The sequence below is a fragment of the Gossypium arboreum genome, chromosome 8 (genome assembly GCF_025698485.1).
Source record: "Gossypium arboreum isolate Shixiya-1 chromosome 8, ASM2569848v2, whole genome shotgun sequence".
NCBI lineage: Eukaryota > Viridiplantae > Streptophyta > Magnoliopsida > Malvales > Malvaceae > Gossypium > Gossypium arboreum.
In genome coordinates, this window is record NC_069077.1 from 122,266,203 (window position 1) to 122,338,291 (window position 72,089).

Genomic DNA, 72,089 nt, shown 5'->3' on the forward strand with positions numbered 1-72,089 from the left:
ACTTTTGCCCCAAGGTTTGGAAATTAAACTTCATCCTATTTTATTATTTTTTATGACATGCTGATCATTTTTCCCTTCTATGGCAACATCAAATTCTCACTCTAACATGTACTTATGACTATTAGGTATTTTTACCGATTAAGCCCTTTTGCTCGTTTTCACTTAAAACCGAGTAGCACAAGTTGTCTAACATAATTTAAAACCTCATATTCTATCATAAAACACCAAAATACACAAATTTCACCTATGGGCATTTTTCCAAATATGAACCCTAGGTTGAATTATTGCTAGCATAAGCTAAATCAAGTTACCGGGACTCCAAAAACGTAAAAATCATTAAAAACGAGGCTAGAACGGACCTAAAATCGAGCTTGGAAGCTTGGAAACCCTAGACATGGAGTCTCCCTTGGTATACACGACCATGGTGAATAAGATGAGCAAAATTGGCTTTTAATTTTGTATTTTAATTCATTTTACCCTTAAATGACCAAAATGCCCTTACTACTAAACTTTCCAAAAATTCCATTCATGTCCAATATTTGTCCATAAACTTTGAAATTGGTCAAATTTCTATTTAAGACCTCCTAATTAATATTTCAAAGCAATTTCATACTAGAAACTTCTAGAATGCAAGTTTTGCAACTTATTTAATTCAGTCCCTAACTTCAAATTAAGCACTTTATGCATAGAATTTCTTCACAAAATTTTCACACAATCATGCAATCATATCATAGACCTCAAAATAATCATAAAATAATTATTTCTATCTCAGATTTGTGGTCACAAAACCACTATTCCGATTAGGACCTAATTCGGGATATTACAAGACTAGATTGTCGAACCGAAATGAACTAAAAATGCTAGTAATGACTGTCTTTTTATTATCTAGCCTAAGAATAAAGAGGTTTGTTTTAATTAACTAATTATCTAAACTAAGAACGCACAGAGAAAATAATTGGGGATTTACTTTTGGGAAAATCGATTGACTTGAGACAATACCTAAGGAAAAATCCACTTAGACTTTACTTGTTATTCTGGCTCCGAATCGGATAATTTATTCATTCAACTTGTTCCGTAGAGATCCCTAAGTTATGTTATTATCCCTATTCAAACTAATAACGTCTAATCCCTAGATTGAATAACCAAGACTTTTCTCTAATTACCACTCTAGGGTTGCATTAACTCGATCTATGGATCCCTTTATTAGGTTTCACCCTAATCCGGCAAAATCTTGTCACCCTATTTCTAGGCGCGCAATCAACTCCGCTTAATTATGACAAAAGTACTCTTAGATAGGGTCTATTCCTTCTCTGAATAAGAGCATGTCTTGAATCAGTATCCTGGTAAGAACACATAATTAAGAACAAGTCAAATATTTATCATACGATTCAGAAAACAACAACAAGATTATTCTTAGGTTTCATTCCCCTTAGGTATTTAGGGGATTTAGTTCATAACTAAATAAGAAAACATATCCGAAGAATAAAGAATACAAAACATAAAGAAAACCTAAAACTCCTGAAGGGAAATTTAGGAGAGATCTTCAGTCTTGATGATGAATCCGGCTTCTGAGATGGATCAATCGGCTTCCTTGGGGTAATTCCTTACCCCCTATTCTCCGTCTCCTTTTTCCTCCTCCTCTAGGGTGTATTTATAGGCTTTAGAATGCCTAGAAGCCCTCAAAATTAGCCTTTTTCGAATTGGACTCAACTTGGGCTCGGCAGGCACACGACCGTGTGCGATTACTTTAGGCCGTGTTCGAGCCTGTTAGAATGGCACGGCCGGGTGCTATGCCAGTGTGAGTCGTGCTCCAATTCTGCCAGATTGACACGGTCGTGTGGTCTGCCCGTGTGAAGAGGTCCAGGCCGTGTTGATTTCGTACTTTGGCTCATTTTCTCTGTTTTTGGCCTGTTTCTCATTCATTTTGCTCTCCTATGCTCTCCTAAGTTTAAAACATTAAATTAAAGCATTAGGAGCATCGAATTCACCAATTCTAATGGAAAATCATCCATAAAATGCGTTAAACATGGGGGGAAAATATGTATAAATTACGATTTATCATCGTGACACCACCAAGGGATGTCACGACATACTCCTAAAACTACCCTGGGTACGAGCATATTGCCTTCAATGTTGCGACATAGGCACCAGGTGTCATGACATCGATCCTATATAAAAAAATACTTAAGAGCCAAGGGTGTTTTGGTTTGCACAATCAAATATTAAACATGAGAGCATCAATTGACTTTGGGTTGAGGACAACGACAACCCTAACTCTATAAATAGGCTCATTGAACACTTTTTATGGAAAACTTTTCATATTGTATAATTTTTTTTATAGTTTCAATTTTTAGTTTTCCCATTTTCTTAGGCTTTAGGTTATTTCCAGTTTTGCATTTGTTGGGAGATCTAATTTGTGGAACTTACTCAACTCTTTGTGGATTTCATGCTTCAATTAGATACAATTCAGGCTTCTCTTAAACCTTCATATCTTGATTCACTATTCATGTTCATCTTTTATATCAAGTTTATTATGTTTTCTTAACGGATTGGCTATTTGGGAAAGAAAGAATGTAAATTGTAGACTTGGCGACCTTAGGACGTCATTTAGGTTGTAACTAACCAAAAATTGGTATGGCCTATCCGTTAACACCCTTACCCTAAACCAGTCTAGACTGTGAGGTCGAGAGATAAGTAGTTCTTGCTGACTCGTTATTCTAGTGGAAGATTGAGAAATCTTGTTAGGGTAACGACTAGTTGATTGAACAGTAAACCTGAAACAACAGTTAGTTATGATTATCGAAATGAGCTAGTCACCCATGCTTATATTTGATTAAGTTTCCATAGCAAATTTCCAAAGTTTTTCCATTTAAATTATTTTATTTCTTTAGTTATTAAAAACTCTCTCTTTATGTTTAGTCGTAATATATTTTATTTAAAGTACTAATTAGCTCTATTTGTGCTTAGGTTAGGATTAATTTAGTGCATGCCTTTCTTGGGTATGATCCTCAGAATACTCACCTACTTGTTGTAACTATATTACAACTTGACTCGTATACCCACGAATATCACCTATTTAATATATTTTGTACGAGATTTCTACTCTGGATGTTGGTACGTCCAGAGGAGGTCAAGTTGTTGTAGTCCTTGCCTGGAAGGCAACGTCACTAGATTGAGATTAAATTTTGTAGTTAATAGTAGGAAATCCTAAATTATAGATACAATTTTTACTTCATTTTCAAAACTTATTTATTGTACATTAGTAACTCTTTTCTTTCATTTACAAGTCCTAAACACACTCGCAAAATGGAAGACGCTTGCGATAATAAACATAAGATCAAATTAGCAAATATCATGGACGATTTCGATTACATGTGGCCTGATGGTGAAACATATTATGATAATGACATTTATGAAAAAGGAGTCTATGAAGACTGAGAAATTCAAGAAAATCAAATATTGATAATGCTAGAATGAGCCAGCTCAGAAACTTTAAGCCTGGGAAATGACAAAGAAAAGTTGAATGGATACAAGAAAGGAGTAATGTTACAAGAAAGCATCCAAACTGAGACAGCCAAAAATAGAATTGACATTTTAATGCGAAAAGTCAAGTTCTAAATTCTCTCTTTTGCTAATATCAGGTTCATCTCAACAGGAATATGATCGGTTCTAAGATATAACTGACGAGGTAAGTAGCGTTAACCGATCTCAATTATCTTGTAATTTAATAACTCGTGTGAGATCAATAAGTTTTAAAAGAGTTTGAGAATTTTAAAAAGGAGACTCTAATCAAAGTTATTACTTTTTTTTCCAAATAATAATATTTAATTTGTCACCTCAGGACTTTAAAAATCTCCAAACTTTCAGGATATTTACTAATTTAGGGATCAAACATATTAATGAAGCTTCAAGTGAATCAGAAGTCATCCTTAATCAATTAACTAGGCCAAGGAGGGAGTCTGAGTTAAGGAAACTAGAAGGGACTTATTTATTACTCAAACTCTACAATAAGAGCATTAGCCAATTACAAAAAAATGTTAGGAGAAGGTATAAATTGAAAATATAAATTTTAAAGTAAACTTTAAAAGTCCCTAATATTAGAAGACTTTCTAGATCTTCCAAAGATTATTGAGGAGAGAAAAATTAAGAGCAAAGGTAAAATGTACCATGAGGATAACATGCAGAAGTAGGAATACAAGAGGTTCGTGGGGTTTCTAAGTTACAAAATTCTCATACCGCTGGATAAGCATTTCGATTTGAGAAAGGTCGAATAGAATTAAAGAGTGGGATAAATGAATAAAAATGAATGGCATGATAGATGCTGGACCAACATTGTTCGAGCTGACGGATGAATCCGGTACCAAGGCTTGATATTTCAATTAAATTTTAATCTTATGTATATTATTGTATATTTAACTAACAACTTAGCTTAAACTTTAATTTTTATTAGCGTTGTGCTTTATAGCAATCGAGACATCTTGGAAGTAGAAATTTGGCTCAAAATAGAGTTGGTGTTGCGACATAGAAGACAGACTACCTAGGTTTTCAAAATTTCAAAGTGTATCCCAACATCGAGCTCTAATGTCATGACAATGACAAACTGCTAGGGATGTCGCAACACGGAACTCTTGTGTTGTAACATCACTGCAATTTTCTACAGGGTTAACTTGACCCAATTGCGTAGCCTAGCCATTTGAATCCTACTTTTTCCTGATTTTTGACCTCACAACCTTTCCTTTAAAGATCAAAAACATCTTAACCTAACATATTAACTTTTTGTTACACCCTAAATCTTTTAAAACCCTCTTAAATTTTATAAACTCAAAAATTCCCTTTTTTCATTAAATCTCTAAAACTACAAACCTTCTTTTAGGTGGAAAAGGCAACAAGGGGAATCATAATTATCATTGGAAAGGAAGCAACCAAGATTCCAAAGTCAAAGTTAAAAGTTCCAAAACTTAAAAATTTATTGTTCCATTACTTTTGAAATATTTTCTGTTTCTTTAAATATTGCTAGTGAACATTATAACAAATATGCCGCCTAGGAAAACTAGAAAAACCAACATGCATGAAACTTTGATGGTTTCAAGTCCTCAAAAATTTTAAAAACCAAATGCAGAGAAATACTTTCTCGAATTACAAGGGAAAAAATTTATTCAAAAATGAGGATTGGAACCATCAATTGTTTTGTGTAATGATATTTGAACATTGGTTCGGTACCATCGTTGGGAGAGATTTTGTGTCACTCCTAAAGAAAATGCAATCATTCCGATAGTTCAAGAATCCTATGCCTCTTTTAAAGATCAAGAGGCAAGGAGACCGTATGACGAAATATGGGAAACCATTACGGTAAGAGGTAAGGAAGTACAGGTTACTTCTCGAGAAATATGTGAATTTTACAATGTCTCATTCTATGCAAAAGATTTTTTTAGATAACACTAATTTAAACATTTTAGGAACATAGAAATGGATGACATCGTAAACTCAAGGAAGAGGTGTATGGAACCATAGATCGGATACTGGGTTACCGACAAACTTTAATCAATAAATTATGTTCATAGTAGCTAAGATGTGGATGCAACTAATTTGTACTAGAATAACTCCTGTATTAAATGTCTCTAATGTAAATACTTTTTGAGCTATTTTTTTGTACGGTATTCTACAGAAAAAATAGATGTGTCAAAAAATGGATCCACCGAGATATGAAACGATGCATTTGTAACAAAAAAGTTGGGTTCTTCTTTCCTCATCTTGTGATACCTTTATCCAAAAAGGATAAAATTCCAATGGAAGACCATGAACAATTCATGAAGCTAACAAAGTGTTGAATCAGAGATTCCCTGTACACTTAATATGTCAAGCTTCAGAGAAAACAACTTACAGAGTGGAACCAAAGAACAAAGCATAAATTGGATGTTCCGGCATCATTAAAGAAAGCAACAACAAGAGCTAAGAAAGAAATGAGTGAAACTACAAAAATAGATTGGATGATCCATTAGATACAAGAAACAGGACCAGTAATTCAGGAAATTGCACGGCAAAACAATAGCAGAGAACTAAGCTACCCACTAAATTTAGATATATCTGGATCATTCAACATCGAATTTGAGAAGACAAGAAATGGGGAAGGAGCAAAGGAAGAGTACGAGACTCCCGAGCAAGATTTTCAAGGGGATGAGGATGATTATGAGACAACATTCTAGCCACAATATTCCATACCAAAAGGGTCCATCATACGAAGCCCAACTTGGCATGTACCTTTAACGAGTCTGAGCTCCCATGAAGGATATGGCTCGGGAAAAGGAAAAGCACTAATAGAAAAGGGGCACTCGCCTCATTTTGATGATTCGAATAATGATTAAACTAATTTTTGCATTTTCATTTTCTAGGATTGTATTAATTTGGGATAATCTTTATTATTTTTTTTTTTTGGAGTAGGATTAATAGTAGATATTTGTTTGCTTTCCTTTGCTGTTTTAGAATTTTTTGTGTAGGAACCTCACATGAGGAAGCACAACAATTCTGAACTTTCGACGATCAAAGGAGGAAGCATCCACCAATAGCTTACAAAACTATCATGATCAATCGAGTAACTTATTTCCTTATCTTTTCAAGGCTACACATTGAGGACAATGTGTTTTCTAAAGTGTGTGGGGGGTAAAATAGAAAATTTGTTTCCATTTTTATGTTTTTCTTTTAATTTTTATTGTCAATTGTGTGCTTGAACTTGTAGAAATACAAGCAAATTATTAGGAGCATGTAGATAGGTTGATTGCATTTACTATAAATTTGGCATGATAGTAGATGCTTTTTAACTTTATTAATATTAGACTACTAAGTTTTATATATTACATTGTAAATAGGCATTGATAAATAGAATGTACCATATGATATAGGAAATACAAGGAAACGAGCATGCTAGTATGTATGATAAATTGTTGAATTTGTGATTATTTGGTTGACTAAATTTGTGAATATTAAGATACTTAGGGATGAACTAAGGCAATGATTGGTATACACTCAAAGCCAAAAAAAGCTAACCCTATTTATTCATCTGTAGTATCTATATTTGAGCCATAAAACACTTCTTGATGAACCTTCATGCAAAATCCAAGCAAAAAAAAATGTTAATCTGTAACTACACGACTATAAATGTTGGCCATACGTATTGAGGATTAAGTGGATACGTTACGATAGAATTTTGTAAAAATGGAGTGAAATAAGAAGATCAATGTGATAGGGTGATTATAGGTTAGCCAATACATGCAAAAAGAAAAGAAAAATTCAAAAAGAAAATAAAAAAGAGTAAAAAAAAGTTCTTAAAAGTAAAAGCATTCATGAATCAGAAATGTATTGAAAAAGAAGAAAGAAAAGTTACAAAGTCACTGAAAATAGAAAGACTCATTCAGTAGTGTACAAAAACTCGTGAGTTAGCCATAGTTGTTATATTATGCTGTGATTTACTATGTAGAGAAATAAGAAATATGAGAGAAGGAGAAATAAGGCGGTGAGTGGGTAAGGATCACTGATGAGGGAGACTAGGGAGAAATACGATGTGCTAAACTATTTTCGTGCTTGAAACTATTTGACACTTATTTTTCTTGAATTCCATATCTGTCCTAAGTCTCAGAATGTTACAAGTCGAAAAGCCCTATGTGATCTAGCTAATCAAATTACTTTTACGAATTGACATCATACTAAATAATTGCTTTTACAATTGTTTGTATTATGCCAGGATAATCAAATTATCTGTCTAACTTATTGATGGGTCCCTACATTTGAAACCTTTAATGTTTGTATGCTTTGTAATATACTGAACTTAGGTGTTTGATATCAAAACTGGTAAGTCAGTCATATATCATGCTAAGATTATGTGTGAAAGTGAAATGCCTAATCATTTGCTCCAAAACTAACATTTGTACCATATTTGCTCAGGGGTCGTCTTTTAATTATTGATTTTGTTTGCTTTGCTTAAGGACAAGCAATTACTTAAGTGCGGGGGAGTTTGATCTGTCATAATTCGGTGTAGTAGATTAAACTAGTTTTCACATTTGAAGAGTTTGAATACAAGAATTTTTATTTTGTTTTAATCAAGTTTTCTTAGTTTCATTTATAGTCAATAAAAAAAGTATAATTTGAGTATTTTATTGACCTTAGAGGCCAAATAAGGCCAAAGGGTGAGCTAACATACTTTGTGATTGTTCATGATATTATTAAAAGGTGTACCAACTCAATATTGGTCATCGTGTTGCAGCACAGGGAGTTTGATGTCGTAGCATAGGGAGCAGAGAGCAAGAATTTCAAGACTGCCTTCAGTGTTGCGACACCACCAGGGGATGTCGCGACATCGGTCCTACACGAAAAATACTTATGAGCCAGAGGCATTTTTGTCACATCCCAAAAATCGGGTTAGTAGAAATTGGGTTAATGAACCAGGAATTGTCATAATCAAATTTTTATTTAGATAATATTTTACTTATTTGATAATAAATAAATATCAATTATAGTAATTGAGTAGTGATAGAGTTGTCATTGATGATCTGGGCTCGAATCTCTTCCATCTCATTAATTTCTTTTTGGTACAAATTTCTTTAAGTGCTCAAGTGGTTAAGTGGTTAAGTGCTCTTAAGGTATCCTAGAAGTCCTAAGTTAAAGTCCACTTGTTCTCATTTATTTAATTTTTAACACAAAAACCCATGTGATTATTAAGCTTGCCGTCCATCCCATAGCTTTCATGAATAGGAAGACTTATTTCCTCCATCATGGGTCAAACTTACCATAAGTTAAGGGAACTTACCATAAGTTAAGGGAGCATGATCCTGATTTTACTCTTTGTCTCCCTCTCTTGCCATTTTATCTCACCCTTACCATAATTAAGATTCATTGAACCTAGACCTAGTTGACCAACCTTTCCTCCCTATCCTCCATTTTTTTTCTCTCTCCATTCTCACCTATTTTTCTCTCTTTTTTGCGACACTACCACCCTTTCCTTTTTTCACTTTTGCTACATTTCTCCATCGTGGCCGAGCTCTCGACCACCGACCACTGTGTCTTGTGGCTACTGCACCTCATCTTCCTCTACCCCGTCACCGCTTATCGCCGCTGTGACCATCACCCCTATTTTCTTTTCTCCTATATTCTTCTTTCTTTCATTTCAATATTTCATATTTTTTTTGTCAAACATTCATCATTTCTTTTACTACTGCTTTCATCGAACCACCGTCATTGCTGCCGCTATCACAGTCAGTGGTTGAGTTCTCCTCTTTTTCTCCATACTTCTTTGTCATTATTTTATTTTGATTAATTTTATACCCTCTCACTTTAATAATTCTTTTAGATTACCCAACTCTCTGATCTCATGTTTGTATCAATCAACCATTCATCTCGAATTGACCAAGAGTGTAAGTGTGGATTATTTAATCATAAACTCCTCCTCTTGGTGATTTTCTTTCTTGGCTGAATGGTATAGTGGCCATAGTAATTATTCTTATTTAATTATTTATGTATTAATACTATCGTTTATGATTTTTGAAGGTCCAATTGATAATAATAGAAGAGATCCTTAACTTTAGATCAGATATTGTAGATTCGAATGTGCAAATTGTCGAGTAAGTGTTATGGTGAGATTTTTAGTGATCAATCTATTAATAATAAATATTTTTGGATGAATTCTAACCAATAGAGATCATTTTTGTGTTTAGATACATCTTTCAAGTTTAGATCCAAGCACAATCAATACAAGGGGATTGTGGCATTTTGGATCTACCAAAAAGGTGTAGGTTCAAAACAATTAGTTGTGTGTGATATGTTTTTTTGCTATATTATTAATTTAATTATAATTAACTGTGAGTACATTAAGTATTCAAAGAGGAGTTGAAAAACTCATCAAAAGGTACCCAAGTAAGTGACTCTAACAGAGTACATTTTATGAAACACATGATATATGATGTGATTATTGCTATGATAATAATGTATGTGTAGATCTTATCATCATTATATGTGATGCATGGCTTATGTGATATGTTTGGTGATTTAAACATGTGATATGTACAAATGGGTATGCTAATATTGAGATCTATGATCTAATGTAAAAAGCATGTTAAACATGTTAAAGTGATTACTAAGTGATATGTTATTATGTGAGCATGTCTACATGCCTATGTGTAAAAATGATTCATGTGTTAAAAAGTGAAATTGTAACATCACATGCATGGGGTGGGATTTTATGAAAGGTGGCAGTTTATTTGCAAATCAGGGGTAGCTTGTCCAAAAAGTGTTTTTGTGGCAGCATATCTGGATATCAGTGGTGGCTTGTCCACAAATGGTGTTTGGAATGGACAAGTTCTGGGGAACTCAATACTGGTGTAGCGGAGATAGGTAGCAAATTTTATAAAATATGCATCTTTTAAAATATGCATCGACGTGTTCATGAATAAGTATCAGTGTAAGAACTTGTTATTATTATGATGACTGATATGTTGAGATTGATATTTTGATATGTATGCAATTATATTTGTGTTTATCTCACATTGAGCACTTTAAAGCTTACCCACTTTACTTATGTGTTTCAGATAATCCTCGTGGATCATAACTTATGTCCACGAAACTAACCAAAAATGTGACTAAGGCAAGTGCACCTATCAATTAATAGGATAGCTACAGTGAACACATATATCATTCCTATGAAGATTAAAAATGTAATGCCCTAAATTTTTAATTTCGACATTTGTGAATTTTAACACAACTGTGTACCTGCTTCAGTGGTTAAGTGTTCTGGGTGTGTGTGTGAGGTCTCAAGTTCAAGCCTTGCCTTAGGCAAAATTTTGAATTTTTCTTAGGAAGGCCTCACTCTTGTTCAGTAGGCTTTTATTTAATTATTTGTAGAAACATATCAGAATGGGCATGCTAGTCTTGAGGTTCAGTATAGTGTCAATCTGCTGGAGGTTCTGTGTTCAAATCCCTGCGCAAGCATGAATATTTATTTTTGTTCAGTTCAGTGCAAAAGTCTCAGTAGAGTTGGGTTTCTGAGTTGGTTGAGATGTAGTGGGTTTTGTGGGAGAAATTTGAGGGAGTTGGGATTGTTTTTGATAATATACTTCTTTTCAAATTTCTCTTTCAAAAATTTCACCAAAAATCTAACGTTACTCCTCTTCTTCTGTTCCATACTGTTTTTTCTTCTTTCTCTTTGTGCTTGTCTCTGTTTCCCTGCTCTCTATCGTTGTTGGTTTTTCATAGTTCATTGTCATGGTGTGCTTCCTTCGTTTCTGGTAAGTTTGGTAGATGTAGATTTGTTGGGATTGTTGAATCATTAACTTATGAGTTTTGTTTGGTGTTAGGAGAGGATTAAGGGGGGTGGAAGGTCTTCAATCTAGGCGTGAAGGTTGCGGAATCTCTGTTGCTGATTCAAAGGTAAGGGTTTTGATAAGAATGGTTGCCGACTTTGGTTATGGTTAAATCATGAATTAAGTATGATTCTAAGCTTTGGATTGTCGATTATAGGTTCGGGAAGGCTTAGGAGTGGTTTCACATCGAACCGATACCAGGTGTGTACTCGATTACACAGAAAACGAGGTTTTAGTGAAAGTAGATAACCTCACTGTCGACTCCACACGGGCGTGTGGTTGCCCGTGTAGTAGGCCGTGTGCCCTAAAACGGGCGTGTGTTTGACGAGGCCAGGTCGTGTGTGCATGACACTGTCGCATGATGGCCAAGTAGGCCATGTGCAACACACAGGCTAGACTGATTTGGGCCGTGTGGGCAACACGGGCATGTGGGATTTTGGGCCAGGCTGTGTGATCCATACGGCCAAGGCAAATTAGGGCCATGTGGGCCACACGGGTGTGTGAGCTCATTTTCACTGAAATGTTTGTTAAGGTTGCACGGGTCTCCCAAGTCGACTATGAACCTTCCTTAGGGTCAGTAAGCACTACTTAAAAACTTATCTGTGTGAAATTGACTATGTGAAATATATATTGAGCATGTTATATGTAGAAGCATGTATACTGAACTGTATGTGTATCTGATAGATTTGTGATAGCATAACATTCCATTATATGTTGCATTGCATGGGGTTGGGTTGATTTTATTTGGAGGATGTGTACTAAAAGGCTCTTAAGCCTAATATACTGGCAACTAAGCTGCAAACTATTATTTTCTGCCGCATTCGGTACTACCTGGCGTGTAGGGATGGGTGGGTTGATTTAATACCTACATGGAGTGTAGAGTTGGATGGAGATGGTGTGTAGAGGCTGGTTGGGTAGGAATCTGTTCATTGGTACTGTTAGCAGTAATGTTACTGTGATGGGCTAAAGCCCTTATGCATATCTGATACTGAACTAAAATGGGCTATGGCCCGAACTGCTACTGAGACTGAAATGGGTTTAGGCCCAGACTGCATTTGACTGTTTGATTGTGATTGACTGTATATATGTTTTCTGTGGGGATCACATACTGAGTTTACGTACACTCACCCCATTCTGTTTTAACTTTATAAGTAATCCCCAGACCTGACGGTTCTGTGCGGCGGAGGACTCGATGGTGGCCACACGTATTTAAACTGCTTTACTTTTATTTATGGTTTTATTGATTATGGGGTATTTTTATGTAGTTGGACTTTATGGACTATTTTGCTTTAACTTTGGAAATTTTAACTATTTTTACGGACTCACAACTTCAAACTTAACAAAATACAAATTTTTCTAATAACCAAGGTTTTCCATAAAATGAACTATTTTTTTAATAAATGATTACTAAAACTTCCGCAACGAATTATGTTTTAAAACAATTGACTGGATGAGTAAGCAATTTCTGAAATCAATAAGAGTAACAAACGAACATGGTTTTATTGTAATAAATTAGTTTTCAAAATTCCATTCCATGTGACATCGCCAGATTCGGCCATAACTTCTAGGCTGAGTTTGGGGTGTTACATTTAGTGGTATCAGAGCGAGGTTACAAAACTCGGCTGTGAAATTTGGGTTTTAAAACTTGGTTTTTAAGAATTGATTTTCAAATGGTTTGAAATGATTTGACTATGAATGCGGTACACCGAGTCTCCGGCACTGATCCCGTAAGTATTCTGATAAACTGTTATGCTATTCTATTCTAAAAACACTTTAGGTAGTGTATACTAAAACTGTAGTAAAACTGATACTGTAGCAAAATTGATAGAGACTGCGATTTGCGAAAATCACTCTGAATTACTGAAACTGTAACTGGTTCATAAAATTCGTAATACAGATAAATTTAACTAAACATGAGTGCACGTGGTATCTACGGACAAGGTACCAGAGGTCAAGGTAGAGGCTGTAGATGGGCTCGAACTGAGTCTTCTTCACTGGGTAGTATGCCAAATCTAAACACAAATGAGACGCCAATGTCACCTACTACTGAGATTGAGTCTCAAGATTGCATGGCTGGGGATGACGCATTGCCCCAAGCTATTCTAAGGATATTGGAGAGGGTCGCTGGGACTAATACTGGATTTGGTGGCTGTGGGTCAGTTATTGAACGACTCCGGTCCAATAGAGCTAAACTTTTTAGGGGTGTCACTAGAGTCATCCTTAATGCAGCCGAATACTGGATAGAGGCTACGGAGCGGATTATGGATGACTTGGATTACACCCTTGAACAGAATTTAAAGGGTGCAGTCTCACTTCTATAGGATGAGGCTTACCAGTGGTGGCTGATCGTTAAGGAGGGCACTCAGCCCGAACATCAGACCTAGGAGTTCTTTAAGACTGCTTTCTAGGGGAAATATGTGGGAGCCAGTTATGTGGAAGCTCATAGGAGGGAGTTTCTGAATCTTACTGAGAGGGACCAATCAGTGGTCGAGTATGAGGTCGAATTTCTGAGATTGAGCCACTATGCACGAGGTATGGTGGCATCGGAGTATGAGAAATGTGTCTGCTTTGAGAATGGCCTCAGAGATAGTTTAAGAGTTTTGATAGCTCTGCAAAGGGAGCGAGAGTTCTCGATTCTGGTTGAGAAAGTGAAGATCACCGAGGAGTTCAAGCACGCTGAGTGCCAAAATCGTGACACAGAGAGAGGTAGGAACAAGAGGGATTCGGAGCCCTCAAGTTCTATACAAAGGCCTAAGAAACGGCCAAAGCTGATGGGCCGGTTAGAGTTGGGCCCTTTGTTATTACTACTGGACTGCAACCATGTGTTGATTGTGGTAGACGCCATTAGGGCAAGTGTTAGAGAAGGGCTGGGGCAAGTCTATGGTGTGGATCATTAGATCACCATATTAGGGAGTTCCGTTGAGGGTCGATTAGATGCAAGCTCCGGGTACTAATACTGCACAGCCACAGAGAGTTATCTGACAACCATCGAGAGGCCATGGTCAGACTAGGGGTAGTAATGGCATGGGCCGTGGACAGAGAGCACCGCACAGAGGTGCTGGACAGATTGAGGTGAGGCAGCCTGCTCTTGTATACGTTACACGTCACCGAGAGGACAGAGATGCTCCGGACGTCATCACGGGTACGTTTCTTATTTATGATGTGCCTTACACTACATTAATAGATATAGGAGATACACATTCCTATGTAGCCAGCATTATGTCTGAAACCTTGGGGATTCCAGTTGAAAGTACCTCAAGTGAGGTGACTGTACTAAGCCCGCTGGGGCAATCGCTTAGAGTTAGCAAATTGTATAGGGATGCTCCTTTAGAGGTTCAGGGGATGGTGTTTCTAGCTAACTTGATGGAGCTTCTGTTTTGGGAGTTTGATATGATATTGGGGATGGATTGGCTGGTGAAGCACCGAGTAAGTCTGGACTGTGCGATAGAGAAAGTCGTCTTGAGAACTCAGGAGGATAATGAGGTAGTCGTGGTTGGGGAGCATCAAAATTATTTATCTAATGTGATCTCTACGCTGGTGGTGGAGAAGTTGGTTCAGAAGGGATGTGAGGCATTTTTGGCCTATGTAAGTGTTTCTGATTCTAGGGACTCTACTATTAAGGACATCAGAATGGTAAAGGATTTTTTGGACGTCTTTCCTGAAGAACTACTGGGGTTACCTCCGAATCGTGGAGTGGAGTTTGGGATAGAGCTTATTCCTGGTATAGCTCCAGTGTCCAATGCTCCCTACAGAATAGCACCGAAGGAGCTTACGGAGCTTAAGGCTCAAATTCAGGAATTATTGGATCGTGGGTTCATCCGCTCTAGTGTGTCTCCGTCGGGAGCACCAGTACTATTTGTAAAGAAGAAGAATGGATCCATGTGGATGTGTATCAACTACCAACAGCTGAATAAGTTGACCATTAAGAACAAGTATCCACTTCCGAGGATTGATGATCTGTTCGACCAGTTCCAAGGAGCTTCTTTATTCTTTAAAATTGGTTTGCAATTTGGGTATCATTAGTTGAGGGTTAATAAAGTTGATGTATATAAGATGGCATTTTAGGACACGTTATGGTCACCATGAGTTCTTAGTGATGCCATTTGAACTGACTAATGCACCGGCAGCTTTCATGAATTTGATGAACCGAGTGTTTCAACCAAATCTGGATCAGTTTGTGGTGGTGTTCATCGACGACATATTGGTTTATTCGAGGACTGAGGATGAGCATGATGAGCACCTTAGGATTGTTCTTTAGATTTTGAGGGAAAAGCAGCTCTATGCTAAGTTTAGCAAGTGCGAGTTCTCGTTACGTGAAGTAACTTTTCTGGGTCATGTGGTTTCTACTAAGGGGATTCGAGTCGATCCTGAAAGTTTGAGGCTGTATTGGATTGGAAATAGCCTAAGAATGTGTCTGAGATCCGCAGCTTTCTGGGGCTGACAGGTTATTACTGCCGATTTGTGGAAGGTTTCTCACTGCTATGTAAGGGTGTACCATTTGTCTGGATTGATGCGCAGCAAGAGAGCTTTGAGAAGCTCAAGTCTATACTGACTGAGGCTCTTATTTTGATACAGCCTGAACCTGAAAAGGAGTTCACAGTGTAGAATGATGCATCACATGTTGGTTTGAGGTGTGTGTTGATGCAGGGTGGTAAGGTGGTAGCATAAGCGTCTCGTCAGCTTAAGACGCATGAAGCAAACTATCCGATGCACGATTTGAAATTGCCTGCCGTAGTTTTTGCTCTAAAAATTTGGAGGCACTATTTGTATGGTGAGAAGTGTGTCATCTACACTTATCACAAGAGCCTTAAGTACCTCCTTACTTAGAAGGAGCTGAATCTCAGGCAGTGTAGATGGGTTGAGCTACTTAAGGATTACAACTGTACCGTTGAATACCATTCTGGCAAGGCCAATATGGTGGCCGATGCTTTGAGTTGTTGGGCAATGACTGATCTGAAAGTGATGTTCACTCGACTTAGCCTGTTCGACAGTGGGAGTTTGTTGGCTGAGCTGCAAGTCAAACCAACTTGGATCGAGCAGATTAAGGGTAAACAGGTGGAGGATGAGTCTTTGGGTCTTCGATTCTGACAGATTGGGAGTGGTAGTACTACAAACTTTGTGTTGAACTCTGAGAATGTGTTGTGTTTCCGTGGACTGATATGTATACCGAATGATTCAGATTTGAGACAGTCTATACTGAGAAAGACGCATAGTAGCCCTTATATTATGTACCCTGGTGGGAATAATATGTACCGAGATCTTCAAGAGTTGTATCGGTGGAGGTTACTGATTTTGTTGCTCAATGTCTGACATGCTAGCAAGTTAAGGCTGAGTATCAGTTGCCTTCGGGTTTGCTGCAATCTATTAAGATTCTGTTATGGAAATGGGTACGAGTAACGATGGATTTCGTTAATGGGTTGCCCATAACACCCACTAAGAAGGATTTAGTGTGGGTCATTGTGGATCGATTGACCAAGTCTGCATATTTCATACTAGTTAGGACAGATTATTCTCTATAGAAGCTGGTGAAGCTTTACATTTCTAAGATAGTGAGACTGTATGGGGTACCTGTTTCAATCATTTCTAATAAGGATCATCACTTCACGTCTTGGTTTTGGAAGAAGTTACATGAGGCTCTGGGTTTAAGGTTAGACTTCAGTACTGCGTTCCATCCTCAGACATATGGGCAATTGGAGAGGATGATTCAGATACTGGAGGATATGTTAAGGAGCTGTGTTATTAATTTTTGAGGCAGTTGGGAGGATTATCTACCGTTAGTCGAGTTCGCCTATAATAACAGTTTCCATTCTAGCATTCAAATGGCACCTTACGAGGCTCTGTATGGTTGTAAGTGTCACACTCCCTTATTTTGGACTGAGTTAGGTGAACGACATGTTCTAGGTCCTGAATTGGTTGCCGAAACAGAGGATAAGGTTAGACTAATTTGAGATCGTCTGAAGGCGGCTTCAGATAGACAGAAGTCCTATGCAGATTTAAAGAGCCATAAGATTGAGTATTCTATGGAGGACTTTGTTTTTCTTAAGGTCTCGTTATGGAAAAGGATCCTAAGGTTTGGTTGTAAAGGCAAGCTGATCCCTAGGTTTATTGGACCTTATCGTATTCTGAAGGGAGTGGGACCAGTCGCTTATCAGTTGGAGCTACCTCCAAAGCTTGACCGTATTCATGATGTATTTCATGTCTTGATGTTAAGGAGTTACCGCTCTGATCCTGCTCATATTGTCCCTATTGAGGAGATTGAGGTTAGGCCAGATTTGACCTTCGAAGAAGAGCCGGTTCAAATTCTGGTTCGTAATGTAAAGGTTCTTTGCAAGAAGTCTATCCCACTAGTAAAGGTGCTGTGGCGGAATCATAACACTGAGGAGGCCACATGGGAGCCTGAGGATGCGATGCATCAACAGTATTATCATTTGTTCTAATCAAGTAAATTTCGAGGACGATATTTTCTTTTAAGGGGTAGAGTTGTAACGCCCCAAATTTTTAATTTCGGCATTTGTGAATTTTGACACAACTGTGTATCTGCTTCAGTGGTTTAGTGTTCTAGGTATGTGTGAGAGGTCCAAGTTCAAGCCTTGCCTTAGGCAAAATTTTGAATTTTTCTTAGGAAGCCTCACCCTTGTTCAGTAGGCTTTTATTTAATTATTTGTAGAAACATATCAGAATAGGCCTGCTGGTCTAGAGGTTAAATGGAGGGTCAGTCTGCTGGAGGTTTTCTGTTCGAATCTCTGCGCAAGCATGAATATTTATTTTTTTCGGTTCAGTACAAGAGTCTCAGTGGAGTTGGGTTTCTGAGTTGGTTGAGATGTAGTGGGTTTTGTAGGAGAAATTTAAAGGAGTTGGGATTGTTTTTGATAATATACTTCTTTTCAAATTTCACTTTCAAAAATTTCCCAAAAAAACTGACGTTGCTCCTCTTCTTCTGCTCCATACTATTTTTTTCTTCTTTCTCTTTTTGCTTGCCGTCGTTTCCCTACTTTCTACCGCTGTTGGTTTTTCATAGTTCATTGTCATGGTGCGCTCCCTTTATTTCTAGTAAGTTTGGTAGACGTAAATCTATTGGGATTGTTGAATAATTAACTTCTGAGTTTCGTTTGGTGTTAGGAAAGGATTAAAGGGGTGGAAGGTCTTCAATCTACGTGTGAAGGTTACGGAATCTCTGTTACTGATTCGAAGGTAAGGGCTTTAATAAAAATGGTTTTCGGTTGTGGTTATGGTTAAATCATGAATTAAGTATGATTCTAAGCTTTGGATTGTCAATTATAGGTTTGAGAAGGCTTAGGAGTGGTTTCACATCAAACTGATACCAGGTATGTACTCGATTGCACAGAAAACGAGGTTTCAACGAAAGCCAAAAAATTTACTGTCGACTCTACACGGGCGTGTGTTCGACGAGGCCAGGTCGTGCGCACATGACACTACAGTGTGATGGCCAGGTAGGTGTGCAACACACAGGCTGGACTAATTTGGGCCATGTGGGTCACACGAGCGTGTGGGATTTTGGGCCAGGCCGTGTGATCCACACGGCTAAGGAAAATTTGGGTCATGTGGGCCACACGGGCCTGTGAGCCCATTTTCACTGAAATGTTTGTTAATGTTGCACAGGTTGCCCAAGTCGACTGTGAACCTTCCTTATGGTCAGTAAACACTACTTAGACCCTTATCTGTGTGAAGTTGACTATGTGAAATATGTACTGAGCATGTTATATATATAAGCATGTATACTGAACTGTATGTGTATATGATAAATCTATGATAGCATGACATTGCATTATATGTTGCATTGCATGGGGTTGGATTGATTTTATTTGGAGGAAGTGTTCTGAAAGGCTCTTAAGCCTAATATACTGGCAGCTCAGCTATAAACTACTATTTTGTGCCGCATTTGGTACTACCTGGAGTATAGGGATGGTTGGGTTGATTTAATCCCCGTATGGAGTGTAGGGTTGGACGGAGATGGTGTGTAGAGGCTGGTTGGGTAGGACTCTATTCATTGGTACTGTTAGCATTACTGTTACTATGATGGGCTAAAGCCCTTATGCATATCTGATACTAAACTAAAATGGGCTAAGGCCCGAACTGCTACTGAGACTAAAATGGGTTTAGGCTCAGACTGCATTTGACTATTTGATTGTGATTGGATATATGTATGTTTTCTGTGGGGATTACACACTGAGTTTACATAAACTCACCCTCTTCTGTTTTAACTTTACAGGTAATCCCCAGACCTGACGGTTCGGTGCAGCGGAGGACTCGATGATGGCCACACGTATTTAAACTGCTTTACTTTATTTTATGGTTTTATTGATTATGGGGTATTTTTATATAGTTAGACTTTATGGACTATTTTGCTTTAACTTTGGAAATTTTAACTGATTTTACGAACTCACAACTTCAAATGTAACAAAATACGGATTTTTCTAATAACCAAGGTTTTCCATAAAATGAACTTTTTTTTAATAAATGATCCACAACGAATTATGTTTTAAAACAATCAACTATATGAGTAAGCGATTTCTGAGTTCAATAAGAGTAACAAACGAATACAGTTTTATCGTAATAAATTAGTTTTCAAAATTCCATTCTATGTGACATCACCAAATTTGGCCATCCGTCTAGGCCGGGTTTGGGGTGTTACAAAAAGTACTAGTAATTACCGTCTTTCTATTTTTAACCAATAAATTCGAGTGATTGCTTAAAACTAAAATTAACTAAATTAATTAACTACGAACGCGACAAAGAACAAATCAGGAAAATAAACAATTAACAACTAAGAAGCAAAACAATACCCAATAAAGAATCCACCTAGATTTCATCTGTCATTATCAATCTAAATTACACAATTCCTTTACTTAGTATCTTGATCTGTATAAATCCCTAACTTATGTTAATATCTCTTTTGAGAGTAAGAGCAACTGACTCTAGGTTGATTAATTGAAATTTCTTTCTAATTAAAACCCCAATTATCTTATTAACTCAGGTTATGGATTCCCCTATTAGATTTTACTCTAATCTAGTAGATTTATGTCGTCCTATATCTAGGATTGCATGCAACTCCACTCAATTACGCAAGATCTACTCTTAAAAAGGGTTTATTCCTCCTTTGATTTAAGCACATCAAACATGGAATAATAGTCTAGAAATATTAAACCAAGAATTAAGCACATATAATTGAGAATAAGATCTAAATATTTATTACGTAAAATAAAAATCAAACGATAGAATCCATCATGTGGTTCATTTCCCCTAGGTATTTAGAAAATTAGTTCAAGCTTGAAAATAAAAGCATCCAAAACATAACATAACCGAAAGAAATAAAGAAACTCATGATAATCTCCTAAGAAATCAATTGGGAATCTTCAATCTTAATGGAAATCTGCTTCAAAATCAACTTCAATGTGTTTTTGAGTTGTTTTCTTGTGTATTTTATGACGACTCTCTCTTATCTTCTTTTTTTTCATATACACGTCTTAGAATGCCCAAAAAACTTAAAAAAACACGATTTCCCGTAGTTTAAGGTGAAAATTTACGAAATCGACATGGCCTACCACATGGCTATGTGGTAGCCCGTGTGGGTCACATGGTCATGTAGAATGGGCCAGCTCGTATGAAACTTGTAGCTGGCTCTGATTTTCTGGTTTTCGCTCGTCTTTCATTCCTTTTGTTCCCAAGTGCTCTAGAAAGCATCAAAACATGAATTTAAAGGATTAGAAGCATAAAATTCACAACCAACAGCAAATAATCACCCAAAAATGCATTAAGAATGAGGTTAAAATATGTTACTTTTAGCATTTATTAACAACACTTATAAAATGTATTAAAAAACACTTATTTTATTAATATTATATCCCAATGCCTAAGTACTGAAAATGAAACATAACATCCTAGATTGTATAGAAAACAAGCTCCTTAAGTGCATAATTGACCCGAATTGACTACTACACTTGACGACATGTTAAGTGTGTACCGTCATTCACAAATATGGAATTCATAGCCCGAAACATAGGTACATGATATGCTCTCACTGGCAATACATGGTTGATGAAAAGTAAACATGGCCACAGGCTGTTCATCTTTATGATGAATGACTTGATCACTATTTGACAATGATTGGCTTTTCATGAAGAAAGATGTAACAGATATTATCCCAAAGATATCAATGATATCCTATGAGGGTAACACACTTATGACAAGTTCATTAGATGAGTACTGAATAGCTATTTTCGTAATGGTATGTCGTTAAGGAGAGCTCGGTCACAATACTAAAGTTGCATGACTTCGTGAAAAAATAATTTTATAATTAATAGACGAAAAAATGAAACTTAAATATAAATAGTTTGAGCCCTAATTACGTATGATCAATCGGTCCCTCTACTAGCTCATTGAAAACATAAATGAATTGCGTGTTTGAATCAAAATGAATAGAATGAACAAAAATAGAGAAATGGAAAACATTTAGAAATGGTTATGGATTTATTTGAAATAGAGAAATGGAATCATTTGGAAATGAATGTGGTTTTCTCAAAATGGAAATGAAAATGAGAAATGATTCATTTGCAAATGTGGATGAATTAGTTAAAAATGATTGGAAGAATGAGTTTATGTTTTTAAACTATTTTAAAGCTCTAAAATGAAAATAAACCATTCGGTCATAGTGAACAAGTTGATTGTGAACTATTAATATATTTTTTTTGAAAATTTTACCTAAGGGAAAATCTTCATAATTTTACCAGAGATAAAATTGGGATGAAAAAATTATTTAATTCGAAAATTAATATTTATTTTGGAAAATTTAAAAATATGCATCGGGTTAGACTAAATTATAAAGTGTTGAGTTAAAAATCCAGAAAATACATGCAATTGTGCCCAATACAATGAGAGGCTCGAATCCCCATCATAATACATATGAGGGGAAGCACACCCTATTAGCCCCTTTCTTTCCCCTAGTTGGATTAGGGAGTTGTTTTTCTATTTGAAATAAACCTCTACAATTCAACAAGGGTTCTACATTCTCTTCCTATAAATAGAGGCCACCGGTAAGGCTATAGACATAACTTTAAGATATTGTTAATCTATCGAAAAATAGAGAGAGTTTATTCCCAACTATTAAATATATTTTTAGAGAATAACAATTCTGCTGGTTTCTATTTTGAAAAGAGAATTTTTTTTTCACCCCAAAAGAAAAGAAAATTATTTCTAGTTCTGTATTTTGATTCAATTGGTTTAAGGCCACACTCAAAGCAATTCGTCGTACGAGAATAGTGGAGAAGGTCATTTGGTTCAAAGCCGAAAAACATCAAGGGTTCACTTATCAAAAAACATAAGTATGGTTTTGGTCTTAGGTTTACTGCTATAAATATCACAAACCAGGTTGGTTTTCGAAATTTTATTTTTCCTCTATGCAACAAAACCATTTTCAAATTAGATTTTTTCCAGCACTTTGTGCATAGTCTGTGACACAAGCCCCCACCATTAAAATTTTTTTCTAAATCGCACAAATGCTTAATTCAATAGGAGGCAAAATGGGCCCAAGCTCGAGAACTCGAACCAAAAAACCAGAACCCAAACTTGTTTTAAACCCGATTTGATCAAAAAGTAAAAAACATGAACTTGAAAAATATCTAAACTCAAGATTGTCTCAAACTCGAACTCAAATTTTAGTAATAAAAATATAAACATTATTAAATATTTTTATAAAAACTTTATTTATTAATTTTATTCACTTTTTTCTTAATAAATAATTATTTATTTTGTATATAATGAAATAGTAATTTTTGAGAATGAGATTACCATTGTTACACAAACACCAAAAGTTCTATGATATTAGTTTTCTTTAATTATTTGTCCTTGTATTTAGCTTCTAATTTTGGAATATTAATTTATATTTGATAATTAATTGCTATTCTAGATTATTTAGATTTAAGAAATATATATTTATTATCGAGTGACATATTTTTGTTTCAACTATTGATAAAAAAATTAAAGAAACTATAAAAACTAAAAGTTACATTAGAGTTTAAAGTTTTGTGTTATTATATGGAAAAATTAGGGTTTTTAAAGAATCGTGGATTAAACTTTTGTCGGTCCGAATAAATAATTTTTTTATAGTTAACAAAATTTATAAACATATAATTTATTTTATGAAATATTAATACATGAAAGTGTCATGTCACTACAGCAAAACAGGTTTTTAACGGTGTTTGAATGAAAAACGCCACTAAAGAATGAGCATTAGCGATGCTTTTTAAAAACTCCGCTATATGTACACCTTTAGCGGCGCTTTTTAGAAAATGTCGCTAATGCTTGATTGAAAGCGGCGCTTTTTAAAAGCCGTTAAAGATAGAGTATTAGCGGCGCTTTTTAAAAACGTCGCTATATGTACACCTTTAGCGGCGCTTTTTTAGAAAACGCCGCTAATACTTGATCTTTAGCGGCGTTTTTTTTTAAAAAACGCTGCAAATTAATTTTGTAAAACGCCATTGTTTTGTATTGAGATTTTAGTGGTTTAGCGGCGCTTTTTAAAAACGCCGCTAAAGATCGAGTATTAGCAACGCTTTTTTAAGAAACGCCGCTATAAGTACACCTTTAGTGGCGCTTTTTAAAAAACGCCGCTAATACTCGATCTTTAGCAGTGTTTTTTGAAAGACGCCACAAAAATGAAAAAAATTAAAATACTATTATTTAAAATAATTTTAAAGATTTTTGGTATATGACTAATTATTTTTTAATTTATATGTTAAATATTTTCTTATATAATTGTAAAAGAGATAGTATTAATTTTAAAATATTAAATTAATTATCATTATAGTTTAGGGTTTACGGTATATGGTTAAGGGTTTAATGTTTATGAGTTACTATTGTAAGGTTTATGGATTATGGTTTATGGGTTAAAGGTTAGGGTTTAAGTTTTAGGGGGTTGGGTTTTAAGGTTTAAGGTTAAGGGGTTAGGGATTTAGGGTTTAGATTAATTAGTTTTTTAATTTATATATTAAATAATTTCTTATATAATTGTAAAAGATAATATTAATTTTAATATATTAAAATTATGATTATAGTTTAAATTATTTAAGAGATAATAGATAAATTTTATATATATTAAATGGTTTAGGATTTAAGGTTTACTTAAGATTTGTTAAATGATGAAATTTTTACAATCAATTAATACTTTTATATTTAAAATATTTAATCTAAACCATTTGATATATTTAAATATTAGATTTAAAAAATTGATAAATAAATAAAAAAAGTAATGATCATTGATATGAATAGGTAACTATTTATTTTGGATAAGACCAGATTATAACAAATAAAATGAAATACAAAAACTAAAATCATTTCACATCAATTCTAGCAAAATAGTTATATTTTAGTTAGGAAGAAATATCTCTAATGAAATGGAGATTAGATCGAAAAGAATAATATAAAATCATGATTAACGCCTCAATCTCTAATAAAAATTTGATATGTGAGAGATTGATTGTTTACATTAGATAATTTTAACTTAATAATTAATTACAGTCATTTAATTATTTATTTTTTATTAAAATACACGATATTTATTTTAGAGTACTTAATTTTTATTTATAAAACTAATTTATAAAAAATAGTAATAATAAATATTTTATAAAATTATTTAACTAATAATTTTAATAGATAAAATTAAAAACTTTTAGTAGAACAAAAAGGTATCATTTTATTTAAAATGAAATGATTGTTGCGGCGTTTTTATAAAAAAAAGCCGTAAAAGATTAACAATAATGGCGTTTTTATAAAAAATGCCACAAAAAAATTATCTCAAAAAGGCGCGGTTTTATTTCAAAATTTTCCACTCTCTGAAATCCCGAATTTTTTTCCCTAAAATTAATATCCTCGAAACACTCCCAATCTCACCCCTCCATTTCTCTTTTTAATCAAAAAAACTCTCCAGCAGCAGTCTTGATTTGATTTCCAGTTAGACTCTGAAATAGAAGAGTTGGCAGTGAACCAGACGGCAGCGTTGAAGGTGGGGTTGTGTCTATTGGCATTTCATGGAAGGACTGCAATACAATAGCCTCGATCTCGTAACTCCAAAGCCTTCCTATTTGCTACCAGTTTTGGTAGTTTCAAGAAGCTTATTTTTTGCTTTATTCCTCAGACGAAGTCATCAGTCTCACAAAGGAAGAAATTTCAACTTGTTTTTTACGTCTAAACGAAAAAATAATGCCTAACATTGTTTCAGAGGTAAGTTCAGATCCACATTTCTTCCATTTTTCTATCTCTCTTTCTAGGGTTTTGTTTGTTTGTTTCTAAGGAAATGGAAGAAGCGGAAAAGAGCTTGGAAAAGCTTAATGAATCTGAGAAATTCTTGAAGTTCCATTGAATTCAGTTGACTGCGGTTAAATATACTAATTTCAGTTGAGGTTGCTGCTGTTTTGTTTTGCTCTCTCTTTCGCTGGAGAAACAGAACACGGGATTTAACTTTTAGTGATTGTTTGAAGTGATATTAATTCGGTGGATAATTAGTTTAAGCAGATCTTTACAATTAGCTTCTTAGTGTTGTTTTCGTTGCTTGTTTTATTCATTTAAAAGAATTAAAACCGAAGAACAATATGTTGTGAATTAATTGGGTTCAAAATTAGGCGGTTGCTTTAGAATGCTGGATTTTTTTAACTATATTGATTTTGCTTGGTTTCTCTGATTAGCAATAGAGAGCGTAAGTTTCATTCCTTGTACGAGTTTGATGTAACATGGCTACATTTCAGTTGCTTGTTTGTTTGGTTTAATCTGCTTTTGTTTCAATAGCAAACTGACTGATGCTGCGATTGCGTGTGATAAAATTGTTTGTTGGTGTTGTTTGCAGCACTTGCTGCGAAGAGGAACAGGTATCAAAGACAGAAGTCATTGATGCTGCTTGAAATGGAGAGTCAGCACGCCAAGGGGTTACCATCAGTTCCCCTCAACCCCCATTAGTAGTCAAACAGCCAGCTTTGGAAAGGCGACATTACTGGTTTTCATAGTTTTCCACTCACACATGAAGAGGATATATATATAGATTAGAGGGGGCGCATGCAAATGAAATGCAGTGCAGTTATATAGGGAATACAATAAAATAAAACACGTGAATGAATTTCTATACTGAAAAAGGAAAGAAAAAGACAAAAAAACCAAGAGTTGGTGGATTTGGATTTGACCAACGAAATAGGGCCTTAGAAAGTCGCATTCGCTGTTGAAATGCATTGTATCTCAATTCGCCTTATAGTTTTTCCCATTGATCAACAAAAGGGTATAAGGAGGTCAGTGTATGTGTTAATCATAACCCTTTTTTTTGTGTGTGTGTGACATTTGGTGAGCAATGCAATGCATGGGGTTATAAATATCCACACTTGGATTATGTAAATGAGACCACTAATTTATTGCCAAGAGGTCCAGGTTGATTCTACTTAATTTTTTTACGTCACTCTTGTTTCAATACTCATTCTTTCACCTCTGGATTTAGGATTTATATTTGGTTGTTTCTGCAATCAATTGTAGAATTGTTAACCGTTATGTATGAGTTGTGTCGTTTCCTCGGTAGTTCATTGCCCAAGGTTACATGTCTTCTGAATAATTATTTTTCCCTCTATCTGATTTGAGTTATTTTTGTTGGTTTGTATAAAGAAAAAGGGATCCAACAAAAGAAATGTGGTAGTGAAATTTTTTTTCCTATCTTCGCATTAAAAATGGATTACTAATAGATTATAAAAGGTAGAAAATTAGTTTAATTACAAGTATGATTTGACATTTTCATTTTCTTTACTTAGAACGTAGAATTTGCTCTTTCTTTGTATATCTGTATTGTAATAGTCATATGAGCTCTTTTGAGTTTGGCAGCAACTAATTAAACTTGGATGGGGCATTTTCATCATTACATGAGCAAAGTTATTTTTTGACTTGTACAATACCATTATAACAGCCATGAACTGGAATTACATGTGATATTAGTAACTTGTACCAGCCCTTAAGGCTTCGACTTTACTTAAAACAGGAATTACATGTGATCTTTGGCAATTTTGCCCAGCAGAATTAAGCTAATTTTATGGTTCTATCTTTAATTAATGCAGGACTGAGCAATGCTTCCTTTACAGGTCAATTTCCTGTTTCTTTGTCATGGATGGATGTATTTATTGGAATATGGGACTAAGTAACTTAATACAAAGAAATTTTACATTTGTTTTTCTATGCCTTTTAGATCACCTCTAATTTTATTCTAAAGAATTTGTGGAAGTTTTAGTCGGTGTTAGTTCTGCTCGTATCAGGGATCTGTTTAAGAGAGCCAAGGTGATAATGCTATAAGTTTCTTATATTTGATTGCTAAGGCAGCATGTAGCTGTTAATTGTTGGGCATATGATAATAATTAGGGAACAGATAAAATGTTGCAGATGGTTGGGCCACCTATAAATCAGCTTGCTGTATTTTCTGTGTTATTTTTTTTATGTTATAAGTACAAATTCCTTTTATTTTATTTACAGATACTTGGTTGTGCTATGTACTTTGTGTAATTTGTTGAGAAATTCTTATCTTTTGCAGGTAAATAAACCATCAGTTATATTCATTGATGAAATTGATGCTTTAGCAACTAGGTATGATAATCTTGTTTCTACTCCTATCCCTTCTTTTTTTAATGCAAGAATTTGTTGAAACCACACCATTTGTTGACATCTGAAGGCGAATTTAGCAGATATAGTTTGCAACTAAGCATTAATATTTTGCATCTGATTTAAATCAAGTGATTGGAAATGGAAATATAGTTGCCTTGGTTATCGTTTATGGTATTTTATAAGACATTGAGAATGAGCTACATTCGGTACCTTTTACAGGCCAATTATCATTGCAATTATGAGTAGGAAGATAACTATAGATGAATTTAGTGGTGAGGAGAAAAACATAGCTGTGTTTAAGATCATATGTAAATGATTTTCTCTCTTTCTTTCTATCGATCGACGTTAGGGATTTTCAAGGAAACAATGCACCACCACAGTATAATGCGACCACTCAGAGCGGAAACTACTTTGAATCAGCTACTAATAGAGCTTTATGGGTTTGATATTGGCAAAGGTGTTATATTTTCATTGCTACAAATCGTAGAGATTTGTTAGATCCTGCACTTCTCGTGCAAGGTCGTTTTGATCGCGAGGTTAATTTCCATCACTTGAATAGCGAGATCTAATTAGGTAATATATCTCATCAATACAAAAATATATTGAATCACTTTATCACCCATCACTTGATCTTATTAGTTAATAGCAGATCTAATTAGTTAATTTCCATCACTTGAATAGCAAATTTTATTATATTACATTTTTAGTATTAAATTTTTCATGAAATTATAATAATTTAATAAAATCATTTTTACCCATCGATTATCATAATGTATTTAATTAAACAATCAAGAAATATTAAAATGATAACAAGTGGAGAGTCGACATATTATCTTTTTATTGTAAAATATGCATATGTATAATTAATAAACACTTCTCTATTTAATTAAAAAATAAAATAGTGGCCAAATAAAATACTATAAAGTAATACTCATGACTTTTAAAATATGTGAAAATAGAATAAATTATCTTAAAAAGACTACAGTCATCGCACAAATAATTTATTGATTCAATATATTGAATATGATTGATAATTTTGAATTAAGAAATCGATAGATTATACAAATTTTAAACACTCAAAATAATAATTACTAATTTGAAACTTTTGCTATAGAGAAAATGAACATATTAAACACGGCAATCTATTTAATCACAACTTTAAACTTTTAATCCATTAATATAAAAACTGTACTAATTATAGTTAAAATACCAGTAAGGCATTTGTCATGTAATTTCATTATTTGGTTTCGAGGGATAAAAGATATTCTGGATTTCTATTTGACCTTTTCGGCCTTTGTGCTAAATTTGTACCACCAGCCTTAATGGTCTCTTCCTTTCTTTATCATTTCTATTCTTGATACTTACTTATCAAAAATGGGTGCACCAACAGAGTCAGGCCTCGATCTCGATGAATGATCTCGCAATGATGTAATGTAAGCCACTTTGAGCAAAGGTACTTTTTTTTCACGATCGTTTGTTTCTCAAGAAAGTATGGAAATTTTGAGCACTTAATTTAATTGTATAATTATTTTAATAGATTAGGCTATATTTGGCTGCGAAATGAATACCAAAACGATTTTGAATTGAATTTGTTTTAAGATATTATTCCAATAGCATTAGTTTCTATCGCCTTGTGAACTTTTAGTTATAATTAATGAAAAAAAATCAGCTTTTTTCTCTCTTCCATTTAAAACATTTATATATTCTTTTGATTTATTTGATGTAGTTGATTTTGAAAGAACTTGGTGTATTTGCACGAGAACTTTTGTGTGTTCGCTGCAAGACTTTCCTACGTTTTACTTGTATTGTTTTGTTCTCAGGTTGATCAATAGAAGTCCTCATTTTTCTTCCCTGTTTCATCTGGGTTATAATTGGTTGTAACTTTGTTTTCGTGTTATCTTGTTTAGGTCAGAGCATTATGCGACAAGGCATAAAATATGCATCTCAAAGACTAGATACATTTGCATGTGTTAGGTATAGAAAAGGTGTTTCCATTTTGGTGTTAAGATTTTATGCAGTGTAGTTGCTTACTGTCTTACACTATGTTGTCCTTTTAGGCAAAATGGTTGAACAAGCAATTGAGCAAATTATGGCCTTTTATTGCAGAGGTAAGATACTTGTTCTTATATATATTTTTGCTATAAGATTCATAGTAGTTGCTGGTTATTTATTTCAAAAATGCTAAGAGAGGCTTTTGTGTAACTGAGGTTTTCCACCTTAACAGATGAAATTTAGGCAGGTTGTTCAACTCTTTTGGTGCTTTCTGAAGTGAAAATAATTGAAATTTTTCTCTATGTAACTTACAATTTAGTATTTTTTCATAGTAGATAAAACAGTATTAGACTATTGTGTTAGTTGTCTGCAATATTAAGCATTCTGAACATCAATATATTTAGATATTTTGAGGTTTAAAATTGAACTCAGGGAAGAAATAAAGATAAAAACAACTAACATAGTGGATTAGGAAAATGCTTTGCCATGAGCTGCTTTCTGTTTGACTTGTTTACATATCTAAATAATAGATTGTTTGAGGATAGGCCATGGATTTGGTGATATTTGTTATTTAAACTATGTAGGTTTTAGATGCAACGCCTGTACATGTAAAGGCACATGATTAATAACATGATCAATGACTTTTGTCGAAACAAATTCTAATTCGTGCATTATGGTGGAATTATTAAAAATTTATCTTTCCATATCATAATTCAAAGAGATCAAATAATGTGCTTTGACATATGTGGCTTTGAGGGTCGTATAAGTAATTTTCTTATTGGCCTGACTTTGGCTTACAGGTGCATACTTTGGCTTTCTGTTCCAGTGTTTTGGATTCTCTGGCGGTTGAATTGAAAGCATCAAAGGACTTCTCTAAGTTATATTCAGGCGTTGCAATACTTTGGCTTCACATAAGCTTGAACCAGCCCTCTGTTGTATATTGTTTCTTCTTTTTTTTGATCTTTTTCCTTTGATTAATGAGAGGTGATGATGAATTGACATTCTTTTCTCACGAGGATGAATTTTGTTTTAGAAATTGTAATATTTTGTGTGTTTGTATGTGTTATTTTTATGTATTAAATTACATATTGAATCAATGTTTATGTATTAAATTTAAATTCATTAATTTTTATATTTAGTTTTGAAGTTTAAATTTTAATGGAAAATTTAATTTAATTAATATTTTTATTTATCCTTAAAAGTATATAGTTTAAATTTCAAATTTCAAAAATTAAACATAATATAATATTTAAAATAGAAATAAATATTATTTAATTAAAATAAAATAATTTTTAAAAGGTTATAATCTTTAGTGGCGTTTGTGGGAAAAGGGCGTGAAAGGTCATGACCAGTAGCGGCGTTGTGGGAAAGCGTCGCTAAAGGTCATGACTTTTAACGGCATTTTTTTTTCATAAACGCCACAAAATGTTAGTGGCGTTATGTTTAACGGCGTTTTTGCGGCGTTTGTAAAAGCGCCGCAAATAATTTTAGCGGCGCTTATAGGCCCAAAAAAATGCCGCTAAAAGCATGTTTTGCTGTAGTGTGTCTTTTAAAATTTAAAGTAATACAATATGTTTTATTATTTAGTATTATATACTCTCAAATTTTATATGAATTCAAGTTATATTTTGTTGTAAACATAAATTTTTTTCATTATCGAAACTCGTTTGATTTGTTAATTTTTTTTACTCCATGGTGAACAATAATACAAATTATAATGTATCATTTCATAACCAAGTTCATCTAATCAACTAATTCAAAATCCAATATAATTAACTTGTAATATTTGATATACTTATAATAAAATTATTTAACACAATTGATTTTATATAATAAATTAATATTATTTAATTTTATGATAACAAATAATAATTAGACCTGATCATGGGTCGAGCCATTTGCCTAAATCTAAAGACTCATCCGAAAAGTGGGAGCGTTTGGGAAAACATACAAGCTTGAAAATGGGCTTGGACAAATAATAAGGTCTGTTTTCTAAAACAGGTCGGACCTTGGGCAAAATTTTTTACCTAGGCCCAACCCAACCCAAATCATATGGCTATACTTTTTTTTTTTAATTTCTTGGAAAATATTTATTTTAATATTTTTAGTATATTTAATGTATTATGTTTTTAAATTTATTTTTATCTAAAAAAATTTATTACAGTCGAGCAAAGTCAAGCTCAGGTTTAGCATTATTTATGTAGATCAGGCTTGGACAAAAATTTAAACTCATTTTTCGGGTCGAACCCTGGACTAGAAAGAGGGCCTAAAATTCTACATTATCCTGACTTAGCCTATAATCGGTCTAGTAATAATAACATTTTCTTTTATTTTAATTTTAATTAAAATATAATTAAAAATATTATGTGACATTAAAAATTACTTAAAATATAATAAATCAATCATTTATATTGAGATGTAAACATTTAAAATATGTAGATACATATAATTACATTGAAAGAAAAATAAACCCGAATCAAATCCAAGGCTAAAACAAACTGAAGACTAAACTAAAAAACTAAATTCCAAAAGATTTGAACTTAAAATAGTTTGAACCTGAAAAAACCTAAACATAAAATACAATAAAAACAAAAATTAAACTTGAAAAGACTTAAACCCAACAAACCTGAACTTAAAATAATTTGACTCGAAGTTACCTAAACCTGTCCCATGGCCACCTATACAAATATCCAATTGAAATTATAGAGTCTATCCTCGAAATAAACTAGACTTAGCCATTAAAAAATTAGAGAAAATTATTAACTAAATCTTAATTTAACTTATATTGACATTATTGTCCATTTAAAAAGATGCGAGATTGAGCATGCAAGCACATTTGTGCTTGTATTTATAGGTTTGCGTGAGATTATGGAAAGTTTTGTTAATTCTATAAAGAAAATAAGAGGGAACTGATAGCTTAATTCCACATGGCCAATGGGCATAAGCCAAGTGTAAGTAAACTGCAAAACCGGTCTGCATGGATAAATTCTAAATAAACCTCAACCTCTCAAAACGGAACAAGCTGCTCAGGGCAGACTCAGGTAGTGTCAACACTAAGACACTTATGGCTCTAATAGAAAATCTGAACCTATGGCCTCCATCGAACCTGCAGAGAAACCTTGCTTTAAACCCCCCTCCAAAGCTCTTCAACTTCAAACCTTCTGCAACTCATTCGATCCGCAAGCCTCTCCACACTTGTCGCTGTTCTCTTGTGAATGAACAACAGCAACAACAGGCTCCCTTTACAGACCAAGAAAAGCAGCTTATCGACGCACTCATTGGGATCCAAGGCCGAGGCAAATCAGCTTCTCCTCAGCAACTCAATGTACAAAAAACATTTGACCACCCATTTTGCTATTTAATCTCTGCATCACTTTGAATTTTAAGAGTATTATATTTGACTTTCGTTTTGATTTCCGAAGGATGTGGAGCGTGCAGTTCAAGTTCTGGAAGGCCAAGACGGCGTGGGAGATCCCGTCAGTTTCCTTCTTCGAAATTATTGGCGTATCTGAATATCGACCAAAAATGTTGGGTTTTAAGTGGGGAAATAAAACGGACGCTTGTTTATGTAGTATTTGCTGGGACAGTGTTTAGATTTTTATAATTTTAGTACTGAAAAATTCTAATATGGTCTTCTGATTATGATTACTTTGTTGCCTGTAGACAAGCTCTGGTCTAATTGAAGGTCGGTGGCAGTTGATGTTTACGACTAGGCCTGGCACAGCTTCCCCAATTCAGGTTAGTCGTCAACTCTCTGCTTTAGGGCTCTCCAATAACTCATCTTTATATTATCCAAGCTATAACTCATTCGCTTTATATTAAGCATCCAACCTATAACCTTACACCACCTTAACATACTCGTAGGCAAAGACAGAGAAGCATACACATAAGTGTGTAACATGTAAAAACAACATAAGAATTAGACTTTAATACCATGTTAAGAATCAAATTTAGAGTCAATTGGTTATAAATGGAAAGATCCGACTTGAATATGACACCACATGCAACTCAAGATTTGACTAATGTGGGATAGCACCGCTTAACCCTTGGAAGATTTTCATCTATTCTTCTGTGTCTATACATGTTTAGAGATAAGTTTCTTTTGTTTTGTACTGGTGAAGTTAGAATTCTTATCAATAGTGGGAAAAGACTTCAAAAAATCTTTTAAATAGCATACTTATATTCTTCCCAAGCCAGGAATTGACCTTTAAAAATTAAGTCCGGTTATGCTTGTCAAAATTGTAGAAATGACTGTCTTTAGACTTTCTTGTGCATAACTGATTTTGGGCTTATAGGAAGAAACTTTGAAAATCATGAAAGGGAAGGGAGGCTTATGGCGTTCCATTGATAGCTTTAATATGATATAATAGGAGTATGAATAATTTGGGTGTTCTTATGATGACTCTGTGAATATAGGTTGTCAAATGTTTGCTTGGGTGTGGTTCTATTGGAGTCCAATGTTGCAATGAAAGGGGGATAAGTGAACTATTTTAGATAACTTTTACTGCAATGAAGTTTCTGTTTATCAATTCTGTTTAAATGCTGTGAGAAGGTAGCTGAATGGTGAATGTTCTTGCAAAAGTTGGTATCGACAAGGAGGTATGCTCATGGTATGGTGGTTATGCTTGTTATCTTGTTTAGGAGTTGGTGTGTTGTTGGGCCTGTTAATTATCTCTTATTTTGATTCATGTGTTTGCTAATAGATTGGATCATTAATATGTTTTTTTCCGATTTGCTTTAAATTTAGGCAAGAGACGCATTTGAGGTGTCCTGTTTCCTGTAATGGGTGTGGCTCATCTTTTTAATGAGTTTTTTATTATTAATTAACAAATTTGACTTAGCAGCAAAATGAAAGTTCTTCTCTTTGAAATGCAGTAATTGAGGATACTATAATGCAAATTAGGTTAGTCTGTCTTCCCTTAATTTTTCTTATATTTTTTTTTCAATGATGTGATTTTTATTGGCTGTAGAGAACATTTGTTGGGGTTGACTTTTTTAGTGTATTTCAAGAGGTTTATCTCCGGACAAATGATCCACGAGTTTCCAACATCGTAAAGTTTTCTGACTGGATAGGTGAACTAAAAGTAGAGGTAAGGTTTTATTATCTCTAGTGATCACGGTAGCTCATTTTTTGAATCATTTATGTGCAGACGAAATGTCATGAGACATAAAAAAGTAGCTCTTTAGTACCCTGGCTTGCTCAAGTTGTGGAAGCTTTCTGTATAATGTCTATCTATTTGATGCTTAAAGAGATTTTTCTCATGAAACTAACTTTTGACCTGACAAAGGGCAGATAATTTAGATATATTTCTTAAGAAAGAAAATCGTTGTCCATCCATACTTCACAAAACTGGCATAGATGGTGCTGAGAGATATCAAAATAAAACATTCGCTTAGTTATCTGTTCAATCCTTATTTGAATTGAAATATCAATATTCCAGCTAATGTAACATCCTTGGACAAGGGGAATGCCATTAATATTCTCGTAGTTAGATGTGTACCAAGGGCACTTGAGTAGGGTTCGGTGCATGTAAACTTAGATGCATATATAACCATATAGCCACGTCCCCCTCTTAAGTCAAACTTCGTTAGTATACTAAGTTACAGAGACTCTTCATTTTCCCTAATACTCACATCTAACACATTCAAACATGGATATGAGGGCATTATCCTCCAAATATATGAAAAAGATAACTTTGAAAAGTTTCGGACAAATACTTGGACCAGGCACTCACCTCAGCGTTATTTAACATAGATATTATAAGGTGGATGAGACTCACTCGTATCCCTTACTCTTTAGATATAATACTGTGTTCTTGAAAATAGGTTAAATAACAGTGAAATAAAAAAAGAAATCAAACTGGTTCGATAACATTTCATATAAAACAAATACTGGAATCAGCCTTTGGTAACTACATGCCTCTTCTAGGAGATTATGGATTCTGAATCACAATTTATCAAAGGAGAAAGCAACTTCAGTTGCTTTCTTTTTGAGCTGCTTGAAAACAATTTGTCCATAAAAATGCCATAAGGTACTTTCTATATTTCTTGCGTTCTTGTCTGCAATATTGCAGACATTAAGTTTCGATCGGGCAGACCTCAGATTTTCTCATGGATTAACTTTTCATTTTCTTTTCCTTTTACAGGCAGCAGCATCAATAAAAGATGGAAAACGGATCCTCTTCCAGTTTGACAGAGCTGCCTTTTCATTTAAATTCTTACCATTTAAGGTACCATATCCAGTCCCATTTAGACTTCTTGGAGATGAAGCCAAGGGTTGGTTAGACACTACATATCTGTCTCATTCTGGAAATCTCCGTATTTCAAGAGGAAATAAGGTGACGACATTTATTTACCTTCATCTTTTCTTTTTCTAAGTGAGTGTTATGGATAAAGTTTTTACTAAGGAAGTGCAGCAATGTCTCTGTAGTGCAGGGCACTACATTTGTGCTTCAAAAGAAGACTGATCCTAGGCAAAGGTTGTTAGCAGCTATTTCCACGGGAACAGGAGTTGAAGAGGTAAAATAATAATTTTAGGATTTTCCAATAATGTTGGAGAGAGCTCGTACTATCATGTAGTGTAACCTCCCTCTGCTAATTGTTACATGCCTCTACCTTTGCAGGCAATTGATGAGTTTATCTCCTTAAGCAAGAGTGTGGCTAAAGATGAACCAGTACTCTTAGAGGGAGAATGGCAGATGATATGGAGCTCACAGGTTTGTTTATAACGCCTCCAGCATCTAAGCCATAAATTTGTTGGAAGAGCCTAAAATAATGAGTAGTGTTTTTTCTTTCCCTTTTGTCTCATATGTTCACTCCCACCATAGCATTCGTGCTTCATCTAGAATTAAATAAGGGTAGTCATGTTCTTTCTTTGGATAATTGCTTCTTTTTCTTTCTTTGCTCACCTTAGCCCTGACTATATTGTTGCAGGTAGAAACAGATAGTTGGCTAGAAAATGCCGGCAACGGTCTTATGGGCAGTCAGGTAAGTGACTTATAAATGTTAATAACTTTGGCTTTGTGATGATGCCTCTATTGCTGGTAGTTCTCTCTTTTATGGAATTGCCTCACTAGAGTAATTCAGTTCCTCTCTCTTTTATTCCAACTGCTTTAGATTGTCAAGAATGAACAAATGAAGTTTCTAGTGAGCATCGTACCTGGGATCAGATTCTCCATGATTGGCAAGTTTGTGTAAGTCTCTCATTTTACTTTAGTGTTGAAAGGATAATTTTTTTTTTTCTTTTTTGGTCCAAATTCAAAAGGATAAAAGTTGACTCCCAAATTCATGTTAGTTCTTCATTCTACTTCACTAGTTTAGCCAAAGATAAATAATGAAGACTGATGTCTCCCAGGACATACATGGCCCTGTCATAATTGTAGGTAGGTCATGAATATATATTTCCTAGCTATGCAAATTGCCAAATAGGAATGTATAATATAAGATCTAACAAAAAAAATTAAAACATGATACTAATAAAAGGTTATGGCAAAAGACCTTGGAATATAAACATCTAATATAATATAGATCTCATTCGATATAGCCAGCTTCAGAAACTCTGCTACACCCAAATGTAGAAAAAATTAAAGAAAATTAAAGTAGAAAAAAGTCTAGCCAAGTCCAAACTGCATTTCGAAAACCCTACTTAAGTGGATAGGCTACCATACATATAGAGACATCAGGTATGTTTGACGCGTATGATAACCATTATTGATCAACTAATAGATATCACCCGCCGATATTTAGCTCATCTATTCTTATCTTTGTACTCTCAAATATTGAATTGACACTGCATTAGGAGACTCTTCAATTTATGCCAGAAGTTTCTTATTTTTCAAAATTCCCTAATTTAGAACCCAGTTATAGGCCATTGAGGCATTATTCAACCTATCTTACTCAAAAGCCGAAGATAACGACAATGCAAAGCTAATGTGACTTGGATATTTAGATGTAAAATATGTATCAAATGTTTTATTTATTTGTCTTTTTGTTGCTTTCTTCTGTGAACTATAAGTTCTGTAGTTCCCCCTTCATCGAAATAAATCAATGTTTTATTTATTTGTCTTTTTCTCATCGAAATGTTTTACTTAGATTTTTTACTTTATTGGTATGGGGATACGGCCACTTCAAGAACCCTATAAATACAAGAAAAGACTTGGGAAATAACTGAACATATCCATGTAGCACACATACATGTATCTGACACGCACTACTAGTTTGAGTTCGAGTAACATAGAAATGAATTACCGTTTAATTAATTAGTCTAAAACTTGATCACACAAATTGCTTGATGCAGCAAATCAGGCACAAAAACATATGATGTTACAATGAACGATGCAGCCCTGATTGGTGGTCCATTTGGGTACCCTTTGGAAATGGAGACCAAGATCAATATGGAGCTTCTGTAAGATGACTCAAATAAAATATGCTACTTGGTTGGATGTCTAATTGGTAGCGTAATTAATTACCTTTACTAAATATGCATTCGCAGATATAATGATGACAAGATCAGGATTTCCAAGGGGTACAATAATATTTTGTTTGTCCACCTTCGAGCTTCAGATGGGTCAAAATAGATAAAGAAAAAGTGAATAGCAACCTGTACTTTTAATGTTCTATGGCAACTCTTGAGTCCCTCAACACTATATTTCAATGTATGAGGCTATTTAACAATTTTACTATTATGGAATCTTAATTGGTGCAACTTATTCACCCAAAATTGTATTTTTTTTATACAATATTGAAGTAGGAGAGTATTGAATCGGTCTGAAACTGAACCATACAACTTAGCTTGCTTTTGTTGTATCATTCTTTTGATTTGGTGATAGATGTGACAACCTGAAACTAATCCTAGCCCTCCATTTTCAAATTTGAATTTCCAAGCATCAAAATTATGTCTGCGTTGGAACTATATATAAATTAAGAAAAAAAAAGATAAATTATACCAACAGTTACTTAACTTTGGGATAGTTGACAAAATAGTCTCCTAGGTTTTATTTTAGTCACTCAACATTAGAAAAATAACAAAATTGTCCTTTTAACCATTTTCCATTATAGACGTAACGAAAAAGTGACATGGCATTTAACGGTGGGCTAGCTGTCATTTAAGTAGTCCTTTTTAACCCTAAGCTCATTTAAGAGCCCTGGGCAGTAGAAAAAGAAGAAGAGAAAAAGAAGAACGGGGAAGAAGAAGAAAAGAAGAAGAGGAGAAAAAGAGAAAATGGTTCATACTAACGGTTCCCAAGGGTCAAAATTCGGGAACTCAAAATGACTACTCTTCCAAGGCACCAATGCCTCCATGGCTAACACCTTCCACCGCACAAGTTAAATGCATGTACTATTGCACATACGCAGTTTGCGCATTGATTCTGAAGTTTTCTTCTTCCGATGATAGAATGGACATGATACCAAGGTTGAAATGTCTAGAAAGTAAATGAAGAAAAGGAAATACAGGGCTAAGAAAGTCAGAGGTGTAAAGAAGGTAATTGGGGTGTTTTTCTTTCAATTGTTTTTTCTTGAATTTATTTTGTCTATTATTTGTGACTTTGCCCACATTGCAAACCATGGCTGGAGAGGTTGCCATGAAGAAGTGAGATCTCCATAGATATGTGTTGGAACATTTTCAAATATTTATAGTATTCCAATAACTATAAATGAATGGGTATAATTAATCAAAAGATAAATCTTTTGGTCAATTGGTCAAAAGTTATATCATTTGATTTTTGAAAAAGAATTATAACTGTTCAAACAATATATTTGAATAATTATAAAATTAAATAAATTATTATTATTTATTTATTCATAAATACACCTATTGAAAGATGTCCCTATGAAGAGACATGAAAATTCCTATAAATAGGAATGAGATTTCATTTCGAAATCACACCAACAAGTTCTAAAAGTTCTTTCATCGTTCCTCATTTTTCAATGTTATTATATTGTTCTATAAAGAGTTACTGCAGAAATTCTTTGTAGAAATTGAGTTAATACATTGCTTAGTGCTTAGTGGACTATTCTCGTCGATGCAAAATGTAAATAGTCACTGGCTTCATTGTATCATTGAGGTTAATTTGCTCGGAATTCATTTGCACACCGAAGATAGGTGGGGGCTAATATAACCTTAAAGATAGTGGCTTGATACACGCTGTCGAAACCATTTTTAAATCGAGTTTTGGAAAATGGGAATCGACTTTAAGAAAAACGAAAACGGGAGTCACCACCAATCTTTTTAGGTGTGATTGGATCACCTTATAAAATGTTTTGTTTTAAAACATTAATTTTGGTCTACGAAAGTCGAGAAAACGGATTTGGGAGTCGGTTAGGTACGAGGAAGGGTTAGCACCCTCGTAACGCCCAACAATTGGTACCTAATTGATTATCAAGTGTCTTTAATGTCGGAAATTTAAAAATTTTAAGATGCAATCCTCTTTTAATATTTTTTATTTTGAAAATTAGGGTTTACTTGTACCAAATAAATCAAAATATTACATCCAATAAGTTAGGACATAATATTTTTAAGATATCTAACACTAAGTTAGCCTTGTTGGAAATCCCTATCTCGAAACAACGAAACGCCATATCCAGTAAGTTAGGACACAACGCCTTGAAATTCCGAAACAGTTGCTTGCACTTAGAAAACCTTAAAAACTTAGAAGGGTGCTTGACTATTCGAACTCAACGAGAAAAGTTGCAACCCAATAAGTTAGGGCACTACTTTTCTCGAAATTTCCAAACACCAAGTATTGCCTTTATTTTTGAGAACTTTAAAGTCTCGTTTTTTAGATCGATGCATGAAGGAGCATATTAACATAACATACGGGATAACATGTTATAGTAATAGGTAAATAAAAGCACAACAACTAACATATACATATAAGAAACATGGCAAATTTTAAATAAGTAAAATATGCATAAAACACGATATATATTTAAGAAGAATAGGTAAAACACATAAACATGTAATTCATCATATATTTAAACAAATTGATAATAAAAATGATGCATGATATACAATTTGACACATATATATAATAAAAATACAATAAAAATAATAATAAGTCAAGCACTCAACATTTAATAAAATTATGAGACCAACATCTAATATATTGACATAATATAATATATATATTAAAATATAAAATAAAGTGAGTAATTATTGATAAAAAATACCTAAAATATAAATTAAAAATGTTTAAAATAAGTTATGTATAATAATATAATATGAATAAAATATAAGGAAATATAATATAAAATAATAAAAATATAATAAGTATTTTGCATATAAAAATATGGTAAAATAATTAGTATAAAATAATAAAATAAATAATATATAATAAAAAATATATATGAGAAAGATAGATATTATAAGGAATATTGAATAATAAAAATATAGTATGAAATATAATATGGTACACGATAATAATAATAATAAAGTAACAAATATTTTACATATAGAAACATAGTATATAAAAATATATAACATATAATAGAATTTAAAAATATATATGATGTATAGCCCATATTATAGGTAAAATATAAAACAATAAACAGGATATGAGTAATTTTCATAAGAATATTATAAAATAAATAATATACATATATAAAATATATAAATAAGAAAACGTGTAATATATAAATGGAATATGAATATTATTATAAATAAGGATAATATATATACTATTATTTATTAATATTTTTTAAATTTATTTGCCATTTACAAATTTAGTAAATAATAATACAATTTTATAAAAATATATAAAGAAATATATAAAATAAAATATATAATATAATATAATTTATAGATAAAATATATGATAATAAAAAATAATAGATAATAATAGTAATATATAACTAATATTTAAAAAAAAATATAAAGTATTTAAAGTAAATTAAAATATAAAAAGGATTAAAATTGAATTTAATTAGAAAATCTAAGGCTAATTTGCAAAATAATAAAAATCCTGGGCCTGATTTGAAATGCGCGTTAAATTCAGAGGACTCACTGGGCAATTTGCCCTAATCCCAGAAAACGACGCCGTTCCTCAGAATAGGTTTTAATGGCCATTAGGACTAAATTGAAGTAAATATAAGAGATTAGGGCCGAATTAAAATAATAATAATATGAAATTATAAAGCTTAAAATGCGGAAGGACCGATTGAGAAATTAGCCCATTTTCCAAAAACATGCGGATCCTCTCCGGGTCTCGGGTCAACGTGCGGATCCTAGCTTTGGTACGATGTCGTTTAAAGCTAATTGGTTTTAAGCGAAACGGCACCGTTTCGTTAGGGCTATATAAGCCAAGTTTCAGTTTGGAAATCATTTGGATACCTAGTTTAAAAAAAAACTTAAAGAAATCTTCTATAGGAGGATTCGGGGTCGGCCTCAGAGCCTCGTCGGACCCCTGTTCTCAGGTGCATACGCGCCCACGCACCATCGTGAATGTCGCCACGCGTGGTGGTCGGTGACTGGGAAATTTCCCGTTTCAGCGCAGATCGAAAGAGGTTCGTCTCCCTTTTCCTTTTTTAATCGCAATATATATATGTGCATGTATTTAAAAGAAAATTTCACCTTTGTATATTCAATCGACTGTGATGCTTTTTGTATATGTGCGCAAGAATAAATTCTTTTGTTGAATCTCTATATTCTCTTTTTATTGATTCTCTCTGTATATTCCCAGAACATAAGTCCCTCTTTTACAAATCGGAGGAAAGGCTTTATAGCCTTTAGACTATACATGTTTAGGAAAGAAATCTTTGATTTCTTTCCTTATTGGTTTTAGTTTATTTGCTGCTATTTGGTTTCCTTTTCTGTTTCGTGTTTGCTGGTTTCTTTTGTCCTGTCTTGCAGGTATTCGCGAGAACATCACAGTGATGTCGATTCACGTGATGATCGCGGCGTGGTACGAGGCCAAAGCCATGGCACTGATGGAGCCCACTAGAACAGCACAAGACGAACGGTCATGACGCTTGGGATGCTTGCGGCGCCTAGGGTTTCTGAAACCCTAGGTCTCTCTAATTTCTGTTTAACAAATTGGGCCACTTGGGCCTCATTTATTTTTTGGGTCTGGGTGTAACGGGTATGGGCTATCAGGTTGTAACCGGGCATAGGGTTTAGGTATTTGGGCTGCTGGGTTTTAATTTTTTTTTTGGGTTTGAAAGTTATTTGGGCCTGTGTTTGGGCTCTTGTAAACTAGACTTTTAAAATAAATAACATTTATTTATTTATTTCATATTTCTGTTTTGGTTTTAAGGCCCGGTCAAATTTAGGCTACTACAGCTGCCCCTCTTTGCTCATTGCTGTGTGACGGGAATCGAGCAAAGATTTAGAAAGACCAAATTTGACCGATCTTATCAAATCATGGTCTTCAATTTGCTTCTTGTAAACTTATGACTGTTATGTTGATATCTTCGATCTGCTCTCCGCCGAACACAGAGATGCCAAATCTGCTTCTTCGATTTGTTCTCTGACAATACAGAGATGCCAAATCATCTTAGATTTGCTTCAGCGTAAGCATGTGAAAACCAAATCAGCTATGTCTTCGATTTGTTCCTTGTCAACACAAGGATACCAAACCATCTTGGATCTACTTCAATCTAATCATCTGAAGGTTAGATCTGCTATGTGTTTGCCCTCCGTCGAATATGGAGACGCCAAACTTCGATTTGTTCTCTGACAATACAGAGATGCTAAATCATCTTAGACTTACTTCAGCGTAAGCACGTGAAAGCTAAATCATCTATGATTTCAATTTGTTCCTTGTAAACACAAGGATGCCAAATCATCTTGGTTCTGCTTCAGTCTAATTATCTGAAGGTTAGATCTACTATGTGTCTGCCCTCCATCAAATATGGATACGCCAAACTTCGATCTGCTCTCTGACAATACAGAGATGCCAAATCATCTTAGATTTGCTTCATCATAAGCACGTGAAATCCAAATCAGCTATGTCTTCGATTTGTTCCTTGTAAGCACAAGGGTGCCAAATCATCTTGGATCTTGCTTCAGCCAGATCTGCTATGCTGCGGCCTATTACCCTACTGCTTAGGGTATTAAGGCGCGTCATTTTTGATAACCTGTAGAATGATTATGCCTGAGAATTGGGATGCCATGATTGAAGTGAGTCAAATGTTCCTAATTAAACATGTTATGATGCAAAATGTTGTGAACATGACCCCTATCCTAGACGACCACTCATTCCTTCATTTGTCTTTTCTTTTCTCAAAGTATTATTCTTGCTCAGCCTGTAGGCCTGTACCCTTCCTCCAATGTTACGATCCACTGAGGATGTCTGTAAGATAATCTTTTCTTAGAATTGAATCGTTGGTTTTGTCCATTTTCTTTTTGGACTGGAAGAAAGAAATTCCTCGAGTTCCTTCATCCCTTACTTATGTGAATTTCTCGAACAATTGTCCTATTTTAGTTTCTTGTATTATCTAGAAATTATAGAGTAATGCGCAAAACTTTGTTTGTGAACATATTTAGTTCATCTATCATTATTTCAATGTAACATACTTAAAGAATAATGGAAGATAAATAAATCTCTAAGAATAATTGGATTTGAATGAATTATCGAAAAAGATACAAAGGAAATTAATCTGAAAGCCTATCTTTGAGAAGAGAGAAAAAAAATCTAAAGATAGCAAACAGGCCAAAAATTAGATGCCCTAGATATCGCCGCTTGAGCGCTTATACATCAACTTCATTAAGGCATGTGTTTAGAAGATTCAAAGTACTCTGTCGATGCCCCAATATGCAACGTTCTTCGTTCTTTGTTGAGCAAGATTACCGGATGCTTCAAAATTTGAGTTGCCCTTTCGGGTTTTCAACTCAAAACCCTTTTGGTCACATGGCGCCCTTTGCGGGTTTTCACCTTGGCCTCTCCATTTTTCTCTTTTTCCTCTTTTTTTTTTCGATTTTCAAAATCTCAAAGCGCCCTTTGCGGGTTTTCACCTTGGATTCTCTTCTCTTTTAGACAAAGTATTTTTTAACTGAGTCTGAGTTCACTAGGTTGGGTAAACTTTTCCCATCCATTTTTATTAAGATCAATGCACCGCTAGAGAAAGCTTTCTTTACGACATACGGCCCCTCCCAATTCGGCATCCATTTCCCCTTAAAGTCCTTTTGAATAGAAAGGATCTTTTTCAGTACAAGGTCTCCCTCATGGAACTCTCTTGGTCGAACTTTCTTGTCATAAGCTCGCATCATTCCCTTCTGATACATCTGACCATGTCGAATGGCTCTTAGCCTCTTTTCCTCAATCAAGTTCAACTGGTCATATCGGGATTGAACCCATTCAGCTTCATCTAACCTTATCTCCGTCAAAATTCGAAGAGAAGGTATTTCTACTTCAATAGGTAACACTGCTTCCATCTCATAAACTAACGAGAATGGAGTTGCACCAGTAGAGGTTCTGACAGATGTTCGATAGGCGAGGAGTGCAAACGGTAACTTCTCATGCCAATCTCTATAGGTCTCAGTCATCTTCCCCACTATTTTCTTAATGTTCTTGTTGGCGGCCTCCACTGCCCCATTCATTTTTGGACGATAAGGAGAAGAATTGTGATGCTTGATCTTGAACTGGTCGCAAACCTCTGCTATCGTTTTGTTGTTCAAGTTCAATGCATTGTCGGATATGACCTTCTCAGGCATTCCATACCGACAAATGATCTCCTTCTTCAAGAATCGACTCACAGCTGACTTAGTAACATTCGCATAAGAAACGGCCTCTACCCATTTTGTAAAGTAGTCAATTACCACGAAGATAAACTGATGTCCATTCGAAGCTTTCAGTGATATTGGTCCAATGACATCCATGCCCCACATGGAGAAAGGCCATGGAGAAGTCATAACATGCAAAGGAGAAGGTGGTATATGAATTTTGTCCCCATAAATCTAACACTTATGGCATTTCTTGGTATAGTTGATACAGTCCCTTTCCATAGTGTCCCAATAATAGCCAAACCTCATGATTTGCCTTGCCATCATGAACCCATTTGCATACGTCCCACATACACCTTCATGAACTTCTTCTAAAATTAGCTTAGCTTTCACAGCATCGACGCATCTCAAAAGTACTTGGTCTTTCCTTTTCTTGTACAGGATATCCCCGTCCAAGACATAGTCGTAAGCTAACCTTCTCAAAGTTCGTTTGTCATTTTCATTGGCTTGTTCAGGGTATTTATAATCTCTTACATATCGTAATATGTCCTGATACCAAGGGTTATCGTCCTTTTCTTCTTTCTCAATGTTACAACAATGAGCTGGAGACTCATTTGAATTGGTCTCATCTCTTCCTCTTTATTTGCCTTAATCATTAAAGCCAAGGTTGCTAAAGCATCTGCCATCTGATTTTCGTCTCGTGGGAGATAATTGAAGGTGATGTCATCGAACTCCTTAAGTAACCCCAAAACTGTCTTTCGATAATTGATCAATTTAGGGTCCCTTGTCTCCCATTCACCTCTAAGCTGATAAATTACCAACATAGAATCTCCATATACTTCTAGGGTTTTTATACCTCGCTCTATAGCTTCTTGAAGTCCTATGATGCATGCTTCATACTCAGCCATATTATTCGTGCAATCAAAGTCCAACTTGCACTTAAACAGGTGATGATTGCCACTCGGGGATACCAAGACTGCCCCAATTCCATTTCCGATTGCATTAGAAGCCCCATCAAAATTTAGCTTCCAAGGAGAATCTTCGGTCGTTGCTATACACATTAACTCCTCATTTGGAAAATCAAAGTTCAATGGCTCATAATCCTCTAGAGCCCTACTGGCCAAGAAGTCTGCTACCGCACTTCCTTTTATAGCCTTCTAACTTATGTAGACTATATCAAACTTTGAAAGCAAAATTTGCCATCTCGCCATTCTCCCATTTAGAGCTGTTGACTCCATCATGTATTTCAAAGGATCAAGCTTTGAGATGAGCCAAGTGGTATTGTATAGCATGTACTGTCTTAATCTCTGAGTTGTCTAAATCAGCTTACAGCACAACTTTTCAATTGGTGGATATCTCATTTCACAGTCAGTGAATTTCTTACTGAGATAATAAATTGCCTTCTTCTTTTTCCCTGATTCGTCATGCTGACCAAGCATACATCCCATAGAATTACTGAACACTGACAAGTACAGTATTAACGGTTTATCTGGGCTAGGTGGAGATAATACCGGAGCATTCAACAAATACTGCTTGACCTTTTCAAAAGCATTCTGGCACTTCTCATCCCAAGTACCTTGATTGTGCTTTCTGAGGAGGCGAAAGATAGGATCACATTTCTCAGTTAGTTGTGAAATGAATCGAGCGATGTAATTCAACCTTCCTAGGAATCCTCAAACTTCTTTTTGAGTTTGTGGTGGAGGCAATTCTCGTATTGCTCTAACTTTGTCTGAATTAACTTCTATTCCCTTTTTACTGACTACGAAACCCAATAGCTTTCCCGATCTAGCTCCGAAGGTGCACTTTGCCGGATTGAGCCTCAACCGAAACTTTCTCAACCTCAAGAATAGTCTTCTCAAAACTTCAATATGCTCTTTCTCTGTTCGGGACTTAGCAATCATGTCATCAACATATACTTCAATGTCCTTATGCATCATGTCGTGAAACAACACCATGGCCCGCTGGTAGGTTGCCCCTGCGTTCTTCAATCCAAACGGCATTACTTTGTAGTAAAAAGTGCCCCACAAGGTTATAAAGGTAGTTTTATCCATGTCCTCTGGATGCATCTTTATCTGATTGTACCCCGAGAAACCATCCATAAAGGAAAACAATGAATGTCCCGCCATGTTATCTACCGAAGTGTCGATATGCGGCAAAGGAAAGTTGTCTTTTGGGCTAGCTTTATTCAGATCTCTGTAATCAACACACATTCATACCTTCCCGTACTTCTTAGGGACTGGCACAATATTAGCTACCCATTCGGAGTACTTGACCTCTTGTAAGAATCCTGCATCGAACTGCTTCTTAACCTCATCTTTTATTTTTATAATAATGTCTGGCCGCATTCTCTACAACTTCTGTTGGACTGGTTTGCAATCTTGTCTTAACGGAAGACGATGTACTACAATGCCGGTACTCAATCCGGGTATATCCTGATATGACCATGCGAAGATATCCTTGAACTCTCGAAGCAACTCAACCAGACCATGCCTTGTGTCCTCGGTAATCAGTGTTCCAATTTTCAACTCCTTCCCTTCCTCTAGGGCTACATTTTCTATTACCTCTTTCTTATGCGGCATAATTCTTTTTTCCTCCTGTTTTACCATTCTTAACAGATCAGGAGACACATCACAATCTTGAACATCTTCAAAATCCACGAGATTCCTCTAAACACATGTCTTGCTCGCAAGAGAAATCGAGAGTTGCGATGATCGTTGCTCATATCATTGATATCTAGGGACCTGTGGGGGTATGAAAGAATATACAAAGAATGAATGAATCTAAGAATGATTGTTTATGTGCTATGAATGAAAGAATGAGAATTGCAAAAGTTTAACGAAATATTGATTGATAAAAAGAAACCATATTCGTCCAAATTGATAATAAAGTTATGTTTTATTAAAATAATAATAGATGATCATAAGCCTTTTTCACAAACGTAATCTTACTACTCCAAAGCCCTAGAGTAATAGACATGTTTCGAGAATTACTCTGAAAAATTCCTAAAGACTACAGGAAGGTCCTCCGCAGTCCAATTGTTCAGAGAGCTCCCCAGTTCGTAAGGGCGAATGCCTTCGAGGCTTCCTTGCTCCAATCTCTTATTGTGTACAGCATTAATCTGATGACTTTCTTCTACCAGTAACCCTCCTGACTTAAAGGATTTGGATATAGATGGGAATGTCATCGGTTCCCACTCCACTTCTCCTCCGTTCAAACGCGTCTTTCTTCTCGCTTGGCGCTTCTCAATCTCTTGCCTCTGGTGCTTATGGTCTGGCTTGAAGCCGAAACCAAAGCGATCTTTCTTCTTAATCAATTTTAGAATTTGAACCCCTCCTTACAACTGTCTTCCTAGTCCTTTTCCTGGCAATACTCCCTTCCCCATCATCATTTTTAGGGCCATCCTTGTGGCTCTAGACATTTTGGGTACCGGCACCTCACTTCCTTCCAAAATGAAGGTTGCATTGATGATTTCTAAAGAGCGAAAAGAACACTCAATAGCCTCTTCATTCACCTCGACATAAGGGGCCTTGCTAGTGACTGCTACTATAATGTCCTTCTCCGCATTAATGGTTATTAACCATCCATCTGTTACTAACTTTAATTTTTAGTGCAATGAGGAGGGCACCGCTCCTGCCGAGTGTATCCATGGTCTCCCCAATAAACAATTATAGGAGGGCTTGATATCTATCACCAAGAAATCAACTTCATATGTATTTGGCCCAATTTCCAAAGGGATGTTAATTTGTCCCATCACTTTTCTTTCGGTTCCATCGAAGGCTCTTACCACATTGTGACATGTTTTCATATGCGAACTGTTAATGGGTAATCTGTTCAATATGGATAATGGAAGGACGTTCAAAGCAGACCCGTTATCAATGAGTATACTTAGAAGCGTGTATCCCTTGCACCGAGTAGTGATGTGCAAGGCCTTGGTTGACCCTATGCCCCCAGGTGGAATTTCATCATCATTGAAATAGATTAAATTGTCAGCACTGATGTTATTTACCTACCAGTCCAACTTGTTAACGGATATGTCATGGGTGACATATGTTTCGTTAAGTACCTTTAACAATGCATCCTGATGCACCTCAGAACTTAGAAGTAGGGCTAATACTGATATACGCGTTGGCTGCCTACGCAGCTGCTCGACCACACTATACTCGCTATGCTTAAGGAACTTTAGAAACTCCTTAGCCTCTTCATCCTTTACCGGCTCCTTGACAGGCACTTCAATCTCTTTCCTCTTCTCAATATCAACATCCTTTGCTTTCATGGGCTCCACTCTGATGCCCCCCTTATCATAACGCTTCCCACGTCGTGTATGGGAACCTTCGTTTTGCACGCCCCTAGACACACTGGCTATACTCTCCCCCTCGGGTACTGTTACACTGCAGTCATAGCTCCATGGTACCCTCTTGCCATCCTTGTAAGGGAAAGGAGTGGGTTTATGGATGACGACCTTAGGCCTGGTTTGCACCCCCACTTCATTATTCCCCGGCAAGGAAATAATAATTCTTGGTCAGCTGATTCCTTGTCGTTCGTTTTCCAGCACACATATTTGTCTTTTGCTAGAACTACCCTCAAGAATTTGTAGCTCTTTGTTAACCATAAAGACTTGCACCATGGCCTTGAACTCTTCACAATTTTGGATCATATGACCCACCTCTTCATGGAATTCACAATAGTCCCCTATTCTTTCTCTACCATTTCCAGAGGTCAACATACCTCTCTTCACCATCTCCTCCCATATTACTTTCATGGGTGTCTTCACCTTAGCAATATCTTCCTTGATTCTTCCTTCCCTAGTTTCATCAATGGCTTCACTCCTTGATTTCCATGATCTGGTAACGGGTTTTCAGCATTAGGGGTACTGTCGAATTTTACAACCTCCATCTTGATAAGCCTCTCTACGGCCTTCTTGAATCTGGTGCAGTTTTCAATCAAATGCCCCGGTATTCCCGCATGATATTCGCATTTAGCATTTGTATCATACCATTTGGGGTATGGTGGTTGTAGCGATTTCAAGTGAAATGGAGTAATGGCATGTGCATCGTATAAGCTTTGATAAAGCTCACGATACGTCACAGGGATAGGCGTGAATTGCATCCTTTCCGAATTCTGTCTTGTGCCCGATTCCTGTCCTTGGGTACTTTGTTGCTCGACCACAGCTGCTTTGGGTTGACCAACTGTGATTGTCCTCGGGTTAAGACTATTCATGTTATTCACCTCATTGTCCTTTCTCCTTGGGGCCGATCTTTTAGCTGTTTCCCCCTCAATTTTACCGCCCTTTATGGCGTTCTCAATCATCTCTCCTGCCATAACTATATCCGCAAAACTTTTCGAGGTGCTTCCAATCATGTGAGTGATGAACGGCGCCTTCAAAGTGTTGATAAACAACATGGTGGTCTCCTTTTCTAACAGTGGTGGTTGTACTTGCATTGCCACCTCCCTCCATCGTTGTGCGTATTGCCTAAAACTTTCATTAGGCTTTTTCTCCATGTTTTGAAGCATGATCCTGTCTGGCGTCATATCAGTCACATGGTTGTACTGTTGCATGAAGGCTTGTGCAAGATCTCTCCATGAACCGATTCTTGCATGGCTCAACTGATTGAACCACCTAACTGCTGCTCCTACTAAGCTGTCTTGAAAATAATGGATCAATAGTTGATCATTGTTCACATACCCAGCCATTCTTCTACAAAACATTGTTATGTGTGCCTTTGGGCAAGTAGTCCCGTTGTACTTTTCAAGCTCTGGCATCTTGAATTTGTGAGGAAATACCAAGTCTGGGACCAAACTTAAGTCTTTGGCATCAATATGATGATTGCCAGCGCCTTCCAAAACCCTAAACTTCTCCTCCAACCACTTGCAACAATCCTCCAACTGTTTTGAGGATTCGGTTGTCATTCTTTCCCTCTCCATCATATCCAGATCAGGAGTGATAGGGTTGATAGGGCTATCGCCCAAATTATTTCCCGACCCAGATGGGAAATTCACGGGGATTCCAGCATCAACCGGCCCATGTTGAGGCCTTACAATGACAGATGGCCTTTTAGGAGGTGCCTCAGTTTGCAGTGGCACATGAGGCAGAGTAAAACTCGGAGGATGATCCTCACCTTCCTCACCAGTGATAGCCACGGGGGCTTTCCCTTTATTAGTGGCCCTTAGCAGCTGAGCCATCTCAGCCATCATATTCCTCTGAGCCTCTAGCATTTTCTCCCTTATGTCATTCTGCATTTTGACCAACTGCTCTTGCAATTGGTCTTGCATATCCCTTTTCCATTGTTCGAACCTTTGATCCATACTCTTAGTTTTAATGTGAGTGCCGTAAGGATGTGTGATTTCCAGATTTTCTTTTCTACCTCTCTCTCTGGAAGTAAACTTTAACTAATTAGGGTCTTTCTATAACTTTGAATGCATATGATGTGATGTAATGCAAATGCATGAATGCAAAAAGGCATCGATCTTGATTGCATCGATCTTGATTCAATCTCATTTAGAAAACTTTGTTTAGAAAAATAATATCTTTACATACAAATGGATTACATATACGCCTTTGCCCTAATGCCCAAAGTTCTAACTTTATCTAATAAAAGGGCTAACTCTTGACCTTTATCAGACACTGACTCATACATCATACTCAACGCATCAACTCGTACTGCTAAGTCTCGAACATATTCAGCAATCTCTCAGATCTGGGCTATAGCCTCCCCAATAACGTAATCCCTATCTCTGACTTGACCTTTAACTTGATGGAGCTCTCCTTTTATACAATATTCTTGCGCTTCGAGCTGCTCAATCCGAAGTTCACCATCATGCAATGCCACTTCCAAATCTTCAACCTTTCTTTTTAGCTCCTTTAACTCGACCGTAGGATCATGGTTTCGATGCCAACGAAGGGATCTTCCAAGCTCAGTTACCTTGGTCTTCAACCCTTTATTCTCTTCCTCTAATGCCAAATTCTGAGACCGCATCTCTTGGAACTTCCTCTCCCAATACTCAGCTCTAACTTTTTCCACTTGAACTTCTTTCTGCCACTGTTCCGAAGACCTTCCTAACCCCACTCGCTTTAAAGATACTTGTGCCTTCTTATACTCCTCTTTTAAATCATCTCGGTCTTCTTCAACCTTCTTTTTTTCCTTCCTAACTTTTTCAACCTCCTTCTTTTGCAGGTCAATATCTAGACTTAGGTACATCTTCTCCTCCTCAAGCTTTTCTATCTTCTTTTCAAGTTTCAAATTCTTTTTCTTAAATTCTTGCTTCATGATATCAAGCTCCGAGGGTATTACTTGTAGATATTCCTCCATTGGTCGAACTTCCTCCATTTTTGTCATAGGGACATTATCGTTAATCCTTCTACTCCTCCATTCGACATATTCCAGTGTCGTAGCAGGATTAATGGCCACTCCCTTCAACCGACAAGTCTTGTTCCAAGCACTAGAAACCTCGCTAACCTTCCTTTTGTAATCAGCTCCTCTGTATACAAACTCACTTTGAGCCAACCCATGAGTCGCTGGTTCGAACTATCTCAATCCATGCTGCCTTAGCACGAGCAAAGGGGCATAACCAATGGCACCCTAAATTCCCAACAGGGGAACCCAATCAAAGCTGCCGCATCGATAAAGTATCTCTCCAGGAACCATCCATGGAGCTCTCCACTCAACACCCTCCGACTGTAGATTCTGAAGTAATGCCATCCAATTCTCTTCCGACACATCCACTTTCCTAGATGAGGCTACTATATCTTTCAACGGGGAGTAGTTCTAAAAGAAAACCTGACAAACAATCCCATCAATCAATTGGAAGTGACTGTAGAACCAAGCCAAAAGTAACTGAGCACACCCTATAAACACGCTTTGCACCACCCTCCTACATGCACCTAAGGACACAATGTCTCACCCAAAATCGCAGAGGATGAAGTGACCCTTTCTTGAGTCGATGAAAAAGATCCGTGGTTGCCTCGTCCACATATCCCAAAGCCCTAGGGAAAACCATCAGCCCATACAAACTTAAGGAAAAAAGGTCTACCTTCTTCGTCTCATCGGGGTGTGTCAAAATCAGATCTTTCAAAGCGTCCCACGAAATGCACTTGCACTCACCTTTTTCTTTAATTCTGGCCGTGATCCACTGCTCGCTCATTCCCGTAATGGTCATTAATTTCTTCCAAAAGGTAGGGACACAAGCAGCTCAAGAATAGATCCTATCACTCTGAAACCTAAGACAACGAAGTAAGGCAGTGTACTCCTCCACGGTAGGTACCAAATCTACTTCCCCAAAAGTGAAACTGTGACAGCCCTAAATTGACCCTAGTCGGGAAGTGGTTTCGGGACCGCTAAACCGAGTCACCGAAGCATTTGAATGTGATATTTATTGTCTAGATTATGTGGATATGAATATGTGAAAATTTCGCGCCTTAATTTCGTCATTTGAAGGTGAAATTTATCGATTAGGACTTATGTGAAAATTTTTGAGAATGCTATAGGTTAAATTGTAGTGACTAAATAAATAGTAGTGTAATAGAAATGGGTTTGCATGTCAAATTCCCCCACCTTAGAGGTAGTGGCCGGCCATGGTAAATGTGATGAGTAAAATATGTATTTTATAACAATATAATAATGGTAATGGCCTAAATTATGAGATAAAAATTTGGTAAAATAGAAATGGATGGGAGAAACAAAAAGAAAAACAACATATTTGTTTTTGTTCATCTTCCTCCTTAGCTTGGCGAAACTTGAAGAGAGAAAGGAGATAGCCATTCGGTCACCCTTGAGCTTGAATTAAGGTAAGTGATTTCATGTTAGTTCTTGAAATGTTAACATACTTTAAGCTAGATACTAAGTTTCCTACTTAGCTCATGTCAAAATCTTGATTGTGTGGTGATATTGGGTAATCGGCCATGGAAGAAATTGAGGAAAATGATTGTTGTCTTTGTGTTGTAATAAGTATTTGTGGATGGGTGAAGTTTGAGTTAGTTAAGTGTTCATGTAGATGGTTTGGATGATAGGGAAAAATCGGCTTGTGTGTGTATGGGTAGTTGCTTGAATGTGTGTATAGTCAAAGAAGAAATTGTTAAAGTGTTTAGTTAATTGATGTTAGGTAAATGGTGTGTGTAAATTATTTAAAATAAAATCTTTGTATGAGTATTAAGGATGGTACATGAATTCGGCCTTAGAAGAAATTTTAGTATAATATGCTTGGATGTTAATAGGTTATTGCTTTAATGACCGAGTGTGTCAAGGGATAATGCATGGACTAATTGATTAATATGTGTTAAGGGAAGGTGAATAAATGTCTATTTGATAAGCTATATATATTCGGCTATGAAGGCTGAAGGTTAAGTCATAGAGATTTTGGTGATATTCATATTCGGTCATAAGGGTTATATGTGTAACTTGGCTATGTGGGTTAGAGTTAAGGTAAATTGCTTATTTGATATGGGTATTCGGCCATAAGCTAGCATGATGGGACTTTAATAAGATAAATTTGTTTGAATTAGCCCAAGAGCTTAGAGGGTCAAAGTTGGACAAGGGGAAAGAAAAAGTAATTGAATAGCCGTTGAAGACATTCGACAACATCCGAGGTGTAACACCCCTAACTCGTGACCGACGCCGGTGTCGGACACGAGGGGTTAACGAGACAAATCCTCTTAAAGTACCGACCAATTTGGCATTTCTGGACAAGCTGGAAAACTGCGTCACCGTCGCCTTAAAAATCATATCTCGAGTTTCAAAACTCGGAAACTGGTTTCGTAAATTTTCCTGAATTTGGACTCATATACCCATCCATGGATTTATTTTAGAATTTTGGTTGGGCCAATTGGTACAGTTTATTAGTTAAAGTCACCCATGTTACAGGGATCGACTGCTCTGACCTCCGCGCGTTACAACTTGAATATCTTTCTGTACAGGGCTTTAATACTGGTGCCGTTTGTTTCTAATGAAACTAGACTCAAAATGGAATCTGTACATATAAGGCATAACTCCTAATTCTTTCTGGATAATTTATGGTAAATTTTCAAAGTCGCGACAGGGGACCCAGAAACCGTTCTGGCCCTGTCTCACGAGAACTTTAATATTTCCCAGTATACTGCTCATATGGTCGTTTCGTTTCGTCCATATAAAAATAGATTCATCAAGGTTCAGTTCCATAATTTACTCACTATTTAATTCTACTTCTACTATTTTTAGTGATTTTTCAATCTCATCTCACTGCTGCTGTCCGCAACAGTTACTGCAGTAGACTATGCCAATTTCATGAATTTTTCCTTGGCCTTAATCATCCATCATACATGACACAAATTATGGCCACCTTAACAAAATTTGAGTTTCTAAGACTCGTGGCTATAGGTTCTAGCATCCCACTCGACGACCACATAGGCCATTTTCACATGGCTTAAAGTTTACAACCCACAATTCGACAAAATATAATAGCCTATACATGCCAAATGTTCTTCAACAACAAAAACAATACCACAAGATTTCAGCCGGTGTGATGACTTCAACGACGGTTCCGAGCACGCAACAATACGAGTCCAAGAGACCTAAAATGGGTGACAAGAAAACACCGAGTGAGTTTACAACTCAGTAAGTCATAAGCATTCGTCAATCCACTGATAAAGTTACTACTACATGTACAACAAATGAGGCTAGGTACTCGTCCATATCGAATCTATACCATAATACCTCGGACCTTTCGGTCCAATCTCGCACCAATTCATACATCCACATTTCATATTCTACACAACAAGATAATCGAAGCATTTTTACACATTAACTCATTTTCCAGCACAACCATACAATTTCAATCATTACATAGATTTAAGGCTTACCAAACTCAACCCCAAGCATGAACGTATTACCTATTCGTCATGAGCTCAAGGTACTTACCCGATCCGCTGTCCATACTCACTCGATGGAGACACACCCTCCATATAATTGTTCGATCGGAGATATTTATATATATATATAGAGTACGCACACAGAGTGCTTAATACTCGATTTCGCACACTTAGTGCCATGCGATTTAAGCCCGCACACATAGTGCCATGCCCTTGAGCTCGCACACTTAGTGCCATATATTTCCAGCATGCACACTTAGTGCCATATATTTCCAGCACGCACACTTAGTGCCAATCTCGTCACCGTACACACGTATTGCCCGACACTTAGTGCCGAAAGCAAACTTTCTACACATTTCACTATTTCTTTTACATTCAACAATTGTCATCACTCCATACACATACATTTTCATTTATATATATATATCATCCCATTAAACACAATTGCATAAATTTTACAATCATTTAAGCAATATCAAATACGTGCTTAATGACTTACCTCGTGTTGGGTAAAATAGTTCCAAGTCGGCTACTCGATGACCTTCGTCTTTCCCTTGCTTGATTCTCCTTCTTTAACTCCTTGAGCTTAATCAATAAATCACTAGTTTAACCATCTTGCTAAACATTCATAATTCAACTACACATGCATATGTATGCTTGTATATTCGGCAACCATTCTTACTAATCGCCCATTTGGTCGATTATACACCTAACCGAATATGCACCAAAAACTTGATTCAACATTACCTACATACTCACTTTAATGGCGAATATATATATATATGTACAATGTCAACTAACATCTTTTAATCACCTAATTTCATCTCATGAACATTTAATCAAATTTTCCCAATCTAGCATATATTTTCACATCCATTTGTAACATCATGTACAAACACATATACACATATATCAAAACACAAATTTTACCTATCATGCAACAAGCATAAATCGCACTTATGAGCATGCCATGGCGAATACATCCCACACCATCCCCTTTCAATTTTTGGTCATGGTTAAACAAAGAAAACTCCATGTCTTACTCAAGAATGCTAAAAGAAATTTCAAGAGTAGTCAATCCATCATTACATGTATCATCAACAAGCTTCACATTTAGCATGCAATGGCTTTAACACAATATCAACCTTGGCCAAATACCATTTCCATGGCATAACAAGGATTTGAACCATGGGCTAACATGAACATCAAGTTAGCAACTAAAACATGCATGAATCTCATGACACAACCTCAAACATACCTTAATCTTGACACAAGTATGACCAAATCTCCTTCTAGTTCTCTTCTAAACCAAGCATGAAGCAAAAATCCTTCCTTTTTCCCTTAGTATTTTCAGCCAAGATTTTGAGAATGGATGAACAATTTTTTTCCTTTCTTTTTCCTCTACTCACGGCAACAAAGGGGGGCATCCATGCTCATTTTTTTCATTTCTTTATTTTTTCTACATAATCCACTAACTAAACATGTTGGAAACATGTTCCCTTGCCCATATTCTTGTCATGGCGGCCACTCACCTTAGGAAGTGGGTTATTTGACATGCAAGGACAACTATTTTCCCACATGTATTAATAGGCCACCTTACAATTGCCTAGCACATTTCTAAATTTTCTCACATAAGTCCTATTTGATAAAAATTCACTTACTATTAACAAAATCCAAACACGAAATTTTCACACATGCATATATACATATAATGAGCATCGTTATGATGGTTAATTATTATTATGACTCGGTTTGGTGGTCCCGAAACCACTTTCCGACTAGGGTCGATTTAGGGATGTCACAACTCTCCCCACTTAGAAATTTTCGTCCCGAAAATCTTACCGTAAATAGGCTCGGTATCGCTCTTTCATAGAGTCCTCAAGTTCCCAAGTGGCTTCTTCCATTCCATGTTTATGCCACAACACCTTCACTAACGGGATTTTCCTATTACGCAACTCTTTTACTTCACGCCTCATAATGCGAACCGGTTCCTCTTCATAGCTCAAATTAGGCTGAATCTCAATCTCGGATGGAGCAATTACGTGCGATGGATCGACCTATATCGTCAAGCATCGAGACATGAAAACGTTGAATCCTTTCGAGCTCGGGGCAAAATTAATCGATATGCGTCGGCCCAACTCGTTCGGATACTTCATATGGCCCGATAAACCTCGGACTCAATTTGCCCTTACGACCAAATCTAAGCACCTTCTTCCAAGGTGAAACTTTGAGAAAGACCTTGTCTCCAACCTGATATTCAATATCTTTTCTTTTCAAATCCGCATACGACTTTTGGCGATCCGAGCGACTTTCAAACTTCCACGAATTACTCGAACTCTTTGCTCGGCATCCTTAACCAAATCAACCCCGAAGAATTTACCTTCACTAAGTTCAGTCTAGAATAATGGGGTACGGCATTTACGATCGTATAAAGCCTCGTAAGGCGCCATCTTAATACTTGATTGAAAGCTATTGTTGTAGCGAATTCAATCAAAGGCGATACTGTTCCCATGAACCACTAAACTCAAGGATACAACATCTCAACATATCTTGAGTATTTGAATTATCCGTTTGGATTGACCATCGGTTTGGGGGTGAAAGCGGTCTTGAAATGCAACTTGGTACCCAAAGCTTCTTGAAATTTCTTCCAAAATCGCGAGGTAAATCTCGGATCTCTATCCGACACAATAGAAATTGGTACCCGTGTAATCTCACAATCGAGAAACGTACAATTCGGCTAGTTTATCCAATGAAAAATCCGTGACGCGGGGGATAAAGTGAGCCGACTTAGTCGGTCTATCAACAACAACCCAAATCGCATCCTTCTTACTAGTCGACAATGGCGGCCGGACACAAAGTCCATTGTGACTCGATCCCATTTCCACTCGGGTATCGTGATCGGTGAAGCAATCTCAAGGCACTTGATGTTCCGCTTTCACTTGTTGACATATTAAACACCTCGAAACAAAGTCGGAGATGTCCCGTTTCATACCATGCCACCAAAACCGACGTTTCAAATCGTTGTACATCTTCGTACTCCCCGGGTGGATTGCCATTCGGCTACAATGGGCTTCGTTCAAAATTATTGGAATAAGTTCCGAATTCTTTGGGACACACAGACGACTTCTGAACCTCAAACAATCGTCATCATCGATTTGAAATTCCGAGTCCTTGTTCGGAACACACTCATCCCGTTTTGCAAGCAACTCATCGTCGACTTTCTGAGCTTCACGAATTTGACGTACCAATAATGGTTTGGCTTTCAATTCAGCTACTAACACATTGTCGGGTAGGATAGACAAGTGTACATTCATCGTCATAAAGCAAACGGTGATTTCCGCTTAAGGCATCCGCAACCACATTAGCCCTTCCCGGTGATAATCAATGACGAGCTCATAATCTTTTAACAACTCGAGCCATCGCCTTTGTCGCAGATTTAAGTCTCTTTGGGTCATCAAATATTTGAGACTTTTGTGATCCGAATACACATGGCACTTCTCACCTAATAAGTAATGTCGCCATATCTTTAAGGCGAATACGATGGCGACCAATTCGAGATCATGGGTGGGATAATTTTTCTCATGTGGCTTTAATTGCCTCGACGACAGGCCACAACTCGCCCTTCTTGCATCAATACGCAACCCAATCCAAGTAGGGATGCGTCACTATAAATGACAAACTCTTTGCCCGATTCGGGTTGCACTAGAATTGGGGCTTCATCAAATAAGCTTTCAGTTGATCGAAACTTTTCGACATTTCTCCGTCCATTCGAACTTAACATCCTTTTGGAGTAGCCGTCATTGGCGTGGCTATCGTCGAGAAACCTTTACAAATCGTCGGTAATAACCGCAAGCCCCAAAAAGCTCCTAACTTCGGTAACATTCCTTGGTGGTTTCCAATCGACTATGGCGAATTTTGTTCGGTCCACCGACACCGATCACGGACACCACGTGCCCCAAAAAGCTAACCTCTTTCAACCAAAATTCACATTCTTGAACTTTGCGATAATCGCTTATCTCGTAAGATTTGCAACACTAGGCTCGGTGTTCAAGATGCTCGGTTTCATCTCTCGAATAGACCAAAATGTCATCGATAAATACAACTACGAACCGATCCAAGTATGGCTGAAAATTCTATTCATTAAATCCATAAACACCGCAGGGCATTAGTGAGCCCAAACGGCATCACCAAGAATTCGTAGTGACCGTACCTCGTTCTAAAAGCGGTTTTGGTACGTCCGATTCTCGGACCCTCAACCGATAGTACCCGACCTCAAATATATCTTTGAAAACACCGAGGCTCCCTTTAATTGATCAAACAAATCGTCAATTCGTGGCAATGGATATTTATTCTTTATCGTCACTTTATTGAGTTGACGATAGTCGATGCACAACCTCATGGTTCCGTCCTTCTTCTTCACAAACAATACAAAAGCCCCCATGGAGAAAAACTCGGTCGAGCGAAACCTCTATTCGTCAATTCTTGCAATTGAACCTTCAATTCCTTTAATTCCGTTAATGCCATACGATACGGGCTATTGAGATCGGCGTAGTACGGTACAACCGATGCGAATTCCACTTCTCGAACCGGTGGCAATCCGGTAACTCCTCGGAAAAACATCCGAATACTCACAAACCACTGGTACCGATTCGAGTTTCCTTTCCGTCTCTTTACTTCCAAACACATACGCAAGGTATGTTTCACACCCTTTTCACATATCTCCGGCGGTCATAGAAGATATTATCATTGGCGCTCCTTTTAAATCGAGAGACTCGACTCGGACTACCTCATTATTTGCACTCCTCAAATTAATGGTTTTCCTTTTGCGATCCACCATTGCATCATGTACTGTCACCAATCCATACCAAGAATAACATCAATTCATGAAATGGTAGAAGCATCGATCGGTAGGAAAAGTTCTCGAATTATTAGGGGCATCTCTTGCACACTTTATCAACAAGCACGTATTGACCCAAAGGGTTTGACACTCGAATTACGAACTCGAGAGACTCAACGGTAGAGTCTTCTTTGGATGCTAAGGTTTCACATACATATGAGTGAGTAGAGCCGGGGTCAATCAATGCAATCACAATAGTATCAAAGAGAGTAAAAGTACCAGGTGATAACGTCGGGAGGATGCCTCCTCTCGTCTGCGGATGGCATATGCTCTAGCAAGAGCACGGGTCTCGGATCGGATGGCCGTATTAGAGGCTCCTCTCGATTACCACCCTACCTCCAGAGATTCTCGGGGCCTACCTCCACCGTCGTTCCACTAGGTCTTGCACCTTGCGTCTTATTCCTCTCATCTAGCTCGTGCAATCTCTAATGAAGTGGTCCTTGAACCGCATCCATAACAGCCCTATTAATGCACTTACCCCAACATTCACCTAGGTGTCGTCTTCCACATTGGGGGCATTCAGGTCTCTCTTGACGATTATTGCCCACACTAGCTACTGAAGTAGCTCGGAGTCCGTCAATGGTCGGGCTCTAATGGAAATTCCCGATCGTCCTCGACTTCTTGGTGTCCTCCACGAACCTCTTTACAGCCGAGAACGGAGCTTTACTCGTCGATCTTTTACGGTAATCTCTTGCTTCAAATTCAGCCTTCTTCTTCTCCTTCCCAAGTTCTTCCGCCTTGCGTGCTCGTTCGACTAGTGTCACGAACTCCTTTATCTCCAAAATTCCCACTAGTAACTTTAACTCTTCATTCAATCCTTCTTCAAATCTTTTGCACATCGCAACCTCATCAGCCACACACTCCGAGCATACCGACTAAGTCTTACGAACTCATGTTCGTATTCGATCTGATCATCCGGCCTTGCTTGAGTTCCAAAAATTCCTTACGCTTCGATCGATGAACCGTTGACTAATGTATTTCTTTCGAAATTGGATTGAAAGAAATCCCAAGTAACTCGTTCATTTGGGACTATGGAAATTAAAGTCCTCCACCAATAGTAAGTGAGTCTCATAACAAGGATATAGCACACTTAAGACATTCATCGGGTGTGCATGACAGTTCATCTAACACTCTAATGGTGTTATCGAGCGAACTTCGGCCTTTTCGGCATCATCGGTAACTATGGCCTTGAACTCCTCGCCCCACGCTTCCTAATCAAGTCCACGGTGGTTTACTCGGCCTCACGGGATCGATGAATCGGAGGCATCGCGGGCTCTTGGGGTGGAGTATTTAAATTCGGGAATGGTTGGACAGCCGGGTTGGTTCGGGCATATTGCGACCCACTCATTCATCATGGTGAAGAAGGCTTGTTTCGCCTTCATTTTGATTATTCGCGGATGATGAGGCTCAGCAGGCGGTGTCCCTTGCGCAGAGCAGCCGCTACACTTTCAACGTCATCCGCCAAGGGTCTCTCTACCCGGGTTCCATTGCTAATCAAAACAAAAATTCCAACCGTCAGAAGTCATCACATTATTAAGCACTAACAATTTGGCATGTATAGCTAGACTCACACGCGCTATAGTAGTCCTAGAACCGACTAAACCATAGCTCTGATACCAATAAAATTGTAACACCTAACTTCGTGACCGGCGCGGTGTCGGACACGAGGGGTAACTGAGACAAATCCTCTTAAAGTACCGACCAATTTGGCATTTCTGGACAGGCTGGAAAACTGTGTCACCGTCGCCTTAAAAATCATATCTCGAGTTTCAAAACTCGGAAACTGGTTTCGTAAATTTTCCCTGAATTTGGACTCATATACCCATCCATGGATTTATTTTTAGAATTTTTGGTTGGGCCAATTGGTACAGTTTATTAGTTAAAGTCACCCATGTTACAGGGATCGACTGCTCTGACCTCCGCGCGTTACAACTTGAATATCTTTCTGTACAGGGCTTTAATACTGGTGCCGTTTGTTTCTAATGAAACTAGACTCAAAATTGAATCTGTACATATAAGGCATGACTCCTAATTATTTCTGGATAATTTATGGTAAATTTTCAAAGTCGCGACAGGGGACCCAGAAACCGTTCTGGCCCTGTCTCACGAGAACTTTAATATTTCCCAATATACTGCTCATATGGTCGTTTCGTTTCGTCCATATAAAATAGATTCATCAAGGTTCAGTTCCATAATTTACTCACTATTTAATTCTACTTATACTATTTTTAGTGATTTTTCAATCTCATCTCACTGCTGCTGTCCGCAACAGTTACTGCAGTAGACTATGCCAATTTCATGAATTTTTCCTTGGCCTTAATCATCCATCATACATGACACAAATTATGGCCACCTTAACAAAATTTGAGTTTCTAAGACTCGTGGCTATAGGTTCTAGCATCCCACTCGGCGACCACATAGGCCATTTTCACATGGCTTAAAGTTTACAACCCACAATTCGACAAAATATAATAGCCTATACATGCCAAATGTTCTTCAACAACAAAAAACAATACCACAAGATTTCAGCCGGTGTGATGAGTTCAACAGCGGTTCCGAGCACGCATAACAATACGAGTCCAAGAGACCTAAAATGGGTGACAAGAAAACACCGAGTGAGTTTACAACTCAGTAAGTCATAAGCATTCGTCAATCCATCGATAAAGTTACTACTACATGTACAACAAATGAGGCTAGGTACTCGTCCATATCGAATCTATACCATAATACCTCGGACCTTTCGGTCCAATCTCGTACCAATTCATACATCCACATTTCATATTCTACACAACAAGATAATCAAGCATTTTTATACATTAACTCATTTTCCAGCACAACCATACAATTTCAGTCATTACATAGATTTAAGGCTTACCAAACTCAACCCCAAGCATGAGCGTATTACCTATTCGTCATGAGCTCAAGGTACTTACCGATCCGCTGTCCATACTCACTCGATGGAGACACACCTCCATATAATTGTTCGATCGGAGATATTTATATATATATATAGAGTACGCACACACATTGCTTAATACTCGATTTCGCACACTTAGTGCCATGCGATTTAAGCCCGCACACATAGTGCCATGCCCTTGAGCTCGCACACTTAGTGCCATATATTTCCAGCATGCACACTTAGTGCCATATATTTCCAGCACGCACACTTAGTGCCAATCTAAATCACCGTACACACGTATTGCCCGCACACTTAGTGCCGAAAGCAAACTTTCTACACATTTCACTATTTCTTTTACATTCAACAATTGTCATCACTCCATACACATACATTTTCATTTATATATATATCATCATCCATTAAACACAATTGCATAAATTTTACAATCATTTAAGCAATATCAAATACGTGCTTAATGACTTACCTCGTGTTGGGTAAAATAGTTCCAAGTCGGCTACTCGATGACCTTCGTCTTTCCCTTGCTTGATTCTCCTTCTTTAACTCCTTGAGCTTAATCAATAAATCACTAGTTTAACCATCTTGCTAAACATTCATAATTCAACTACACATGCATATGTATGCTTGTATATTCGCAACCATTCTTACTAATCGCCCATTTGGTCGATTATACACCTAACGAATATGCACCAAAACTTGATTCAACATTACCTACATCCTCACTTTAATGGCGAATATATATATATATGTACAATGTCAACTAACATCTTTTAATCACCTAATTTCATCTCATGAACATTTAATCAAATTTTCCCAATCTAGCATATATTTTCACATCCATTTGTAACATCATGTACAAACACATATACACATATATCAAAACACAAATTTTACCTATCATGCAACAAGCATAAATCGCACTTATGAGCATGCCATGGCGAATACATCCCACACCATCCCCTTTCAATTTTTGGTCATGGTTAAACAAAGAAAACTCCATGTCTTACTCAAGAATGCTAAAAGAAATTTCAAGAGTAGTCAATCCATCATTACATGTATCATCAACAAGCTTCACATTTAGCATGCAATGGCTTTAACACAATATCAACCTTGGCCAAATACCATTTCCATGGCATAACAAGGATTTGAACCATGGGCTAACATGAACATCAAGTTAGCAACTAAAACATGCATGAATCTCATGACACAACCTCAAACATACCTTAATCTTGACACAAGTATGACCAAATCTCCTTCTAGTTCTCTTCTAAACCAAGCATGAAGCAAAAATCCTTCCTTTTTCCCTTAGTATTTTCAGCCAAGATTTTGAGAATGGATGAACAATTTTTTTCCTTTCTTTTCCTCTACTCACGGCAACAAAGGGGGCATCCATGCTCATTTTTTTCATTTCTTTATTTTTTCTACATAATCCACTAACTAAACATGTTGGAAACATGTTCCCTTGCCCATATTCTTGTCATGGCGGCCACTCACCTTAGGAAGTGGGTTATTTGACATGCAAGGACAACTATTTTCCCACATGTATTAATAGGCCACCTTACAATTGCCTAGCACATTTCTAAATTTTCTCACATAAGTCCTATTTGATAAAAATTCACTTACTATTAACAAAATCCAAACACGAAATTTTCACACATGCATATATACATATAATGAGCATCAATTATGATGGTTAATTATTATTATGACTCGGTTTGGTGGTCCCGAAACCACTTTCCGACTAGGGTCGATTTAGGGATGTCACACGAGGTAAGTCATTAAGCATATGTTTGATGTCGATTTAAATGAGCATGATATCTATGCGATTACGTTCAATAAAACGAAATGTATATGAAAATGTATGTGTATGGAATGATGACATTGTTGAATGTAAAAAGGTAGTGAATGTGTAGAGTGTTTGGTTTCGGCACTAAGTGTGCGGGCAATAAGTGTGCTTGGGGACGAGATTGGCACTAAGTGTGCAAGCTTGAAATGTATGGCACTAAGTGTGCGAGCTTAAATTATATGGCACTATGTGTGCGAGCTTAAATCACATGGCACTAAGTGTGCGTGATCGATTATTAAGCACTATGTGTGCGAACTCAATATATATCTTCGATCGATTATTTACATGGAGGGTGTGACTTTATCGAGTTGATCATGGACAGCGGAAAGAGTAAGTATCTTGGGTTCATGGCAAGTAGGCACTATGTTCATGCTCAGGGTTGAGCTTGGTAAGTTTTGAACCTATGTGATGATTACAATTGCGATCCACGTAAATAAGGTATCGTGGAATAGATGAAAGTTCATTTATTTGTATGATTGTAGCAAACGAAATGATGTATGGAAATGCCTCAATTATCCTATTGAATAGTATATGAAATGACAATGGGTGAATTGGTATGAGATTGAACCGAAAGGTCTAAGGAACTATGGTATAATACGGTATGGATGGGGTGCTTAGCCTCGTTTCATTGTTTCATTTTGTGATAATTTTGTTAATGGATGGTTGTGGAATGCTTATGACTTACTGAGTTATATACTCATTTGGTGTTTGCTTGTCACCTATTTTAGGTTTCTTGGACTCGTCTCTTTTTGCGTGCTTCGGATCGTCATCAAGTCATCACACGCTAGCAATCTTTTGGTATTGTCTTCTTAGTCGATCTAGGAGAATATTTGGCATGTATAGGCTCTTTTGCTTTGTTGAACTTTGGGTTGTAAACTTTAAGCCGTGCAAAAATGGCATAAACATTAAGTCAATTCGGCCTTGTGGTACTTAGTTATAAGTCTTAGAGAATTCAGTTCTGGTTGAGAAATAGTTGAGGTTTGATTGATCATTAGGCCATACGCCATGGCTGATTATTTTCGGTGCTAAATTCATGATGTGGTAATAATGTAGTAGGGAGATGCTCGGTGATGATTAGCCTTTGGCATGGCTAGTCATGGTCACAAATTGTGATATGCATGATGAAGTACTAGTCAGATAAAGGAGGAATCATGAAATAGGCATAGTTTGTTTTAGTAGCAGATGCTGACAGCAGCAGTGACGTGAGTTTTAAAAATCACTAAAAATAGTATAAGTGGAATTAAATGGTGAATAAATTATGTAATTGAACCTTGATGAATCTACTTTCATATGGAAGAAACGAAACGGTCACATGAGTCGGATTTTAAGAGATATTCAATATTTTGCAAAACAGGGCCAGAACAGTTTCTGGATCCCCTGTTCCGACTTTGAAAATTCACTATAAATTAATCAGAGATAATTAGAAGTTATGCTCTACATGTACAGATTTATTTGTGAGTCTAGTTTCATTAGAAACAAACAGAATAAGTGTTGGAGACCTGTACAGGAAGATATCCAAGTCGTAACGCGGAAAGGTCAGTGTAGTCGAACCCTGAAACAGGGGAGACTTTAACTAATAAACTGTACCAATTGGCCCAACCAAAAATTCTAGAAATAAATCCACGGATGGATATATGAGTCTAAATTCAGGGAAAATTTACAGAATCAGTTTTCAAGTTTTGAAACTCGAGATATGATTTTTAAGGCGACAGTGATGCAGTTATCCAGCTTGTCTAGAAATGTTAAATTGGTCGGTGCAATAAGTGGATTTAGCTCGTTAACCCCTCGTGTCCGACTCCGGCAACGGTCTCGGGTACGGGGTGTTACAGAAACAACTGTACGCCGGCTTTCAAAACTGATCAAGGGCTCGGAACAAGTGCTCATCTACTTGAATATCGAGCAAGTAAGGTAAATCTCAATAATTATTGTATAATAACTGCTTGGTCTCATTGCCCCACTGATCCCAAATTTCCTTAAGCTCTTGGAGATTATTTTGTGTGACACTAATACGAGTATAATCTGACAGCTCCGACACATATCCCATAGTTATACTGTCTCCCTTTTCTAGCTGAGTTTGCTCTGACCATCTATGAACATCGGCGTTGCCCTCCACTCTATCAAGAAGTCCATTCTCCATAATAAAACTTCCTAACTTAGAAACTGACCGTGAATTGATACCTTTGTAAATGCAAAATGACATGCAAACAAAAGAAAAGAAATAGTCAGTATCACATGATATCAATAAATCTCAACGATAATTTATAAGGGTAATATCTAAAGTATAGCTCTAACTAAGTTGGGCTCTTACAATTTTTCTATATGAGGTTAGTTCTAAAGTTTGAGGTACCCGAACCAGCAGATTCCTCGATTCTCACTCATTATAGGCTCATTTGAAACGAGTTCAGTTCAGGGGAATACATTTCCCTATTGCTACACGGAGATGAAAATCTCACGAAACCATAGGTACGGATGTATCCCGAAAGTGATCCACTATCCTGCACGGAGGCGAAAACCTCACAAAGGCGTAGTCTCTCACTCCTACTTAAGGGTGTGACCACAACGGTCATGCAAATGTTGTAACACCCCTAACCCGAATCCGATCGCCGAATTTAGGCTAAGAGGTATTACCGAGCTAAACATTAAATTTCTCATTCACATTATCAATCAACAAAAACAGAGATCGAACTGAATACATATTTATTTTTAAGTTATAAATGCCATTTTCATATGGCCAAAATATTTACAATTACAAAACATAGTTATCAACAGTCTAACCTATACATGCCACATCTAGACCAAAATATAACTGTACCAAAAAGGTCGATAGTATGATGAACTGCTAACGATCCCCGAGTCGGTGGCCAAAATCAACAATCTATAAAACAAAGAAATAAGGAACCGAGTAAGCTTTCGAGGCTTAGCAAGTTTTGAGCATTACAAACAATAAAAACTTATCATTTACATCAAACATTAAGTATCACAAAACTCATATTCTAATTATAATTCACTTGGCTGAATATACTCAAGTTCACTAATTATAATGCCAATTGGCCGAATATATATATATACACATGCACGTCCCGAAATCTTCAGCACATACTTCACTCTACTATATGACTCTTACAATTAATTTAAGTTACATAATTCCATATAATGATAGACATTGACCGAATAGGTCATTCTCTTATTCATAGACACAATAATCATCCACACATATATATTGTTCTTTGATACTAATAATTCACTTTAAAATCAATTCACATACGAGTACATAATACGTATCTGGCCATCATAATGTATCATACATAATCAATAGTAGTTTACCACGAACATTTGAATTCATAATCTTACTCGAATCACCGGCGTTGAGCCTACTAGGTTTTAAAACCCGAGTTCAGTCACTAGCATAAAGCCTTCGGGACTTTAAACCCGAATATATTTCTAGCATATAGCCTGTGGACCTTAAGTCCGGATATAATTCCAGCATATGGCCTGCGGGTATTTAAACCCGGTTATAATTCCAGCACATAGCCTGCGGACCTTAAGTCCGGATATAATTCTAGATATCATGCATATTTAGTCATATTTTAACACATATCATTCAACTTATCACTTTAGTAGTCATTTACTACATTCGAATATAAACTCAATATGCACACTATCATTTACATTTCGGCTCAAGAGTCATACATAAATATCACATATTCATTTCACCATTCAAGCTTAAACCCAAAGTGACCATTAGACTATAAGTCATATATAGGAATTATTTATTTCACAACTTAATTCAATTAAAAACCAAAAGATCACAATTCACCTAATATACTTATATAAAAACATCATCGATTATATACTAAAGGAGACTACTCAAAACTTACCTCAGATATATATATGAATAGTTGCGGATAAGCTACTCGATTGCTTTCTCCTTTCCCCTATCTGATTTAGATCCTCTTTGCTCTTGAGCTTAATTTAAACAAATGAATTTGTTTAATTACTTACTCAATTTTACTTCCTAGTAGTCATATTTGACAATCATATAAAACTCCAATACATATTATATTTTATAAAATATGCCATGACTCGATTTCATGCTTATTTAATCCATATCTAATTAGTATACACAAACAAAGATTCACATAACTTACCATGCTTTCTTAGACATGAATTTAATTATATACCCAAATGTCTCTATAACACAAGGTACATACATAAGGCATATATATACCTATGTGACTGTCACAATTTAATCATTTACGTATATTTATGCACAACCACGTATACACATGTATATATATTCATTGCATGCTTTAATAACATATATAACCCATTCGGCTCTAACTACTCAAACTTAGCCTTCATATTCAATTTCCATTTCATGACCAAATGTAGCAAATTGCACATAGGTTTCACCTATGCCAAACAATGACCGAATTACTTAATCACATTTATAGCCGATTCTATCTTGCTCATATTAAGGTCATAACTCACTTAAAATAATTTCTAATCTTTCGCACTCTCATATCCAATATTATAATCAATGCCGAATGCTTAAACTTAACTAAACTAAAAAATTACCCTACATCACCTTAATAAACCACTACCTATTCTTCAACACATCGTATGCAAAGTAATTAACACCTATACATCATACCGAATTTGCTAACCCACATAGTCCTTGACCGAATGTTATCAATTCAAGCCACAAATATTATTCATTAAGACACCTTCAATGACCACATTCGGCACCTCCCTAAAAACACATACTAACTTCAACTTTCAAGTTAAAAACAATTAACAACTCATTATATCCTACATTACTATCCATTTTAATGACATTAAAATATTTACTAAGAGTTTTAAGCTTCTTGGCCGAATTTCAAACCTCCTAATAGCCTAAATTTAAACCATGGAATAGGTAGAATTCAAACTAATCATCTCAATTATGCATAAATTTTCAAGAATGGCATAGTACATACCTCATTCTAGCCATCATCTAAGCCGAAAATTAAACAAGAATTCTTCTTCTTCCTTACTTGAAGTTACGACAATGGAGGAGAAAAGATGAACCAACTTTGGTTTCGCCTCCCACTAACCCAATATTTTATTACTCTTTATTCTTTAATTCATTTTGTAAATAAAAATGTTAATATAAAAATACATATAATATATATTAATCAATATCATGGCCGGCCACTATCCAAAAATGGGTAATTTGACATGCAAGTCCACCTTTTTGACATCATGCATTAATAGATCACTTTAAAATTTACCTATCACATTTCACAAATGTCTCACATAAGTCCTATTTAAAAATTTCACATACAAATGACAAAATCAAAGCATGAGACTTTCACAAATGAAGTTACACATATAATAAGCATAGAATATAACTGTTAATTATGCACTCCACGACTTTCTTATGGTAGTAATTGCGAATGAGCAAGTAGGGGGCGGCAACTAAAGAGGTAGCGAGACTGACCGCAATTGCAGGAATAGGTTTACTTTCTTTCATTTTTTTTATGGAAAGTGAAAGTCGTTTCATTTAGTATAAGATCGCTTCACACCTCGCGGTGCTTACACCTCTCGCCTATCGAAGTTCTGTTCAAAAACCTCGTCGAGAACTTGTATAGAGAAGGATTTCATGGCAGTGCAGTTCTTCCATACCAACTTAGCTGCCTGGCGCTGCTATTGGCATAACAACCGGTACACCATAGGTTGGCCCAACCCGATCCTCTCGTACTAGGGTTGGCTCTCGCAGATTCTCCTTTAACACCAACGGTAGATAGGAACCGAACTGTCTCACGACGTTCTAAACCCAACTCACATACCACTTGAATCGGCGAATAACCGAACCCTTGGGACCTTCTTCAACCCTAGGATGTGATGAGTCGACATCGAGGTGCCAAACGACTCCGTTTTATAACTCGGTTTTGTGGTCCCGAAACCACTTTCCGACTAGGGTCAA

The 72,089-nt window shown here is 36.2% G+C and overlaps 1 protein-coding gene and 2 long non-coding RNA genes across 3 annotated transcripts; all 3 read left to right on the forward strand.

The window, feature by feature from the left end:
- The first annotated feature begins 25,159 nt into the window (after window positions 1-25,159).
- LOC128296376 (uncharacterized) lies at window positions 25,160-26,780 on the forward strand. Its single transcript, XR_008286986.1, has 2 exons — window positions 25,160-25,577; window positions 26,197-26,780. It is a non-coding gene; the product is annotated as an uncharacterized LOC128296376 (long non-coding RNA).
- Window positions 26,781-29,732: 2,952 nt separating this feature from the next.
- Window positions 29,733-31,098, forward strand: LOC128279465 (uncharacterized). Its single transcript, XR_008269651.1, has 4 exons — window positions 29,733-29,794; window positions 29,882-29,948; window positions 30,032-30,082; window positions 30,767-31,098. It is a non-coding gene; the product is annotated as an uncharacterized LOC128279465 (long non-coding RNA).
- Window positions 31,099-32,886: 1,788 nt separating this feature from the next.
- On the forward strand, window positions 32,887-38,738 carry LOC108486639 (probable plastid-lipid-associated protein 12, chloroplastic). Its single transcript, XM_017790794.2, has 11 exons — window positions 32,887-33,291; window positions 33,389-33,442; window positions 33,630-33,704; window positions 34,937-35,056; window positions 36,113-36,304; window positions 36,402-36,485; window positions 36,590-36,682; window positions 36,900-36,953; window positions 37,083-37,159; window positions 38,263-38,370; window positions 38,458-38,738. The coding sequence occupies exons 1-11, from the start codon at window positions 33,031-33,033 to the stop codon at window positions 38,540-38,542; spliced, it is 1,203 nt and encodes a 400-aa protein (XP_017646283.1). The 5' UTR covers window positions 32,887-33,030; the 3' UTR covers window positions 38,543-38,738.
- The last annotated feature ends 33,351 nt before the right edge of the window (window positions 38,739-72,089 follow it).

Bases quoted from the DNA above. Each gene is read 5' to 3' on its own strand.
- LOC108486639 (XM_017790794.2), top strand. From the start codon at position 33,031: ATGGCTCTAATAGAAAATCTGAACCTATGGCCTCCATCGAACCTGCAG. The intron at 36,683-36,899 runs GTTTGTTTATAA...ATATTGTTGCAG, and splicing joins AGATGATATGGAGCTCACAG to GTAGAAACAGATAGTTGGCT. The intron at 38,371-38,457 runs GTAAGATGACTC...ATGCATTCGCAG, and splicing joins AAGATCAATATGGAGCTTCT to ATATAATGATGACAAGATCA.